Source organism: Onychomys torridus, chromosome 23, assembly GCF_903995425.1.
Source record: "Onychomys torridus chromosome 23, mOncTor1.1, whole genome shotgun sequence".
Classification (NCBI taxonomy): domain Eukaryota; kingdom Metazoa; phylum Chordata; class Mammalia; order Rodentia; family Cricetidae; genus Onychomys; species Onychomys torridus.
This window is the reverse complement of record NC_050465.1, coordinates 33,122,854-33,194,942: the sequence shown is the minus strand read 5'-3', so window position 1 is coordinate 33,194,942 and position 72,089 is coordinate 33,122,854. Positions and strand designations below refer to the sequence as shown.

At 41.3% G+C, this 72,089-nt stretch overlaps 1 protein-coding gene across 1 annotated transcript; it reads right to left on the bottom strand.

Annotated features, from left to right (window-relative positions):
• Positions 1–11,868: 11,868 nt before the first annotated feature.
• On the bottom strand, positions 11,869–45,010 carry Wdr75 (WD repeat domain 75). Its single transcript, XM_036173141.1, has 21 exons — positions 44,673–45,010; positions 41,538–41,667; positions 39,364–39,429; positions 38,430–38,520; positions 36,373–36,497; positions 34,662–34,732; positions 33,316–33,435; positions 32,351–32,439; positions 28,425–28,583; positions 27,537–27,596; positions 27,331–27,446; positions 26,028–26,203; positions 24,784–24,941; positions 24,164–24,344; positions 23,292–23,386; positions 16,265–16,360; positions 15,565–15,734; positions 15,018–15,077; positions 14,017–14,163; positions 13,639–13,730; positions 11,869–13,054 (listed from the first exon to the last, which is right to left on the bottom strand). The coding sequence occupies exons 1-21, from the start codon at positions 44,753–44,755 to the stop codon at positions 12,850–12,852; spliced, it is 2,490 nt and encodes an 829-aa protein (XP_036029034.1). The 5' UTR covers positions 44,756–45,010; the 3' UTR covers positions 11,869–12,849.
• Positions 45,011–72,089: the final 27,079 nt, after the last annotated feature.

Here is a 72,089-nt window from a genome sequence, read left to right as displayed (position 1 = left end):
GCAGCAGGGGAAGTGAATACATAAGAACAAAGAGTGATGACATGTAGTGTGTGTGTGTGTGTGTGTGTGTGTGTGTGTGTGTGTGTGTATGTCTGTGTCTGTGTAGATGACATAATGGAACCTTTACTTAGTTATGCTAACCTAAAAACTTAGACAGAAAACCTCCCCAACAACAGTAAAATAAAACAACATGGCTGGCACAAACTAACTGGTAGAAATGCTAGCAGTCAAAACAGACAAAAATGGATCCAAGTGTATACTGAAAAAACTCTTTATGATGCCTTTGTGTTTTTGCTGGAAAATATGATGTCATCTGAGTTATCTCAGGATCCTCAGGGACTGATGACACACCCAGTCTTCTGAAACTCCTCTGTGATTGTCTCTTGCACATGAGATCTCAAGAACAGGTGCAAACTCGAATGTGCTTAGACAGGTAAACAAGGGCAGGGAGGAGGGGTTTCTTGATGTGTCATCATAAGTGCAACCCTGAGCGTGGAAACTGCATCCTTTAGCAATGGGTGTAATAATCAGGAAGTCAACCTAGTTCATTGCAAGATCAACAGAATGACCAGATAGGCCTCAGAAGGTGACTTCGGGGTGGATTTGAAGTTACAAGTCACTTGAAAACAAAAAGGATTGGTGATGTTGAAACCAAAGTCCCAGAGCAGATCTTCCAGACAGGATGCCTTCCGGGCTTGCTGATCAGAGGGCAGCATTCCAGTCCCTGAGTGAGAGGACACAGGTGAGAAAGCATGCTTCATTGCTTTCTCAATCACCAAACCATCTTGTATGGCCAGAGCTGGGTCCCAAGATGTAGAATTCTTGTGAACTAATTACTCCAGGAGACTGGAAATACAAAACAAATCCTTATTTAAATGTGTCTTACACAGACAATGTTGTGATATATATTTTTCCTTTAAATTTTTTTCTTTATTTTATGTACATGGGTATTTTGTGTGCTTGTATGTCTGTGTACAACATGCACGCAGTACCCAAGGAAGTCACAAGAGAGCATTGGATCCCCTGAAGCTGGAGTTATAGATGGTTGTGAGTTGCTGTGTGGGTGCTGGGATTGGAACCTGGTTCCTCTGGAAAAGCAGCGGGGGCTCTTTAACCTTTAAGGCATCTCTCCAGCCCCTGAGTCATTTTCTTTTAAAATTTTTTTCTAATGTCTTTTTTAATGTAATATTTTTATTAATGATTGGAGAATTTCACAGAGTATATTTTGATCAAATGTATTCCCCCCTTCCCACAGTTCCTCCCAGACCTACCTCCCTACCTCCCCCAACTTTGTGTTATCTTCTAAAATTAGAAAAAATATTATCCACTGAATCCAATGTTTGAGGCCTATATACTACTGAGTATGGAGGAGAGCTGACCTACTGGTGTCATACCCTTGAAGAAAACTGACTTCCCTTCCTCAGAAGTCATCAAATGGCTCCTCTGTTAGAAGTGGGGACTTGTGGATCCATTTCGAAGGGGTGATTTCTAAAGGATGTGTGACCAAGAATTCCTGGAACTCTTCAAGATGAGACACTGGAGAATCATAGCAAAGCAATCTATTAAACAAGAGGAGAAGCAGCAATCATAGCAAAGCAATCTATTAAACAAGAGGAGAAGCAGCATCGTTCCGGCATATAAAAGGACATGTTTCTGAAGACCAAGGAGACGACACAAGGATTCCCTAAGACCACGCAAGAGCAAGGCAAGGCCAGCCTAACAGGGACCCATCTGTGATCAGAAGTTGTATAAGAATCAGTCACTAAGGTGGCCTCTTCATCAAGAGAATGGAAAGCCACGCCGGGCTGCTGTACAGTGTCTTAGCAATATAGAAGTTATCCCAGCTGGAAGTTTGCCTAAACTCATTACTTCTATAGTTGCTTCAAAATGGCTGAAGACAGTTTTCTCCAGAGGGTGGGAAGTGTTGCTTCTGGCTTACCTGTCATGTGTCACAGGCTTGTACTATTTGGGAAAATAAATTGCAGGAGAAGAATGGTATATTTATGCAGCAAAAGCTGCTGCTACTGTTGTGAAATGCAATGAATCTAGTTTTGTCAAAGTCCAGTGGCTTAGAGATGATTTATCCTTACACAACAGCAGCTGTTCAGTCTCTCCAGGTAGATTCACGTGGGTTTTCAGAATCATGCTACCTCATTTAAATAAACAACTATACTCATCTTGTGAAAGTACTCAGTCTACTGTTTATTCCAGTGTGTACAGATCTAAAGGAATAAGCACTGTGGACGTGAAGGACGTGCCTCCTCAAACTGTGACTCCTCACCCACTGTAACTCTTTCACTTCTGTAAACAAGGCTCTCCCAAGCTCTGGGACAAATACCTACACTTACCCTCTGGCTACTCAGGGACAGCTGAGTCAAAGGTATTTATAACTATTGGGAGTCTCTCTGTGTGGTAAACGAGGGTTGTGTTTTCTTTCACGTTATCTGAGTAGCCTTGGGGTTCAGAGAGCAGCGGAGAATGAACAGCTATAATACAGCTTGTGTAGTATCACACAGGGTCAGTCTTTCTAAGTGTATTTCTACTGTACTATTCTTGGGCTTAATTTAAGCCCTGTGCTTAAATTAAATTCATATATTTAAAAGTTTGTAAGTCTTCCTCACTGAAAAAAGTGATCCCTTGTGCATTCCATACTCAACTCTGGAAAAAGAAAAAAAAAGATATTATCATAGATGGTCACACACCTAATTAACCCACTTTTTCTTGTCATTATATCACTGGCATTATCAGATGCTCAAATAGACCTACATAAAATGAAGTACAAGATTTGGGTTGTGGAGGAAAAGGAAGGAAATTCGAGTTTGAGCATGGTCACTTATCATTTGACCTCTGAGAAGTCATTTCTGAGCTGTCCTACTCATTCTGCTAACTTTTAGCCAACTAACATCAACCAGGTAGTCTGTTGGTTATACTGTGTAGACTGCAGAGGGAACTAGTAGGTGTGTTTCTGTTGGCAGCACATGCCCCAGGAGAACTGTGTACAGCACCAATTTGGGTTGTTCAGAGGCAGGATATATGGTTACGTGGTTAAAACATCCCTAAAAGCCTGTGTGTGAAAGGCCTGATCCCTAGCTGGTAAGTCACGAGGACATTGATCTCCTCAATGGATTCATCTGCTGATGAGTTTGCAAATGAACGAGCTATTGAAAGGAGGTGGGAACCAAGAAGATGGAGCCAATACGAAGGCAGGTCATTACTGAGGACCTGTCCTTGAAGGCTGAACCTTTCCCTGGGTCAGAATAAGCTTTTGCTCCTTTTAAACGGTTTATCATTTAACCACAGCAAAGAAACACTAACTAAAAAATGCAGTCATTTTCTTTTATTTCTTATAATCATTGTACATAGTAATTGATTTTAAAAGACAATTTCTTTCAAGTATGTCATGTGCTTTAACCACATTTACCAAGTATCACCGTCTCCTGTCACTTCTCTTTTATTCCATGTTTTTATTCTGTTATATGCATATAAATTATTTTTATCAATTTATATATATTCCAAATTTTACATAAGATATATGTTAAGTCTGGCTTATTTCATGTAATACAGTGATCTCCAGTGCATTTATTTTTTAGCAAATGTCATAACTTTATTCTGTTTTATAGATGAATAAAACTGTACTATGTATACATAGAATACATATACATACACATACACACATATCACATTTTTTTCATCTGTTCATTTGTGATGAAATAACTTGATTGTTGTAAATAATACTGAAATAAACATGTATGTGCAATAGCTGATTTGTTGACTTGGAGTCCTTTGAGTAAACACTCATTAATGGTATGGTTGAGTCCTAAGGGAGTTCTGCTTTTACTGTTCTGAGGAACTTCCATACTGATTTCTGTAGTGGTTGGATCAATATACCTTTCCACTAGCAGCATCCAAGGGTTCCTTTCCCTGAATCCTCACCAGCATTGGTTGTTTGTTCTCTTGATGATGGTTGTTCTCACTATTGAGAGATGGAATGTCAGTGCAGTTTGAATTTCTCTGGTGGTTAAAGATGCTGAACGGTTTTTATACTTTTATTTTATTTACTTTATTTTGAGACAGAGTCTCACTATTTAGTCCTAAATGGCCTCAAACTCACAGAGGTCTGCCTGCCCATGTCTCCTGAGTGCTACTGTGATTAAAGATGTACACCACCACACCAGACATTTTAAAGTATTTTTTAGGTCATTTGTACTTCATCTTTTGAGAACTATTTCATTAGCCTGTTTACTGACTGGATTGTCTGAGGGTTTTTGGTATTTAGTTTTAGAGTTCTTTCTTATATTCTAGAAATGAATCCTCTGTCAGAGGATTCTCCCCACCCATGGGCAATCTTTCCACTCAGTTAATTGTTTCTTTTACTATCAGAAGTAAATACTTATTTGTGTCCTAAAATGTGGTTAATTTCAGATAAAGTCCCATGGGCAGCTGAGAACTGAAGTGTTCGGGTATAAGAGTGTGCAGTTGTCTGTCAAATTCATACGATCTATTGTCTGTGTTGTTATTTGTCTGGAAGATCTGATCTGTCTTTTAGGGAGATCAGGGTATGAAAGTCACCTACTACTATTGTGTTGGAGTTGATCTAGGTCTTTACACCTGGTAGTATTTGCTTATGAAACAGGATGTACTGATGTTCAGTGCAACTATGTTTAGAAGTCTTCTCTTACTGATTTGTTTTCTTAGTGAAAATGAAATGTCCTTTGAAAACAAAACAACTCTTCTGGGTATTTTTGGTGTGAAGCTTACCTTGTTAATGTCAGTGTAACCACACCTGATAGTTTCTGTTCCATTTGTTTGGAATGCCTCTCCGTCCGTTCCCATTAACCTTGTGTTTTCCAGGGTTTTTTCTTGTTAGTGGGGTGTCTTCTAATGAATAGATTATTTGTAATTGAATCTGCTAGTATTTTTATTGGATAATTGAGATAATTAGCATTGTTGTTGTTGAAAGGTGAATTTTAATTCCTGACATTTTGTAATGTTTGGTATTTTCTTATCCTTCATTTCTTTACTTACTGTTTTGGTTTATGTAGTTTGTTCTTTCCTGTGGCTTCATGATTGTGTTCATCTTTCTTTTCTCTGTGTGAGACCCCTTCAGGTATCTTCTCTATTACTGGCTCATGAATTACTGTAGTTTGCATCTATTGTGGAAATGTTTTTTCATTATTCAGTTATAATGGATCATTCTGCTGAATGCAGTAATCAAAGTTGGCAACTGTTGTTTCAGAGCTTGACATACATCTGACCTGTACTTTCTGTTGGGAAATCTGCTGTTATTCTAACTGATTTGCTTTTATAGAAGATGGCACTTCACTTGCCATTTGACATTTTAGCCTGCATGTGATGATGAAGGCCCTAATCTGAGAATCAAACCAATTTACCTATTTAGTGGCTATGACATGGACTGATGATAATGCATAAGCCTGGCTTGGGGATTTAGCTCAGTGGTAGAGTGCTTGCATAGCAAGCACAAGGCCCTGGGTTCGATCCTCAGCTCAAAAAAAAAAAAAAAGTCAGATAATGAATAAGCCTGAGAGATACAAATAGTTGCATCACAGACTATGTCATTAGGTCAGGCCTAAAGCTGCCTGGATATGATAGTGCTCTGAAGAAGAAACATAGAAGACATCTCAGGTCATAAAATCACATGCAGTTAAGACTACCTGGCCCCTGGGAATAGCTCTGTTACATCAGAAGCAAGCAATCAGATTCATTATCTCCAAGAACACTATTTCAGCAGTGTTAAGAACCTGACCTTCCTGTTAGGAAAAGAGAGAAGTCACTTATTACTTGTCAAACTCGAGTTTCTAGTTGTCATGTAAAACATCTCACCTGGCCCTCATTACGACACCTGAGTGTATGTGGGTGTGCACATGCTTGTTAGTTATTGTAAAGTAACTGACAAGAAACCTGTCTCTCATCTAGAACACTCTGCGTGCTCTAGACAAGATTAATTAGGTGAACATAAAAAACTCAATGATCTTTGACACAATTATAAAATTATTTCTAGTGTTTCTAGTCTGGAGGATTGATGGGCAAGATGTAGCCTCAACTGTGGCTGCATCCCCATATGCTGCTCTAAAGAAATAGAAACAAACTATAAAACATTTCATTATAGGTTAAAAAAAAAAAAAAAAAGCTTACAAGTGTCAGGCAGGTATAGGAAGACACAGGCTGTGGCTGAGAAGTGGAAAAACCCTGAGTATCTGGAGCTGGGAGTCCCTGTTCCTGGAGGGAGTCACCAAACAGACGACATCATTACAGGAGCAGAGGTCAGGGACTGGAGGCCTGGGTTCTCCTCGGGCTAGCTAGTTTTTGTCAACTCAACACAAACTACAGTTACCTAGGAAAAGGGAATCTCAATTGGGGAATTACCTCTGTTGGATTGGTGCAGGGCATTTTCTTAATTGATGATTGATGTGGGAAGGCCCAGGCCCAGCCAATGTGAATAGTGCCAACGATGGGTGCATGGTTCAGCACTGTATAAGAAAGCAAGCTAAACAAACTCCAGAGAGCAAGCCAGTAAACAGTTTCCCCCTGTGGTTTCTTTTCTTTTTATTTATTTATTTATTTTCAAAAAAATTTTTGAGACAAGGTTTCTCTGTAGCTTTGGAGCCTGTCCTGGATCTCGCTCTGTAGACCAGGCTGGCCTCAAACTCACAGAGATCCGCCTGCCTCTGCCTCCCAAGTGCCGGGCTCCCCTGTGGTTTCTACTGCAGTTCCTGCTGGAGTTCCCGACTTAACTTCTCTCAGTGATGGATGTTAAGCTTCAAGATGAAATAAACTCTAAACTCTTTCCTTGGTTGCTTTTAGCCAGTGGGTTTTTTTGTTTGTTTGTTTGTTTTTTGTTTTTTGTTTTTTCGAGACAGGGTTTCTCTGTGTAGCTTTGTGCTTTCCTTGGAACTCCTTCTGTAGGCCAGGTTGGCCTTGAACTCACAGAGATCCGCCTGCTTCTTTGGCCAGTGTTTTATTACAGCAATAGAGAAGCTAAACAGGCTTCTACTGCCCTAGGAGCCATACCCAGGCCAGGGGCTAGTAACCTTTCAGAGGCCTGAGGGTGAACGTTGGTCCCTACAAGTTTGGAGAGGCTCCTCCTGGTACAGTAAAAATTCTCCCCAGATACAGATTGCACAGAAAGAGCCAGGGCAAAGTCAACCCTTCCTGCTAGGTTCATGCTCTTGGTTTGCCTTTGAGTTGGAGATGTGTCTCAGAGCCCAGACTCAAGGTAGCAAGAGGTATGGCTGGAGGTTCAGAGGATTCAAACCATAATCTGTTTGGTTTCAGCTCATAGCTCCACCAGTAGAGTTCAGGGTGGGAGTCTGAGGCATCTCCTTTGCCCTCTCCCGTCAATGGGTTTAAAAATACTAAAGACACACACACAAAAAGGCTAACAGCAAAAATAAAAATAAAACACAACCTAAAGCTGCCATGACTAATCTTTTGGATGGTGTTTGTTCAAGAGAAGATATCGCCATTGTTAATGGAGCCTCACTCCCCATCCTCAGGTACAGTTCCTACTACAGTACTTAGAGATCCTCAAACAATTAGCAAGGCCAGAGGGGGAAAATAAAGGGGCATTATTACAGACTGGATGTTGATATTACCTTCAGGTTCATGTGTTGAAATCCTACCATAATATGCTGGGATTAGGAAGTAAGGCTGAAGGACTCCATGATGCTTTCTAGAAGCAGAATAGAGTCCCACCAGTGCCTCAGCTGGCACTTCGGCTTTGGACTTCCTGGTTTATGGGAATGCTGGTAGACACCCACAAAGAGACAAGACAAAGTTGTGGCAAATCATTTTCCCCACAATTGTTGAATGCAAGCAAAGGTTCATCCCTGCCTTTTCTTCTCACATGTCTCCTGTGTCTTCCAGCCTGCTCCTAAGTCTTCGTTCTCACTTTCCACATGATTTCTGAGGATGGTGTCAATGAAGACTTCTGACTCCAGTCTTGTCCTCTAGGGTACGATTGCCACAGCTTTGGGTAAGCACATCTTGATCAGAGAGCACAGGATCTTTTGTCTTGCTCAGAAGTGTGGACTTCAAAGCTGCCCTGTTCTGCACCAAAGGAGGCTGCAATTAAGGAGCAAGGCCATCCATCAGTTTTTATAAAAGGCCAGTAATTCTCTGTGGACTTTGGAGAGCCATAATTTCATAATTTGAGAGTAAAGCGAGGGACATTTGAGGATCATCTGGTGAAAATGAAAGCAAAAGAGGTAAAAGTCAGGTAGAGCCACAGACTGTGTTGATGGCCCAGATGAGCAAGCTGCCTCCTGGTCCTGCGTGGGGTTCCTTCTGGCAGAGATGCCACTCACTACATCACTGAGCTGAGCAGGTAGACAGAGGTGCCGTGAAGGCAGACAGGCATTTCTGAAGGAACAAGATGTTTGCTTTTCTATGTAGACTAGAGCACAGTGTCAATATTTGTATTTCAAGTGCTTGTTTTGGGAGCACATATTCATTATCCCTTCCGTTAAGTCAGGCGACCACGGAGTGCCAGGGCTTATCAAAACCCCACGAAACAATAGGAGGAACTGTTGTGCTTTCATGTCTGATTATTGCATTTTGTGGACCCAGTGCTCTGATCTCCCAAGGAGTTCCTAAGCCAAAGGTGTGTCGTATTTGAGCTGGCTAGCTAACCAGAACTGTATTTCCACGTTCTACATGCGGATCACGAATTCAGTAAGACAGACCAGTTGATTGCTGTGGGGTGGGATGGGAGTGGAGCCATACTGCAGTGCAGAGGTGTCTAATTTAACTTTGTGGTTACACAGAAGCAGAACTGCAAGATGTCATTCTGTCTGATTCTGCAGTTTAGAGGAAGGAACTGTGATTCAGAGGCAGTGGCTTGCTCATGGATTTTGGAAAACAAACCGAGCAAAACCCATGGTCACTGCTTAGGTCTCTGATCTGCTGCTTGTTTTGACTTTCTTCTAGTCAGTCCCCACTGGGTCCACTGTCAACCCTAGCTGGGGCCTCCTGTGGTGTTTTCATCTCAGAGCCTTTCTTGGGCGGCGATTCTCTTGGGTCTTAAGTCCTTTCCAGGTCTTACCTTTTGCCATTTCAGTTAGCCCATTAGGATGATACAGAATCCTGTTTTTAAAAAGACCTAGATTAAACAAGGGGTTATTAAGGCTTTGCTCTCGAGTGTGTGTGGCTTCCAAAAAATCAGAAGACACCTAATGCGATACTGTCCTTATCGAGCCAATTAGACTTAATGTTTCTAACTAAAAATACTTGATACCATACACATTCACTTCTATCATTTGAAATGATCTCAATTACTGTTTCAGTTTGAAAGCTGCAGGAAGGCACTGAGATTGACAGAGGGGCTTCACGGAAGGAAAAGTCTGGAAAGGAAGAAGAGTCATTGTGAAATGCCATTGCAGAGGGCATGGCAAACCGAGCTTCAGCCGCCCTGCAGAGACCTCAGGAGTGCTGCAGGCTGGAAGAGCACCTTCCTGCAGGTGGCTCTGCCTTCATGATGGTCCGCTCTGCCCTTCTAATGGCCTCTTTGGCCTTTCCTTCTCTTTCATTACTTAATATATTGTTATTTTTAGCTTGCACAAATCAGTTGTTCGTATATGCGGGCATGGTGTAACTTTTCAATACAGAATACATGCATAACGACCAGACTGTGATAACTGATATATTTATCACCTTGTACAGTTTACTTAAACTTTCTGGGTCTTCATTATTTCTTTTAGGAACATTTAAACTATTTGCTGTTTTCAAATTCAACCAGCCATTGTCAATCATTGTTATCTGCATGTACTATGGAATATTAGATGTTACTCCATCCCCCCAGTTATAACTGTGCCCATTAATCATCCTTTCTGTAAACCTCCACTTTGAGAAATTTAATTTGGTGTTACAAGGTAATTTGATCATTTTCTTGGCTGCAAGCAACAGAGTTAAGAAACAAAAACACAGTTTCTAAAAGTTCAAATAAGGTAGCCTTACAGAATAACCAGTGCATGATGAGAGTTAGGTTATTTCAACCAGATGGTTATATTTAACTTAGAGGATTCTATGAAAAATTCCTCTGCAGTCATGGTAATTAGATTTGGAAAACATCCACAACATTACAACACAGTAGTTTTTATTTGGGTGCTAGTCTGTAACAAGAAAACAAACCCAAAACCAAATCAAACTAAAAAAAATGCAAGAATCGTGTTCCAGAATATTAACAAAAAACTTGTTTTAGTTAATGTGCAACTATCCAAAAGCTTAGATTTTTTAAAATCACAATTTTTGGTTATTCTCTAGTGCATAATGTCATACGTTAGACTTTCCCCTTTCCTATCTGCAACACGATACAATACAACTAATGAGGAAAACAAAACCATCTGCCTGGGGAGGGGAATTCTTTGTACACAAAGGGTCTGAGGCTCAGACAGCTTAAAGGACTTCAGCTGGTTCAGAGCCATACGGAGCACTTGTTTTCAGTTGGGATTAGCCCTAAATCTGGGTCATTTTGTTTACTTCACCTCTTTCCCAATGATAGATGGCTGTTGTGTTTGGAGACAGTTTTAGTCTAGAAATGCTCAGCACGTGGAATTTGTCAGGCATAATTCTTGTGTTTTAATTCCACTTTTGATAGACCAATGATCAAGTAAGTTAATCTCTGGATCTGGAGCAACCCTCCATCCCGCCAAATTAAGGTAACAGCAGAGACACTGCACTGTAAGCGAAGTGTGTGTGAAATACATGCTACGTAAGTATGTGGTTAGCCTGTGGCCTATCCACTAGTAAGGATCAGGTTCAGTTCATATACTTCTAGAAATGAAAAGCTGTCTCTTTCATCTCAGACACGATGCTGGGGGGGGGGGTTCATGCCTTGGTAAAGATGAGCAGAGGAAGGAGTTATTTTTGTGGGTCTTTTATGTGATAGTTAATGCAGGCTCATCAGTTTTAATAAATGTTATCACTGTCAGTAAGCTGATAATTCAGAACTTAATTCATGTGTAGGGGAGAGGAAATTTCTTATTAATCTTTTCCTCGGTTTTGCTTTGAACTTCAAGTTGGTTAGAAACTATGGCTGGAGAGGTGGACAGTGGTTAAGAGTGTGTGCTCTTGTTCTAGTTCAGCTCTCAGGCTGCTCACAAGCCCATGTAACTCCAGCTCTGGGAGTCAGATCCCCTCTAGTGGTCTCTGCGGCACTGCACTCGTAGCTCCCTACACCCCAGTAAACACACAATGACTTTTTAAAAAGCCTTAAAACAACAAAGAACAACTTGTTGTCCAAAGGGACATAAGATTAATGGATCAGGCTATGAGCAATGCTCAATGGTACAACTGGTTTTTCAGTTTAGTATGGTGGCATTTCAAAAGACGTGAAGACAATGAACCAGTAGTTCTACTACTAGGTAAATATGCAAGAAAACTGAACATCGCAGAAGGAATGAAGTACTAATGCAAGCTCTCCCGGGAACGCCAATGGTCATGGTCTCCAGCCAGGGAAACAATCGAGGTGACAGGATCATGGGGCCTGAAACTGACTTCCTCCACGATCTAATTCACCAATTAACAGCTGAACGGCCAGTTAGATGAGGCCCAGCTGGAGGAAGTTACTTGAGCTGTCTTTGAAGGGTGTATCTTGTCCCACACCCTCCTCAGCCAAGCTCTTCTACTTCACCAGTTCAGTGGCAAGGGACCCAGCTGGCCATGGACATAGTGAGTCTAAACAGTCTCCCAACCATGCTACAAGGAAGAAGAGCAGGTGAAATAAGCCAGTTGTAAGAGTTCACATTGCATGACTCCACTGAGATGAACGGTTCAAAAGCGGCAATTTGTCAGGTTCGATTATTGTTGTCCAGCAGGCAGGGTGTGGAGGCTGGAAGAAGTGGGTGTTTTGGGTTTTTTTTTTTTTGGCAGGGGTGGGGAGATGAAGTTGCTCAAAAGTTGGATTCCATGCTGGTATACAGTTCTGTAAAAATACCAGACCTCATTGAATTGTTCACTTTACATGTGTGAGTGAGGAGTTATATCTCAGTATAGTTGGTGTTTAGTATTGATTAAAATATAGGCCATTTGTGCTAATATAACACAATGCTACTGAACTGGGTGGCTTAAACTTTGTCTTGAGTGGTAGAGACTGGGAAATTCAACCAAAAAGAATCAAATCTGGTGTGCCAATAAATCAGTCACATCTGGCAAATCAATAAAATTTTGGTGTCAAATTTAAAAGTAACAGCAGCAAAGCCTCTTGACTTTTGAAATCTTTTCCTATCTTCAAATTAAAGATGAGGGTATAGGGATAAATTACAGTAGGCTCTGTCACCTCACCTAGAAACAATACTGACCAGAAAATAAGGCTCCTCTGTGACTCAAGAGAAACCTAGAGTGATAAAGCATATACCCAAAACTGTACAGCCCGACACAAATGGAGTTGGGACAGTGATTTAGACTACTTGTTTTCCTTGTAGAGGACCAAGGTTTGATTCCTACTACCTTTATGATGGTACACAATCATGGGTAACTAGTTCCAGGGGCCCGATGCCCTGATCTGACTTTGGTAGGCACCAGGGAAGCCAGTGGTACACAGACATACATGCAAGGAACACCTTCACACACATAAAGTAAAAATATCTAAATAAACACACAAACTTGACCAGACAGGGCAGGCCTATAAACCTACTGATGTGGGAGGCTGAGAAGAGTCTCAAGTTCAAGGTTAGCCTAAGCAACTTATTAAGACTCTAAACAAACAAGCACATAAACAAAAGACTTTTAATATTTTGTCTTAAGAATAAAATAACTTTAAAAATTTTTGGAGTATTAACAGACAGTAAAAAGTTAAAGTACAACATGTCTCTGTGTCGTGTGCATGGCCGTGGCCTACAGAGCAGCTAGCCAGCTGTAGTCTACTTTTCTGAACTTTCTCAGCTCTTTCTCTTCAGATTTTGACAGCTGATGTATAACATCTTCCCCCAAATCCGCGCTATTTGTTTCCTGGGCTTTTTCAGTAAAATCATTTTCTTCATCCGAGTCATCACTTTCTTTTTTCTCTTCCATATCTACATCATCAGGGATTTCTTCAGTACTTTGACATTAACAGAATAAAATGTAAATACCATTAGATTTTTTTTTTCATTTTTTTTAATTATTAAGAGATTTTCTATTCATTTTACATACCAACCACAGATTTCCCTCTCCTCCCTCTTCCTGCCCCCCAGCCTTCCCCCGCAACCCACCCCACATCCCCACTTTCTTCCAAGGCAAGGCCTCCCATGGGGAGTCAGCAGAGCCTGGCACTCCGGATAGGCGAGACACTTGTTTAGCTTGAACTGTTTAGGGGGCCCCTAACAGTGGGATCGGATCCACCCTGGTGCATGAGCCAGCTTTTTGGGGCCTAGTGCCTATGGTGGGACACTTGGAAAACAGCCTGGGTGCAGGGAGGAGAGGCCTAGACTTGCCTCAACTCAATGTTCCATTAGATATTTCTAAATAATAACTTTAAGACACTCACATTGAAATACCATACAGAGAAGGTAACTCAACAGAAAACATTGTTCATCACAAGTATCATACTTAATCTTATGTCATTAGCCACACTTCAAGGCTAACAACATACAAATACAGGGGACGATGTTCCCAACAACACAGAAGACAACTTGGAACTCTTACCTTTCAGTCTCTTTGGACAGCAGCAAGGAGTTCACAAACAGGGAGCACAGGAAAGAAGCCGACGGCAGTACGTGGGCTGGGGTGTGGAGGAGCTGGAGGCACACAGAGAGGCTTGTTGAAAGACCATCCTTCAGCACAGAGTTCCTTCACTTCCTAATGCCCTTTATTCTAAATGCCAAGCCACACACAAAAGGCTTCCCTGGAGAAAAGCCAAGCCACAGGGAACGGTCCCTCCAGTTCCCCACAGCGGTGCAGCCCCCACTGGCACCCAGGCCACTAAGGTAGCATGCTTGTCTGGACACTGGATGAGTCGAATGGTGCCTGAGACAGTGTACCTGCAGCTCAGGTGCTCAGCACGGTCTGCTGTCCATCACTCACCTCGTTAACTGCAGGTATGTTCTCCGTTAAGGGGAGCTGAATCAGTTCACTCTCTGAAGTGCCGTCCGACCCTGCGTCCTGCTGGCGCCTGTGTTTTCCCAATATAGAGGAAAATGGGGTCGCTGGCAGACTTTCTTCTGCCAGCAGCTGTATGGATGCAAAAGAAAAAGAAATTATTGCAATAAAAAGGTGGAACTTCTTTGACTTAACAGGTAAGTGCCATCGAATTGTAAAATGGCTCTGGTGAAAGGTTAGAAATTACTCAGTTACTCTCACGTCACCAGCAACTGACACCTCATGTCCCACTTTCTACATGAAAAGGCTAACCACAGACACTGATGAGAGAACCATGGCTTCCTCGCTGGGGCTTATAAAGACCACAGGGGCAGAGACTGGGGAAAGACCACATGGTGACATCCTGGAAGTAAAGCCAAGAAAGCAATACTCTAAGACAGCTGTGAGAAAAGCAAGGGGTGTGTGTGTGTGTGTGTGTGTGTGTGTGTGTGTGTGTGCGTGTGCGTGTGCATTGCTGTTGATAAACATGACATAGCTGCCCACAAGGAAGACACAAACCCCAGGGCAGCGGGGAGTGTGGGAGATGGAGTACGCTCTTCCCCAGTCAGTTCCCTATTCAAAGCTCTCCAGGAGCTCCATGCAGAGTAAAGACGGATGTAGTCCGTAAGGCCCACTTAAAACTGTGAGACATACCTCACTCAACCTGCCCCTGATCTCAACTCTCTCCATTCTGGCCCTGGGTGTCTGGCAACAATCTTAAGCCACCACCTTCAAAATGGTTTTCAGTTTACATTTACAGATGAGTCAGTCAAGTAGGAAAGAATAAAGAATACTGCCCATGCTACAAGGTCCTAACCCCTGCTTCAACAGAACAGGCTTCACCAAAGCACTTCACAATTCCTTCTGACAGCCTAGCTAGCCACTGCTGTCACAGGAGAATTCTAGAAAAGCGAACTTTCTCCACATGGACAGCAGTGAATGCCTACCTGTTTGCTTGTTGGTGTGAGTTTCTCTTCTGGAGACTTTGTACTGAATGTTAATAAACACTGAAAAGACAGATCAGTTAATGCAGGAGAATGAATACTATGAGGTACAGATTAAATAAGATGACACAGGGTCCTAAAATGTCAAATTTTCATTTTGATATTAAAATCTGCACACAGAAAAGCTATGAAAGATTTAAATTTGATTAAAAGGTCCAATGGGAGTTCCGAGACGGCTCTGAGAGGTGTGTGAAACCTGGTAACAAAACAAAAGCCACCAGTTTCTTCAACAGCAAATCAAATTGTAAAACTAGGAGCAAATACTAATAAATGCAACAAAATAATTTTGGTGCTTTTCTTGTGTCAGAGTTAACACAAGGCCTCACAGATGTGGGGTAAAGTGCTAGGACAACCGCATTCACAGCACTGCTGTATTGACATCTGACTACTTCTTTTGGGAAATAAACATTTAATGAGAGTCCTACCTAGAAACAAACTTTCTAGAAGTATGTCTATAAACTGGTCACACTTTTCTGAGGGAGTCAATTACCTGTGATTTAGTTAGGAAGTAAAACTGGGATCTGTTCAGCCACTGGTGAGCTTCAGAGGTGAATGATTCAGGGACGTCTCGTGGGACAAACACTCCCCATTGGACTTCCTCTCTGGAGACATTCTTTTGAATATACAATGGCCGTGGCTCACTGGGTTTAAACACAAACACTAAAGGGGAAAACAGAAACATGATGGCATTTAACCTGTGGAGGTTGGTTCTAGCCTCAGGCTGCAGGATCACACTCATCTCGTTTCAAATCTGTTGTTTCTGTTTAATCTACTGAGTGCCTACTAGGTACCAAACAGGGTAGGAATCTGAAAAAGAAAAGGAATTCTGTTCCAAAGACCAGGGGCATCTGTAGAAGAGACACCAGAATACTGTCCAGTATCAGACAGTCTCAAGTATCAGACACTGTCTCGGAAGCAGATGAAGTCCAGTTAGACATCCAAAGGAAGATTTTGAAGGCTGAGTGGGAACTGGCCTGTGGAAAAGTCAGGGATATACCAGAACACTCCTAGCACTAAGTGTGAAAGCATATATTAAAGGTGTTGGGCAAGAGAGGAAGGGCAGTGCCCCAGGCAAAGAGCTGTACATGAATTTCTGATTCAAGTAGAGTGTGCTTCAGCTTATACTAAAGACATCAAAAAGAGAATTTAGGAAACAGGCCTCATGCTATCAGAGCATGGTTAGTACTTACGATCTGAGCCCACTGCAGACTGAGACACCGCAGCAACATGGTCTGAGTAAGGGTCGGGTTCCAACACTCTAACGTTTAATTTCGCACTCCACTGCACTGTGGGAAAGGATACACTTCTGAGAACAGGTTCACCAAAAGCTCTTAAGTCTTTATAATGGGTGTTCTTCATTTTTCTTGGGACCACCCTGCACATTATTCTTATATGGAAGGAGTTTATGTTTTCCATAACAATAGACACACACTGACATTTCTGCAGAGAGTGAAGTGTGCAGGAGAAAGCAGAGCTGCAAAATGAACTTCAGGTCCTTCCACACACTGTGACACAGTTAGGCTCATTCAGATTCATGGAGGTGCTTTTCTACTCTTACTAAATGTGGGTGTGAGACTACCATATACAGTCATGAGGAAATAACATCATATTTTCCCTACATGCAAGTCAGTAAAATGCCACCAAAGTCCAATTTTTCAGGAGTACTCTTACAGACTATCAAATCTTACACTGTCTGGGATTCTACATACACCCAACAGAGCTATTCCTCAACTTCTGAAGATGAACATGCAGTCCTGTACTCTCAGCACACTGAGCACAAGTGCCTTATTGTTTACAGTATGTAATCTACTTACTGCCAGTCCACTGATTTAAAACTTTTGGTCAAGTGAAAAATTACATATTGTGGTAAAGACATGAAAATAGGTACTTCCTAACTTGTACCTCGAGGAGGACATGAGTGTCTGAGCTCCAGCCTGGACAGTCCTGTTCACCCCCTCCATAGCACTCAGGGGCACATCTCATACCTCTCTCCAACCCACCAAAGGCCCAGAGACCGGGCAGCAGCCTCCTCATGCCCCCAAACATCCCCGATGCATCAGCAATCACCAGAGCCACAGGTCCCACCTGCACCTGGAGGAAGAGTGACCCCCTAAGTCACAGGCCCCACCTGCACCAAGTGGAGGAAGAGATGGGTAGACTACAGTGTAAGAATACAATCAACAGCATAAAGAGCAATCAGGCACCACCAGAAACTAGTGATTCTACAACAGCAAGACCTGAACAACCCAGTATAGCAGCAGAATAAAACAACCTTAAAAATAACTTTATGAAGATGATAGAGGCCCCAAAAGGAAATGAAATACTCCCTTAAAGAAGTGGAGGAGAAAACAAACAAAATACTGGAAGAAATCAATAAATCCCTTAAAGAAAGCCAAGAAAGCCAGGAAAAGAACAATCAAACAGATGAAGGAACAGTTCAAGCCTTGAAAACTGAAATAGAGGCAATAAAGAAAACACAAACTGAGCGAATACTGCAAATGAAAAATCTGGGAAAACGAACAGGAAGTACAGACGCAAGCACAACCAACAGAATACAAGAAATGGAAGAGAGAATCTCAGACGCTGAGGATATGATAGAAGAAATAGATTCATCAGTAAAAGAAAATGTTAAATCCAACAAATTCTTAATACAAACATCCAGAAAATCTAGGACACCATGAAAAGACCAAACCTAAGAATAGGGATAGAGGAAGAATTCCAGCTCAAAGGCACAGAAAACATATTCAACAAAATGACTGAAGAAAACTTTCCCAACCTAAAGAAGGACATGCCTATGAAAGCACAAGAAACTTACAGAACACCAAATAGACTGGACCAAATCAAAGTCCCCTTGCCACATAATAATCAAAACAATAAACATACAGAATAAAGAAACAATATTAAGAGCTACAAAGGAAAAAGACCAAGTAACATATCAGAATTACACCTAACCTCTCAATGGAGACTTTGAAAGCCAGAAGGTCCTAGAAAAAGATGTTCTGCAGACACTAAGAGACCTCAGATCTACTATACCCAGCAAAACTTTCAATCATCACAGACAGAGAAAACAAGATATCCCATGACAAAACCAGATTTAAACAATACCCGTCCACAAATCTTGCCTTCCAGAAAGTACTAGAAGGAAAACTCCAACCCAAAGAAGTTAGCTGCACCCATGAAAGCACAGGCAATAGAAAATATCACACCAGCAAATCCCAAAGCAGGGAAACATACAAACATTACCACCACCACCAATAAAACCAAAAATAATAGGAATTAACAATTACTGGTCATTAATATCTCTTAGTATCAATGGACTCAATTTGCCTATAAAAAGACACAGGCTAACCAAATGGCCATGACAACAGGATCCATCCTTCTGCTGCATACCAGAAACACACCTCACCCTCAAAGACAGACATTACCTCAGAGTAAAGGGTTCAGAAAAGATTTTCCAATGAAATGAACCCAAGAAACAAGCTGGTATAACTAGCTTAATATCTAACAAAACAGAATTGAAACTAAAAATTAATCAAAAGAAATGGAGAAGACATTTTATACTCATCACAGGAAAAATCCATCAAGATGAAGTCTCAATTCTGAACATCTATGCCCCAAATACAAGGGTACCCACATTTGTAAAAGAAACATTATTAAAGCTTAAATCACACAACAAACCCCACATACTAACGGCGGGAGACTTCAACTCCCCACTCTCCCCACTGGACAGGTCTGCAGACAGAAACTAACAGAGAAATATGGAACTAATACATGTTATGACTCAAATGGACTTAACAGACATCTATTTCACCCAAACACAAATGAATATACCTTCTTCACAATACCTCATATAACCTTCTCTAAAATTGACCATATACTCGCTAACAAAGCAAACCAACAGACACAATAACCCCCTGTATCTTATTATCATGCCTTAAAGTTAGAATTCAACAACACATTACAGAAAGTCTACAAATTCATGGAAATTGAACAATGCTCAAATGAATCACTACTGGATCAAGGAAGAAATAAAGAAAGAAATTAAAGACTTCCTAGAATTCAACGAAAATGAATGCACAACATACCCAAACTTATGGGACACTATGAAATCAGTGCTAAGAGGAAAGTTCATAGCACTAAATGCCTACATAAAGAAGTTGCAGAAATCTCATACTAGCAACTTAACAGTACACCTGAAAGCTCTAGAACAAAAGAAGCAAACTCACCCAGGAGTAGATGACAGGAAGTAAACTGAGGGCTGAAATCAATAAAACAGAAACAAAGAGAACAATACAAGGAATAATGAAACGAAGAGTTGGTTTTTCGAGAAAATCAACAAGACAGACAAATCCTTATCCAAACTAACCAAAAGGCAGAAAGAGAATATCCAAATTAACAAAAATGACAAATGAAAAGGGGTCATTAACAATTGACAACGAGGAAACCTAGAGAATCATTTAGGTCATACTTCAAAAATGTGCACTTCACAAAATTGGAAAATGGACATTTTCTGGATAGGTACCACATACCAAAATTAAATCAAAACTAGATAAACAATTTAAATAAACCTATGACCCTTAAGGAAATAGAAGCAGTCATTAAAAGTCTCCCAACCAAAAAGAGCCCAAGGCCAGATGGTTTCAGCACAGAATTCTACCAGAATTTCAAAGAAGAGCTAATACCAATACTCCTCAAGTTGTTCTACACAATAGGAACAGAAGGAACATTGCCAAACTCTTTTTATGAGACTACAGTTACCCTGATATCCAAACCACACAAAGACGTAACTAAGAAAGAAAATTACAAACCAATCTCCCTCATGAACATTGATGCAATAATATTCAATAAAATACTGGCAAACTGAATTCAAGAAAACATCAGAAAAATCATCCAGCATGATCAAATAGGCTTTATCCCAGAGATGCACGGATGGTTCAACATACAAAAATCTGCAAATGTAATCCACTATATAAACAAACTAAAAGAAAAACACCACATGATCATCTCATTAGATGTTGAAAAAGCCTTTGACAAAATCCAACACCTCTTTATAATAAAGGTCTTGCAGAAATCAGGAATACAAGGAACATACACCTAAATATAATAAAGGCAATTTATAGCAAGCTGACAGTCAACATCAAATTAAATGGAGAAACTCAAAGTTATTCCACTAACTAAAATCAGAAACAAGACAAGGCCATCCACTCTCTCCATATCTATTCAATATAGTACCTGAAGTTCTAGCTAGAGCAATAAGACAACGAAAGGAGATCAAGGGCATACAAATTGGAAAGGAAGAAGTCAAACTTTCCTTATTTGCAGATGATATCATAGTATATGTAAGTGACCCCAAAAATTCTACCAGGGAACTCCTATAGCTGATAAACACCTTCAGTATTGTAGCAGGACACAAGATTAAGTAAAAAAAATCAGCAGCCCTCCTATACACAAATGATAAACGGGGCTGAGAAAGAAATCAGAGAAATATCACCCTTTACAATAGCCACAAACAACATAAAATATTTTGGGATAACTCTAACCAAACAAGTGAAAGACCTATATGACAAGAATTCTAAGCCTTTAAAGAAAGAAATTAAAGAAGATAGCAGAAAATGGAAAGATCTCCCGTGTTCTTGGTTAGGATCAACATAATAAAAATGGCAATCTTACCAAAAGCAATCTACAGATTCAATGCAATCCCCATCAAAATCCCAACACAATTCTCCAGACCTCGAAAGAACAATACTCAACTACATATGGAAAAACAAACAAACAAACAAAAAAATGAGGATAGCCAAAACAGTACAATATCCTGGACAATTATGGAACTTCCAGAAGCATCATGATCCTTGACCTCAAGCTCTACTATAGAGCTATAGTAATAAACAAAACAAAACAAACAAACAAACCCAAAACAGGTTGGTATTGGCATAAAAACACACGTGGATCAATGGAATTGAATCAAAGACCCTAATTTTGACATTAATCCAAACACCTATCAACATCTGATTTTTGACAAAGAAGCTAAAATTATACAATGGAAAAAAGAAAGCATCTTTAACAAATGGTGCTGGCATAACTGGATGTCAACATGTACAAGAATGCAAATAGATCCATATCTATCCCCATGCACAAAACTCAAGTCCAAATGGATCAAAGACCTCAATATAAATCCAGCTACATTGAACCTGATAGAAGAGAAAGTGAGAGGTACCCTTGAATGCATTGGCACAGGAGGCCACTTCCTGAATGTAACACCAGCAGCACAGACACTGAGAGCAGTAACTAATAAATGAGACCTCCTGAAACTGAGAAGCTTCTCTAAGGCAAAGGACATGGTAAATAAGACAAAATGACAGCCTACAGAATAGGAAAAGATCTTCATCAAACCCACATCTGACAGAGAGCTGATCTCCAAAATATATAAAGAACTCAAGAAACTAGATATTAAAATACCAAATAATCCAATTAAAAAATGGGCTACAGAGCTAAACAGAGAATTCTCAACAAAATAATCTCAAATGGCTGAAAGACATTTTAAAGAATTGCTCAGCATCCTTAGTCATCAGGGGAAATGCAAATCAAAACAACATTGACATAATATCTTATATCTGTCAATGGCTAAGATCTAAAACACGGATGACAGCTTATGCTGGAGAGGATGTGCAGTAAGTAGAACATTCCTCCACTGCTGGTAGGAGTGTAAACTTGTACAGCCACTCTGGAAATCAGTGGTTTCTCAGAAAATTGGGAATCAACCTACCTCAAGACCCAGCAAAACCACTTTTGGGCATATACCCAAAAAATGCTCAATTATACTATAAGGTCACTTGCTCAACCATGTTCATAGCAGCATTACTCATAATAGCCAGAACCTGGAAACAACCTAGATGCCCCTCAATGGAAGAATGGATAAAGAAAATGTGGTACATCTACACAATGGAGTACTACTCAGCGGTAAAATACAATGACATCATGAAATTGGTAGGCAAATAGATGGAACTAGAAATACGCATCCCAAGTGAGGTAACCCAGACCCAGAAAGTGAAGCATGGTATGTACTCATTCTTAAATGGCTATTAGATGCAAAGCAAAGGATAACCAGGCTACAGTCCATAACCCTAAAGAAGCTAGGTAAAAAGGAGGACCCTAAGAGAGACACACATGGAGGGGCCCAGGAAGGGAAAATAGTTAAGATCTCCCAGGTAAACTGGGGGGTGGGGTGGTAGATGGGGAGGGATGAGGGATGGGATCAGGAGGGACTGAGATGGCAGAGTGGAGAGAGGGACAGAGGAGAGCAATGAAAGAGGTATCTTGGTAGAGGGAACCATTAGGGGTTTGGGGAGAAACCTGGTGCTAGGGAAATCCCCAGGACTTCACAAGGATGACCCCAGCCAAGACTCCCAGCGATAGTGATGAGCGTGCCTGAACTGATTCTCCTGTAATCAGATTGGTGACTACCCTAATTGTCATCATAGGAAGGACATCCAGTAGCTGATGGAAGCCCTGGGCTGAGCTCCTAGACTTCAGTTGAAGAGAGGGAGGAGGGATCACAGGAGCAAGTGAGGTCAAGATCATAATGGGGAGAGCCACAGAGACAGCTGACCCGAGCTGGTGGGAGCACATGGACTCAGGCCTGTTAGCTGGGGAACATGCATGGGACTGAACTAGATCCTCTGAATGTGGGTGACAGTTATGTGGCTAGTTTGGGGAGTCCCTGGCATGGGACCAGAAGCTATCCCAGTACATGAAATGGTTTTCTGGAACATATTCCCTAGGGTGGGATACCTTGCTCAGCCTTGACACAGGGGCTTGGTCCTCCCTCAAGTTAGTATGCCAGACTTTGTTGACTCCCAAAGGGAGGGAGGCCTCATCCTCTCTGAGGAGTGGATAGGAGAGTGGGGATGGAAGTATGGAAGTGGGAGAAGAGGAGGGAGGGGGAAACTGGGATTAGTACGTAAAATGAAAAAAAAAACCTTAAAAAAAAAAAAGAAAAGGAAATAGGATCCTTAATTCTTAAAACATAACAGTCTAACTGTAGTGTTCCATATGTGCCCTCCTACATCACCTCAGAGTAAAGCGGCAACTTACTGCCCCACATGTGCCCTCCTACGTCACCTCGGGGTAAGGCAGCAGCTTACTGCCCCACATGTGCCCTCCTACGTCACCTCGGGGTAAGGCAGCAGCTTACTGCCCCACATTAAAGCGGCAGCTTACGTGAACAACTGAGCAGGTTCCAACAGCAGAGAATGGCAGTCTCCGTTGTGCCGAGAAGGTACTTGGAGCATGTCATTCTTCCAAAGCACAGGTGCCTAGGTCAGAACCACACCAGGGTGAGCAGCAGGCAGCGTGCGCACATTTACCTACAAACAACTGCAGGCTGTGCCCACAGGGTTTATTCTACTTGATACAGACTTGCAAGCAGGCATGGGTTTTCCTTTTTGTGTTCCTAATTGTTTTGACCTCAATGAAAAAGGTGCTAAAGCAATACAAAGGGGTTATTTAGGTTCTTATATTTCTTTAGGAAACTTTGATGATCAACTCTCTTATATGCAGCATCATGGAGCAATCACCACAGAACACAGAACAATTTATTTCAAATATATAATGACAACAAAACCTCATGTTCTTTACCTCAGGAGGAAATCTGTTTCAGAATTTTAAAGTTTTACAAAGTAAATTCAAAATCAGGTATATTTAGAATGAGATGAAATTAGTTACCTGTCAGAATTGTCCTCAGGTCTGTTTTGAGTCTAACACTATGTTTTTAACGGGAACACAGACTGGCACATCAGGATTAGCCGAGGCTGGCATAGCTTTAATTTCTACATGACACCCCCATTCAATTGTTTACTGTGTTGAACAAAGCTGGATACGATAATCCAACATTAATCCTAGTTTAATGCTTTAAACTGCTCATGGACTGACAAGTTTCAGTTTTCCGACGTTTTGGTTAGCTTTTTACCCTGTCCCCTGCAACCGATAGATTACTTCTACTGGGGAAACATACATTATCACTGAAGCTTAAAGGCTTACTTAAATTACAAAGCTATACATACTCTGGTGGCAATCCAAACTAATTTACCTACCTGATTTTCCCAGCTCGTTGGCAAAATGTACATTTTAGTTCCCATGTTTCTGAATCCCATATTGTAACTATTTCCTCAAAACTAACTGCTAGTAAGGAGCCGTCTTCAGAGAAACAGCAGTTGGTTGCTTGATACTTATGATAACTACCCACAAAGTCACAAGTCCAGCCAATGGCTTTTTCTGCGGAAAAACAAGCCATAACAAAAACGGCATGAATATTAATAAATAACATTAGAGACATATTGTAAGTTGAAAAAGTTAAACAAGGAAAATAAAACGTAACAAAACCCAGATTCCCCAGAACTGTGCTAAGTCAAAAGTGTTGCAAAATACTGTTTTGGTATTTTCCCCTTTCTGAGACCTTGACCTCCCTCTAGTGGAGAAGAGAAAACCCATTAGCAACAGCCCTTTGAGCTGCACCAAACAGACAGAATGTCATTCACTTCCCCATGGCACAGATTCTGTTGAAAGGGTATGTAAAAATTTAATATGAAAAAGCTGTTGAAATGAAGCAACAGTTTATAGAATTTTAGAAAACACCTCAAAGAGGATATTGATGATACAAATATATCACTTCTTAAAGCTGTAATTTCTCAGCACAATCTATGTGTTAACTTACTATATATATCAGAGTCATCTGCTAACACCCACACTTTGAAGTGGCCGTCTCTGCTAGCTGTGACCAGTGTGGGTTTTTCATGGTTTTCTGCATTATTGAAACAGAGAGCTGTGATGGGGTTATCATGTGGCATGGTGATCTTTGTGTTAAGAACAAACCTAGTAGAAGGAAAATCGCAAATTTATTCTCAGAAAAACATGGTAGGCTCTGTACATCATTCAATAACATCTTTAAAATGGGCAGGTAACGGATGGTTACCCACAATGGCAAAACTTCACACACTCTAACAATCACAGGACAAGTTCTAACATCACATGTACCTGGGGTGAGTGGCCAGCCTGTTGGTAAAAATAAACCTAATACAAAACAAACCATGGCTAAAGGCTACTCCACCGGACTCTGCAGGCTAATGATGAATTTAGAAGCCTGGTCTTTTCTAAACATAGACACAGGAAAACAAGAGGAAAAGAATGGCTCTGAAAGGTCCCACTTATATTTATATTGTGAAAATAAGGGATAAAAATGACCTATTCAAACTGCGCCAGTCATGGACACTGCTTGTTCTGTGTCCTTAGAAAGCACCAGAGCAAGTACCTCAAGAGTACATGTTACAAGAGAGGGCTACAGAGAATCACTGAATTCTGGGCTGCTTTTCTTATCTGGGAAATGTGTGGCATGGGCTCAGGTTACAATATTTTTAGAAAGTTACCAAGCCAGGAATGGTGGTGCATGCCATGAATCCCAGCACTTGGGAGGCAGAGACAGGCAAATCTGAGTTTGAACCAGCATGGTGTACACAGCAAGTTTAGGAACAGCTAGGGCTATACAGAGAGAGCCATTCTCCACAAAAAAAAAAAAAAAAAGGGGGGGGGGGGGGGGGGCCGGAACACAAAGACCCAGTAAGCAGTTCTGCAAACAAGCAGGGGGTTATTTACCTAACATGACACATGATGTCTATACTCCTACTTTGACAGTTAGGGACACATTTGGATTCTAATTCTGGATTTGCCTGGAATTGTGTATTATGTTGTGGGGTTACAATTCTTTCTCATGTTTCATCTTTTCTATGATGACATAGCATGACCTACATTATACCAATGCTTTCTCAAAATGGAAAGCTAAAATAAAGCTTTATAAAGACTAATACCCCAAGCCCTATTTCCATGTGTCAAAATGAAACAAAAAGACTTGACCGTTTTAGCTGTAAAACAAGCTCAAATGAGGTGGCCATACAGTAGGATTACCCTTGGGTTTTCTTGCTATAGATCCACAGCTTCATTTGCAGTTCAAGCTCAGTTTCATCTTCTTGCCGTTGTTCAACTGTTGCCAGCCAAGTGCCAGAGCAGTTGAAGGCAGCCTTCGTTAGTTCGATCTGGATTAGGCCGTCATCATTGATGTATTCTTGCTGTATGATATCTAACTGACAAGGTTAAAGAGCCCAATTTGTTATTAATATAAGTACCTTTAATTTACAGTCATGCTTTTTTCTAAGAAAACTTCAAGGCTAAATTAAATTCTCTACCACTTTAACAGAGTAAGAAAGTAAAAGATAAGCAATGGTCTAAGCTAGCTTTTTATTTATGACTGATCTCTTAATCCCATAAAATGGGTTGTCTTGTGTTTGCTAAGAAAATAAAGTGGTTCCTTTTGGTTGAATAGCTATAGATTCAAAATGTTTCAGATTTCATTTGATGTTTAGAATGTTTATAGACATAAGAGGTATTTGGGGGCTAGGATCCAAGTCTACACATAAAACCCATTTATTTTACATGCACTTAAAATCTACAGCCAGCCTATGGGTAATTTTATATGATAGTTTTAGCATTATGCTGTGATATGTCTTTACATGAAGTCAGGCATGACATTTTCCTTTTGTAGTTTCAGAGAGGTACTCAGAATTTTTAGATATGGGAACATTTAAAGAGTTTGGATTTTGGCCAAGCATGGTGGCCCATGCCTTTAAGCCCAGCACCCAGGAGGCAGAGAGAGGCAGGTGGATCTCTGGGCTCAAGATCAGCCTAGTCTATAGAGTGAGTTTCAGGACAGCCAGAGCTATACAGAGAAACCCTGTCTCGAAAAATGAAAACAAAATGAAAGACTTTGGATTTTGAGACTGGGGATGCTCAAACTGTATTAAGTGTAGTAACTGCCCCTTCAGAAGATGTTTATAGGATATGGAAAGAAAGAAAGAAAACGTTAGTTACTATGTCAGTAATGTAGAAATTGTACCGCACAACGGTGGGATTGCATTTGTCAGGACTGAAGTATTCTTGTTTAATCTGCACTGAACTTTAGCATGTGAGTGACAGTTTTACCACACAGCAGACCCCATCTGTACTGTCAATCCACACAGGGGCATTCCCTTTCCCTGTGACTCAAAACACGTGTGTGGGCAGCAGCAACTGCACAGTAGTTAGACACTATCAGCCATGTTCAAATACAAAAGCATAGGATCATTACCAGGAGCTTACAAATAACCCCATGACCATTAAGTAGTAAAAGACGTTTCACTTGTTTTAAAACTTAGCTTATGGATCAAAATCTTACATTATATAACTGCTTATCACCCTGGAGAGAATAAAACTGCAGGTGACCAGGCTTTCCATTCAGAACTAAAGCTTTGGTTCTTGGGTCAATCATCAAGCCAGTAGATACACTCCTATCTGCAAGAGAAGTGGCAGACAGGGCTTAAACTGGGAGCAGCAGCCACGCACTAGGTGCAGGCCTACATCCCCCGAAGTCCGCCGCCGTACCTTTCACTAGGCCTTGAATTACTGCAGATGCATCAAGATTTCGGTGAATAACTGTTATCTCTATTAAAGCAAGGAGAAAAATAATTAAACATAAGTAGGTCAGAGGATCAAGGACCAGACGTTTATGTGATTTTGAGATATGCTGGAACACAAGACAATCCAGTAATCTCACTAGGTCAGTGAAAACCAGGGCTCTAGTTTACCAGTGAGTTGAACAATTAGGGATGGGGACAGAAGTGGCTGTTGAAGTCTTAACCTTTTCTTTCAAATTATGCGTTCATGTGTGTGTGTGTGTGTGGGGGGGGGGGGGTAAGAGCATGTGAGCGCAGGTGCTCAGGGAAGCTCTCCAAGAATGCTGGGTATCTCAAAACTGGAGTTACAGGTGGTTGTGAGCTGCCTTCTGGGGTTCTGTAAGAGTATGGGACCTACTACTTGCTTTTCTCGACTGTGCTCATGAAGAATCAATGACAGCTTACAAACTGATCAGGTGAGAAGGGAAGAAGAGCTGGTGCTCCTGCTCCTAGTGCTCATTCCCACATTCACCTAGAGCTGCGACAATGGCGCTCACAAGGCTGTCATGAAAATGCCATTATTTATGAAAGTAGGAAGGCCCACTTCAAACCCGCCTTCTATTTTAAAAGATTCTGAAAATATAATTGCCATGGAAATAAACAAACACATTTAGTTTTATGCTTCATAAAAACAATTTTGAAAGTGATGGATCTGGTGGCATATGAGGCTAAGGGGTTAGAGAAAAGCAGAAGAATGAAGGAAAAACCACGCATTAATAAAGTTCTTTCTGCTCTTCACTAGTTTTCGGTCCCTTTGTCTTCTATACAGAAGCTGGTGGCTAATATTACCTCCTCGCAGGGAGAAACCCAGACTTACTGTTATCAGAGTGAGACGTACAGAGCAGGTCTCCTGCAGGGGAGACAGAGATGTGCTCGATAGTAGACCCTAAGCGAGGGAGGAACTCCTTGTTCTTCTCTGAGCCATCTTGCCACTCTACAAGCACACACTCGCGCCCGCCACTCAGCAGACTAGTGCCTTCACAACCGAAGAAACCGAACGGGCAGAGTTTGGAGGGAAAAAACCAAACCAAACAACAAAAACAAAAAAACAAAGACAAATATAATCAGCACTTAAGTGATTTCTTTGGAAACTTACAAAAGTGTCTTCCTATCATTTTAACTGGTTTAATTGATTATCTTTCAGTCTTATTTTATTTTTAATTGACATAGCTGTGCAGACATACAGGATATACCATGATGCTTACATACATATATAGTGTAAGACTCAAAGAATGTAATTTGAACATCTAGCACCTTGAACATTTATTTACCCATTCCTTGTGAAGAAACAGTCAAAATCTTCTTCTATAGTTATAATAGTAATAGCTACAGCCACTCTATTGTGCAACAGAGTAAACAGAGTAAAGATGACCTACCTATAAAACATTTGTCAACCACACATCAGATAAGGGTTAATATTTATAAGATATAAAGAACTCAAATAATTCAAAAGCATAAAAAAATCCTTCACATCAGTAACTATCAGAAATGCAAACAAACACTCAAAAAATGAGGCAGTGCCTCACTCTGCCAGAATGTGGAGAAAAGGGGTTCTTACACAGTCGATACAGAAAACAAAGTCTACGCTGTACTTAGCAAGCTCGCTCTGGGTATAAACATAAGTGAAATGAAACCAGCATGCTGAAGAAAGTAACTTGTTAGTATCACACACCAAAACTTGGGCTCAATAATATGAACTAGCTGTGCTCAGCCCAAATTAACAATAAAGCATCAGCAGCTTTGGGAGGAGATATGATAGGATTTAGTCACCTGAAGTTTATAGTGTATATTACTGTATGTTTGTAATCATTCCTTGCCCTGAGATGGGCAGAGGCCACAGTAGGGAAAGAAATGAAGAAGATAGGTTAGATTAGCAGAGAACAAAGACATTTCCTGAAACATACAAATATACACACACATGTACCAGCATACCAAAACCACACAGCATTTAGTTTTTATTTTTGGAGGTGAGGGGGAAGGAGGGTAAAGGTAAACAAACAGTCCACATTTCTTCATCTGTAGGGCTAATTCCCTTCTTTCTCTTTTATGTTTCAATAATACTCCTGCAGACACCAGCATGGTTCCCCAAGCCCAAAGCTTCAGTAGGCTGACTTTGCCTTCTACTTCCGGGCTCTGCGGAGCTAACCCTAAGTATACCTCCAGCATCCAGAGCACAGGCACCTAACCCTGCCCTGTCAGTCATCCAGAGCACAGGCACCTAACCCTGCCCTGTCAGTCATCCAGAGCACAGGGCACCTAACCCTGCCCTGTCAGTCTCCAGAGCACAGGGCACCTAACCCTGCCCTGTCAGTCTCCAGAGCACAGGGCACCTAACCCTGCCCTGTCAGTCATCCAGAGCACAGGCACCTAACCCTGCCCTGTCAGTCATCCAGAGCACAGGGCACATAACCCTGCCCTGTCAGTCATCCAGAGCACAGGCACCTAACCCTGCCCTGTCAGTCATCCAGAGCACAGGCACCTAACCCTGCCCTGTCAGTCATCCAGAGCACAGGCACCTAACCCTGCCCTGTCAGTCTCCAGAGCACAGGCACCTAACCCTGCCCTGTCAGTCTCCAGAGCACAGGGCACCTAACCCTGCCCTGTCAGTCATCCAGAACACAGGGCACCTAACCCTGCCCTGTCAGTCTCCAGAGCACAGGGCACCTAACCCTGCCCTGTCAGTCATCCAGAGCACAGGCACCTAACCCTGCCCTGTCAGTCATCCAGAGCACAGGGCACATAACCCTGCCCTGTCAGTCATCCAGAGCACAGGCACCTAACCCTGCCCTGTCAGTCATCCAGAGCACAGGCACCTAACCCTGCCCTGTCAGTCATCCAGAGCACAGGCACCTAACCCTGCCCTGTCAATCTCCAGAGCACAGGCACCTAACCCTGCCCTGTCAGTCATCCAGAGCACAGGCACCTAACCCTGCCCTGTCAGTCATCCAGAGCACAGGCACCTAACCCTGCCCTGTCAGTCATCCAGAGCACAGGGCACCTAACCCTGCCCTGTCAGTCATCCAGAGCACAGGGCACCTAACCCTGCCCTGTCAGTCATCCAGAGCACAGGGCACCTAACCCTGCCCTGTCAGTCTCCAGAGCACAGGGCACCTAACCCTGCCCTGTCAGTCATCCAGAGCACAGGCACCTAACCCTGCCCTGTCAGTCATCCAGAGCACAGGGCACATAACCCTGCCCTGTCAGTCATCCAGAGCACAGGGCACCTAACCCTGCCCTGTCAGTCATCCAGAGCACAGGGCACCTAACCCTGCCCTGTCAGTCATCCAGAGCACAGGCACCTAACCCTGCCCTGTCATCTCCAGAGCACAGGCACCTAACCCTGCCCTGTCAGTCATCCAGAGCACAGGCACCTAACCCTGCCCTGTCAGTCATCCAGAGCACAGGCACCTAACCCTGCCCTGTCAGTCATCCAGAGCACAGGGCACCTAACCCTGCCCCGTCAGTCTCCAGAGCACAGGCACCTAACCCTGCCCTGTCAGTCTCCAGAACACAGGGCACCTAACCCTGCCCTGTCAGTCTCCAGACACAGGGCACCTAACCCTGCCCTGTCAGTCATCCAGAGCACAGGCACCTAACCCTGCCCTGTCAGTCATCCAGAGCACAGGCACATAACCCTGCCCTGTCAGTCATCCAGAGCACAGGCACTAACCCTGCCCTGTCAGTCATCCAGAGCACAGGCACCTAACCCTGCCCTGTCAGTCATCCAGAGCACAGGCACCTAACCCTGCCCTGTCAATCTCCAGAGCACAGGCACCTAACCCTGCCCTGTCATCTCCAGAGCACAGGCACCTAACCCTGCCCTGCCAGCCCAGCACAGGGCACATAACCCTGCCCTGTCAGTCATCCAGAGCACAGGGCACCTAACCCTGCCCTGTCAGTCTCCAGGATGATCACTTTGCTTCTTGCTTTGCAGGCACACGGTCTTCCCTAGCATCCTGTCAGAATACTGGCATAATTGACATAACTTTGGTCACACGGGGTGAGGGTGTTAAAATAAAAGATGAATGTACTTCCTATGTCTGCTTGACATCCAAAACAGGGTCTGGGTTTAAAGTAGGGAATACTTGGACTGGAGAGATGGTGCAGCTGTTAAAAGTTAGGCTCACAACCAAAAATATGAAATAGGGAACACTCACAATCTCTCAATTCAAATACAGGCTTCTAAATTACACCCATGCCCATATTCTACTTAGTAGCCATCGGACTTTATGCTAGTTAGTCACCACCTCAAATCCTCACTTCTTTCATCCGTGAAAGATCAATTAATGACGGACTTCACTGGTCCAAAGACAGAGAACAGAAAACACTGGCGGCTATCTGCATCTGGTAAATAGCAGCAGTTATTGACTATAACCTTATAATAAGACTATTTCAAAAGCTGGTGTACACTTCACATAGCTTCTTCATGTTAAAGCACAAGTGTATACTCTGGAATCCTGAATGCTAAACTACACACTACTGTGGTGAGCAAAGACCAACAAAGGGACATAAAAAGTGTTCACAATTTGACTCCCATAATGTGTTTTTTGTGACAGGGTCTCACTACAAAGCTTAGGCAGGCCTTGAACTCACGGTGATCCTCCTGCCTCAGCCTCCCAAGCAACAGGACTATAGTTGTATACCACACGTGGTGCCTCAATTTTAAATCTCTAAATGCTGTTAAGCACAATATTTGATTCAGATATTTCTAAATTTCCTTTTAATTATCAAAGTGGCACCTACCTGACACAGTAAAAGCCAAATCCATAACCATATCATGGTGCCAATGCAAAGACGTATATGTGTACTTCTTATCATCATGAAAATTCCTCCTGTTGGAAAAAACAAAACTTTTGTAACATTCTTTTCCTCACATAATATATCCTGATTATGGTTTCCCCTGTCAGCTCTTCCCAGTTCCTCTCCACCTCTCCTCCCATCTAGACCTTTCTCTCTGATTAGAAAATAAACAGGTTTCTGAGACAGTAATAAAATGTAACTTAGTAAAACAAACACTAACACATCAGAATGAGACAAAACAGACAAACAAAAGGAGAAAAGTCTAATAGACGGCACAAGGAAGAGAGACCCACTCTTCGGTGCTCTGGAATCCCATAGAAACATTAAACTGGAAGCCATACTATAGTAAACAGGCAAAGGGCATTCTTTCTGCCTCCTCTTCCACAGGGCTCCCTAGCCATGAACGCAGCTATTTGATGGAGACATTCATTTATGGCTGAGAAAACACAATTTTTCACTTGACCTCAGGTACAGAACAGGAAACGATGGCATGCTAAGTCCAACACATCGCAGTCTGACGTGTTCTGACATCAGTATTTAGAAAAACCTTGTTATTCCTAGCCAGAATCATGTCTACAGGCAATGTTATTGTGGTACCATCATACCACCACTAGGTACTAAGCAATGTCTTACTTTCCTGTTCTAGTTAAAAGGCTGAGAGCTAAGCTCTCCAATAGAGTGGCTCCAGGTGACATGGAACGCTTCCCTCTCTCCAGAAGCTAAGGTTAGGAACCCTACATGGCAGCCTGAAGGGAGGGCACGACAGGAAATGGAGTGGCAGCCCAGCCCAGTCCTGCAGCAGCACTGATGCTCGTAATGCCTCTTTCGGACCTAGAGGCAGTGCTGCTCTTTAGGAGGAGCGTGCAGCAGTGTGCCAAGTGACCCCACGTTTTCCCAAGATCACTGACCAGAGGCGGATCTTGCCATCCATGTGGCCAGATGCAATGCAGTCTTCCTTTGGGTGGCAGGCTACACAGGTGAACTTGTTATTAGCATTCTTCTTATTTTTGGTTGATGGTAATGTAAAACTAGGAAAAAGAAAAACAACTTTCCCCTGGTTACGAATCAAGCATTTTGTTTGGTAAACATTTACCAATACATAGTATAAACTTCATGTGACTCATATTACAAGAACTGGTCAATGGAAGCTATTAAGATTTAAGTCATGAAGACATTCCTTTTAGTACCTTTTTCTGGCCTGGGGACAGCTGATTCAATTTTCTCTCTGAACCAAAATTTCAGCATTAAATCTATGGCCATGCTTATTAAGTTCTAACTGAAACAAGTGACCTTATGTGTCCTAAAGGGACAATGCAGAGGGATATATCATTCACTCTGTCTAGGTTGGTTCCTATTCCACTTCTGAAGAAGGGAGGATCTATAAAACAAATAATGCTAATCTTGGAAGGGTAGCTGGGAAGATGGCCGGAGCTAAGAAAGACTGACTACATAATGCTCGACTCAGCACCTCAGCCTCTCTAAACACGGCATCTTATTTATCCTTACAACTCAATTAGATATTGTCTCTACTTAAGCATATTGATTTGAAGTACATGGTGGCTGAAATGCACTAAACATGTAAGACCATTCTGTGATATATATATTGTCAACTTGACACAAGATAGAGTCATCCACCAAGAAGAAACCTCAACTGAGACAACGCCTCCAGATGGGCCTGTTGGCAAGACTGTGGGGCACTTTCTTGATTGAGATTGATGTGGGCGGGCTTAGCCCTCTAGGGGTGATGTTACCACTAGGCAAGTGGGTCTTGCAAGTATAAAAAGCAAGTGGCGTGAGTCACAGAGAACACCTATGAACAGCAGTCTCAGCCTCTGCTTTATTTCCCTTGAGTTTCTACTCTAACTTCCCTTTATGATGTATTGTGAGATCAAGATGTTAGCAAGTATATCTCCCCAGCTGCTTCTGGTAAAGGTCTCCTATCACTGCAATAGAAAGCAAATGCAACAAAGCCCCAGGAACCTAATGCCTATTTCAGTTCACAGCCGATGAGAATCATCAGGCCAAGCCTTGTAATCTAGATTCAATTTTACACCAAGTCCACACTTGGTGCACTGTCTGCATGGGGTTGGGATGGAGGAGACCCTGAGCTAAGATCCTCCCCACTGTGGGTTGGAACGTTTGTAGCTGGACACGATGGCCCCGCTTCTTGAAAGAAGAGTCTGGAAACAGGTCTGGACAACACTGTGACAAATATTCTGGCGATATAATGAACGTAATGAAAGGGAGGTCTTACTTGCATGTCTTTTTCTTTTTGAGAAAGTAAACCGATAAGTAAAAGTCCCGCACTGCAGCAATGTATTCTCCCTGGCGATTTAAGCAGAAGGTAACATTAGGAAAAAAAATCTTGGACTCATCAATAAATAATGGAATATTTTCTCCAAATATGCCAAGTACAAAAAAAAAATATCTCTGTAAAACTGTATTACTGCAAAATGATATGCTGTACTTTGGCCATGGAAAAGATAATCTTACCTTTAAAATTAAGAAGAATTAAACCCTAAATTCTACACTCTCTAGCTTAAGTGTAGTGAGTGACATTTTCCCCCATTAGGCACACATATAATACCATGCCAGGTTTGACTCTGTGTACATAACAGTTCCTTCAACCCAAGAATGTCCCTTCCCTGTTTGTCCTTCCTCAAAGTCCCGACTCTCACCAGCAACTGTCATTTTATCATCACGGCTTATCTCATTCTGTACATTGCAGCTGTGGCTCAACACGACCCTTCTCAAGTTCCCCTTAGGTGTACTATCAATTTCTTCTCACTGGTGAGTAGCGTTCAGCTGAATAAGTACACCAGAATTCTGTTGTTTGGCTGGTTGACTCTGGGTTGTAAGTTATGTTCCAGAGCTCTGGAGAACGGTCGTCACTCCTAGACGTCCTACTCTGTGGTCATGCTGTCTCTGCACAGAAGTGGAACCTAGGGCCAGGGCTTTAACACTGATCCTCATCTTGACACCGTTAGTAACTGTAGCAGAAGTGAAGTGGATTCTAACTATGGATTGACCCACACTGATGACCAGTGAGCTGAATACTGAGCTGACAATAAGAAAGCCATCTTCTCTCCTTCGAGGCATTAACCGTGTCCAGAAGAATGATGAAATAATTCTACAGACCCCAAGGCCAATGCAATAGGTCTTTGGTGGCCTTTTATTTTAAAATAGTAAATTATTAGCAGGTAGCTAAATTAATGGTACAAATATTATAAAGTACCTGTCAAAAACATGTTATCATTCACGCATGTTGTGATATTAAGTTGAAAAGAAAATATATTTCTGATCCTACTTCCTTTGGGAACTCTCATCTTCCAAGTGTTCAAAAAAAGTCTAGAAAGTCTTTTTATTTATTTATTTTTTTTTTGAGACAGGGTTTCTCTGTGTAGCTTTGCACCATTCCTGGAACTCACTCTGTAGCCCAGGCTGGCCTCGAACTCATAAAGATCCGCCTGCCTCTGACTCCCGAGTGCTGGGATTAAAGGTGTGCGCCACCACCGCCTGGCTTAGAAAAGTCTTTAAATATTATCATTGGTGAGACTGAATATTTTCTTTCCTCATTACATTTTTCTGTAACATATGAATTTCCTATAATGGGTATGTTAATTATAGACACAGAGTCCATATTTTCTAAAGACACATAGCCTAAAATGGAACGATTTCTTTTCTTTTTAAAGTGGAACGATATCAGTGGTTTTTATATGAAACAGGCAAAGAAGAGACATTGTTATTTTGGGGGAGAATTATAAAAGAGCAAAGAGCAGAATATATATCATAGGGATGGTTCTAAAAACACGCACACCATACTCCAGAAATACTTGTTAAAACTATGTCATAGACTTTTAGTTACTAATGAAAACACAGTAAGGCACAGGATCATCAGTGTTAAGGGAAAACTTTCAGGGAATAGATCTTAACTATATAAGCAGAAACTAACAAAACAAATGTACCTCATTTCCGAAGGCAAGGCACTTGGGTGATCTGTTTACATAATCCAAAACAAAGGACAGCTCCCTAGCTTCCACGTCCTGGCTTGATGACTTCGGCAGTTTCACAGAAACCAGCTGGAATATGTCTAGCCAGAGAAAGTCATTTGTTACAAAGTTTCTCTAAAGAAGTACACTGAATCAGACAGAACCACTAATCTGTACTCTCAAATGCCAAGACTGTAAGTGTGTATCATCTTAAACAAAATGGACCTAAAGCTAACTCTTCCTTTTTCTTTTTTTTCCTCAAGACAGTTTCTCTATGTAGCCCTGGCTGTCCTATTACTTGCTTGGTAGACCAGGCTAGCCTCAAACTCAAAGAGATCCATGTGAGCCACCTACCTAGCTGAACTCTCCATTAAAAAAAAAAAAAGATTTCTCTTTCTTATTTTATGTCTATGAGTTCTGCCTGCTTGTATATAAGTGCACTTGATGTAGAGCCTGGTGCCCACAGGGCTCCTGGGAGTGGAGTAATGGGTAGCTGTAAGCTGCCACTTGGGTGAAGAGAACCAAATCAAGGTCTTCTGCAAAGGCTCTCTCTAGTCCCTGAACTCTTCATTTGAATAAAGTCTAAATCCACAACTCTTCGACATTCCTGGCAATATCTACAGAAATAGAAATCTTACACAGGTATACTTTTGTTTCAAAGTACTAAGCTGAGGTTTAAAATGGGTCTGAGCTGTCACTCACCTTTAATCCCAGCCCTCTGAGTCGGAGGCAGAGGGAGGAGGATCTATGTGAGTTTGAGGTCATTCTGGTCTACACAGTGAGTTCTAGGATAGCCAGGACTATAAAGACCTTGTCTCAAAACAAAACAAAACAAAACAACAACAAAAAATTCCCAACAAATAATTAAATAAATAAAATAGAACTGAAAATTGAATACACTACTGGTGAATTAAGCAACCAAAAGTAAGAAGCCACCTGAAAACTTCCTGAAATGTGTGGCTAGAGAGATGGCTCAGTGGTGCTTGCCATGAACACATGAAGACCCAAGTTAGGTCTTCGCACCAATTACAAAAGCCAGCACAGAGGCGGGTGCCCATGAGGATCCCTCGGACTTATCGGCAGCTAGTCTAGCTGGGTCAGCGAGCTGCAGGTACAGAGAGAGGTGATGTCTCAAACATTAAGTGTCGAGATAAAAGGAGATACCTGGAGTTGACCTCTAGCCTGCATGTACACATTTGTGTACGTGAGTGTGTGTGTCAGCTTTGTCCTATTGTAACGTCCACAGATCAGCATAAAATAGCCACACAAACCAAGAGTTACTGATATTAAACCATAAGCGATTTTAAAGCAATTCTTTGATATACATATAATTATGCTACTTAGTGAAAAATGAAAACAATTTTCATACTAAGGAGATGCGTGTGCTTGTATTTTACATAAAGAATTAAATCTTGGGCAGTCCAGCTGACTGTCTAGTAACTATATTAAAGCTGCTTTGAACTTTTAATTCTGATACAGCTGTATCTTATGGAGTAAGTGGCACTCATGAATTCCGGTATTCAAAAAATTTTTTTTGATAACTCCACATTGATACTCTGTAATATCAAATTCTATGATTGAGAATAATTATCTGTAATTACTGACAATATTGTAGATACTCCTGAAATGCTGATGTATGATAGTTTCAATAAAAGGAAACAGAATTAACAGTTCAGCCACACACTACTGGTTCTTAATATCTATTTATATTATTTGGTACGACTCAAGATCAACAAATAAAAGGATAATGATAACTAAGAATGACATTAAAACTCAGCAGAAAGACAAATTCTAGCCTGGCTCTAACACTCAGCTCTGAGTCCACTATTAATTAATATATATATGGTAATCACCAACCACTGAAGACTTCAGAACAGGAGCCCTGCCCCCGATATAAAGATGATGACAGAAATTTAAATGCCAACTCAAAACTGCTAGCTTGAAATTAAAACTAGTGTTGAGAAACCTAATTTTGAGAAACCGTAAAGATCCATTTGATGTCCACAAAAACCATTAAGTGCATTATGCTGTACCTGGTTCTTCTTTACTTATTGTAAGGAAGATGGACTCTTCAGCACAGGGAGGAATAAAGAGGGCGTGGAGTTTAGGTCCAACAATGTACGTCTGAAAGACATAAGGAGTCACACTATGCACTGTCCAGTTCCTGCAGCAGAACACCGAGCTCATGGTGCGGAATTCCAGGTCTTCTTACTGCTGTTTCCCTACCGCATGAGCACCTATCGATAGAGGCCATGTACACTATTTGTTGAGTAATCTTTTATATATCTTCCTGACTTTTCAATGATTGCAGTATCTCACTAACTAAACCTATCATAATTGTAAGTAACATCAAGATTATACAGATTTTTTTTTCCACCATAAATAATTTAAGGACTACAAACATATATAAGATATTTTCAATGAGAAAATATTTTCTTACAGAGAAAAGTACTGTGTCTTTGGTTTACCTCTCGTTGACTGCACATATAAACGCCTCTCTCTAGACTGTACTCATTACTGCACTTCTTTCTTTCTATAATGTGTATTTTGGTGCGAGGGGGGGGATATTACTCTACTATTTGTTTAAATTTACACTTCTAAAATTAACAGGATGAACCATCTCATCACTTTTTCTGTTATGTGTAATTCCTAGCTCACTCCTGCCTCCCTTCCCCTGAGATGCTGGGACAGAACCAAGGACCTCACAAAGACACCCCAACACTGAGCTACATCCTCGGGGTCCATGCTCATTTATTTCCCATCCTGTTGGTCTAACTAGCTGTTTCTTATTGGTGGTTAAAGTATTTTCTCTCTGTGCTTTTATTAGTCTTTTTATGATATAATCTTCAATTTTCACATAGTCAAAATTATGCTTCTTTTTAATAATGTATATTTCTTCACTTGTTCAGGAAGTCCCTTTAAGATTAAGCCTCATACAGGAAGAAAACTAAAGAGTAATATACACACCTTTATCAGAATGCCATCGAGATAGTCCCACAGCTTAACTGTGCCATCAAAGGAGCAGGAGTAGAGCTACAAGGGTAAGCAGCACAAAACAGATTAAACACACCCCAAAGACATCAACCGGATAACTAAGGCCTAGAGGACTGCTTTTTCTTTGTTGTCCATTAGCTCGTTAGCCTTTAAGGGGCAGTAGAACTGATAAAATCTGAATATTCCTATTAAAAATTTAAGTGCAAAGCTTCCTGAGCTCCAACTACAATACTCGAAAAGATTCAGCTTTGGAATTTAGGGCTGTGCCCCAGCAAAGTGAAACAAATGTCCCCAGATTCCAAAGCTCCAGAATCTGAGACACTTCACCCTGAGTATCTGAGATGAAGGAAACCAACCAGTGCTCTCTGCAGAGTAATCTAACTGCAGCACAGCAATCCCAAGTCTCAAGTGGAGACAAAGGGAGCAGGAATCAGGCTTCTGCTCTGACATGGGATATGGAACAGTACGAGTGAGGAGTGCTCAAGAATTCACCCTGCTTCTCTGAAGCCCAATTCTTTTTTTCTTTAATCTGTGTCATGGCATTCATCTTACCTTAGGATTAAAAAAGTTCCTCAAATGACCAGATAACACATCTGTGGTTTTGTTTTCTTTTTTAAACCCAATCCATTAAGAACAAATACTTTCAGAAACACAGTAGGAATTCTTATGTATTCCTGTTCTACAGCAATGCCTTGGTGCCACCAGGTTCCAGGACTCTGTCTTTGCTGCACATCACTGCAGCCGGCCCAACAGTGTTAGGCCATCTGTGGACCCTTCCTGGTGAGTACAGATCTGAGTAACACGTGAAATTATGACTGTTAAGTAAGCTTAGCTTTATATGGTTGCACAGATTTTGTGTTGTTAGGTGAAAATAGCTTGTATGTAAGGTTTATAAATAATTTCAATTTGAAAGAAAGTGCCAATTTGGCAAGTTTTGTGAACTGGGTCATGATTTTTAATTCAGAGATTAAAAATAAAAAGTATTTGAGTAAGAGAGTATCATCTATTCAGGTAAAATAATTATGTTAGGTAAAAAATAAATGTCAGTTATTTTATCTAAGAATCCTACATACGGATTAGTACAACAGTTAGAAATATAAGCACTGTCAATGGAGTTCACACAATTTTTGTCCCACAACCTCATCCCAAGCTGCTGATAAAGCTGCCCTTGTCTGTTTGGCCTTCAGTAGGTGGGACATGCATGGGTGGATTGTGCAGACAGCACTAACTGGAATTTTCTTCTTCTTAAAAAAAAAAAAAAAAAAAAAAAAAAAGACAAAGTTGGGTGGATCTGGGAGGATCTGGGAGGAGACAGGAGAGGGGTGAAGATGATAAAAATATAATGTATAAAATTCTCAAAGAATTAATAAAATATTTTTTAAAAGAAAAATAGTTCTGACTTTATCATTAAGACAAAACTCTTATAAAAATGTGTATACAGTTTTTTGACAAAGGTTAGTAACACACTCTTAATACGTTTTTTATTTTAACTGATGAACACTTTTTTTCATTAAAAGCCTGCAAAGGGTGCATACGATGATACAGTTCTTAGAGGACAGGGTTAAAAATATACCTGGACTATATGGAACACTTCTTTGACTCTGATTTTTAAGAGCAGCTCTCTTAGTGTTACTCGATGCCCTACTTTTGTGACAAGGTCATGGACAGCAACACAAATTCTGTCGAAACCAAGCAACAGCCTCCATGTTGCTGTGACTAATGCAGAAAATAGGAACTTGTTAAAAATTATAGCAAGAGCAAAATATTAAAATAAATTTAATTTTTTAAAGTTGAAACTTATGGACACACGTTTGGATATTCACAATAATGCTATATGGGGACCTGAGAAGGCATCTAATTAATAAACTGATTTAACTGCATCTCTGTTGCAGAAACACATGTACAACATTTTTCTCAAGTAACATCATTAGCATCATGTGGTTGAAATGGTTCACAGAATATAATATAGGTAGTGTAGTTTTGGGCAGTGGTCTCTTTCCACTAAGAATAACTGATGATACCCTGAGTAGGAGAATCAAAAGGTTATTTTCCTGGTTACAATCTGTAAAGTACCCCCTGCAAATTTAACATAAATGTTTCTGCCCACAGTAAGACCAATGCTAGCATGTTCCATTACAGACTGGCACCTGTAGATGGTTGTTGGGGTTGAGGAGAATTCCAGACACCAGGTTTCTGTGCCCATGTAGAACGTGTACACACTCTTCTGTGGCAGTGCTATACACCTTAACAAAGTCTCCTGAGACACAGAAGATAAACCTGGAAAAGAGAGAGAAATCTAAGTCTCACATATTACAAAGATGGCATCATCTTTTTGTGGCCTATTATAGAGAAAACAACATGCAAATATCTTTTAAAATAGTTTAAGAACTGTATATTCAAATGCCAAGTGTTATTAAACTTATGAGGATATCAAAGATAGATTCATCTATTAACACAGAAAAGACTATGAGGCAATATGGAATTGTCCCATAAACAACAGAATTGCTCCCTTGCTGAATGGCTGCAGACATATCCAATTACTCTTCAGTGGTTCACTGACAGCATGTGCACTGTGTTCCAAAATGTCCCACAGCCAACTGGAGACATCAGCTCACAAATGCTGAGTTAAATGCTCTGTTCTCAATGGTGAGGTCTGGGTCACTCTTGTATTCATATCAGTTTCTTTTCCAACTTTTGAAATGCTAATTCTGTTTATACCTTTTGGAGTTGTGACTTCCCACAAAGCAGATGCTCCCTCATAATCTTCATATTCATAATAGAACTTATCATAAGGAAAGTTCAGAAAAGAAACTTGCCATGTGCCAATTATATCTCACACTTTTCTCTCACGGTGGAAGGCTCAAGCCAGTGAGGACCAGTCAGACTATTCTCTGTGCTCCCAAAGCACCTGCACATGAATATCCTAAGAGGAAATGTGATGCTGAGGGGTTGCTATTAGCCTGCTTTATCAAATCTATACACAGAGTTGTTTGCCTGTTCTCATCTTTAAAGTGAGACTGTGGTTCATAACTGATGGTATGTCTACGAACTATTGGCCAACAGGTGGCTCTGTGTGTGATCAGCTCAAGAAAGGAATCAGCACAAAGCACCTACAGTCTTGGTCTTCTTCATGCCTAGACCCAGACCTTGAGTATCTTAGTTCAGAGGCTAATGTCTCTAGCCTGGACTACTCCTAAGGTGCTCTTAACTTCCATGAGTGGTTGATACAGTCAGGCTTCATAGTCACATCAAGTTAATTCTGCAAAACTTGACCTTATCCCTCCTCAAATAAAGATACAATGAAACCAAGTTTTTTTCCCTAAACAGCAAAAAAGAACTAGATAATCTCCCTTCCAACCTCCTTTTCTTCTAGCCCTCATCACACACCACTGATAACCATACCCATCTCTTCAATACAAACACATTTCTCAGCTGGGCCTGAGGGCACAGGGCTGTAACTCCACCCACTTGGGAAGCTGAGGCAGGAGCATCACTATTATAAAGGCTATCTACCACACAGCAGATTCAAAACCAAACAGGGCAACTTAGTGAGACCCTGTCTCAAAAGAAAAAAACCAAAAATCAAAAGCAAAACAAAACAAAAAACCCAACCCTACCAAAAACCAAAGAGTGGGTGTGCACATGCACCTGGGGGCAGTGCTGGGAGGCAGAGCTCAGTGATAGTGCTTACCTAGTATGTGCAAGGTCTTAGGTCCAATCTGCACAAACAAAGCTACCTTTTTGGATCCTACTGAAAGGGGAAGCCTTCCACTCATATCCTCAATAAACAACCTTTTCAGTCTAGCCTAGTGTGGTAGTTTCAATGAGAATGGAATGGTTCCCATAGGTTTAGATGTTTAAATATTTGGTCCCCAGTTGGAAGAACTGTTCCTGAAGGATGAGGAGGCATGTCACTGGGGACAGGCTTGAAGGTTTCAAAAGCCCAAGCCATTCTCTGTTAGCTCTCTCTGCCTGGGGATGTCTCAGGTACTGCTCCAACACCATGCTTGCCTGCCTCCACCATGATGGTCATGGATTTTTGGCCCTCTGCAACTATAAGCCCCAAATTAAACATTTTGTTTTATAAGTTGCTTTGGTCATGGTGTTTTGCAACAGCAACAGAAAAGTATATATGACACCTAGACAGTTGTAGCCCTCTGTAATCTTCTCCATCTTTCTCACTATATAGCCTTAAAAGCACCTTGGGTTTGAAACATCTGCTACTAACTTTTCTTCACTGTACAGTGAGTTTCTTGTCCTGGTTTTTTTTTTTTTTTTGGTCAGCTCAGCTAGTTATACACAAAACAGTTGACAAAACAACAAACCGAACCATCAGACTCAGCAAATGAAATGGACCATTCACCTCATTCTCACAGATAAGGTAAAAACTGGATCAAGAATGAGTCTGAAGGGGCAGAACTGTGACAATTCCTCTAAGCCCATTTTTCCCCCTCTTTATTTCATAAAACAAAGTCAACAAAATCCTTTATGTAAGGATTATCTTACAAAAACCCTTGACTTGTGTGTGTGTGAAAGTTCCTTCCATGACGCATGCATTGAACAACCAGCTACCATACACCCATGGGCATGTTATTGTGAGAGAGTACACCGTCCATAAATAACCTTCTAAAATATAATGGATTTTTACTAAGAATCTCTAGTCAGAATGCTTTGAATAAATAAATACTAAGTAATAAAAAAAATTACTGAGTAAATACTTAGTAGTTACTAGTAGGCATCTCTTCTAGATGATACAACGTAGCAGCAAGGATGCCATCTGACATGCAGTGAGCTATTGAGGCCAGGCATTGCAGTGAAAGTTGTGTACGTACAGACATTTCATTCTTCCCAAACTGTGTGAGAGACACTGATTATCTCCCATAGCTCTAACATCGGTTTTTATGTAAAGTTCCAGAAAAGAAAAAAAGTCTGGTAATAATGATGCTTTTCTCCGGGAAGAGGGGAGAAGGTTAAATCATTAAAGGTGTAGAGATGTAAAACGTTTCGTACCAAGAGTCTGGACCGAACCATACACAGCCTGGACCATTTTCCAGCCGCGCGGGCCTGGTCCAGTCCAGACAAGCGACCCGTCCCTGCGCCTCCCATCCCCGGGCAGGTAGGGTCCGGCCGGCGAGCCCAGGCTCACCCACGCCGCTGCTGGGCCAGGCTGCCCCGGGAGCTCCGGGTCTGGGCATGCGGAGTGCAGACGCGCACTGGCGACGGGCCACGCCCGACAGCCCCGTCCCCGCCCGCGGTGCCCGGCACCCCGGCAGTCCACATACTTAGAATCGGCCGAGAAGACGGCCCTCCTGAAGTTCAGCCGGCTGCCGCCGCAGCGAACCACGCGCACGCTCTCCTCGACCATCTTCGCGCAGTCGCAGGAACCGCCGAGAGCCGGCCCCACTGCGGACTTCCTTCCCAAGCCGGCGAGCCTGGGCGTGTTTGCCCGCCGCGGTCCGCCCGCGCCTCTCTAGCCCCCGAGACTCTATGGTCCGCTCAGCGCCCGCGCCGCCATCTTTAGTTTGGGCACTGTCAAATGAAGATGCTTGTAGAAAGAGTGAAGCCAAACAGGCACCGATAAAAATTAGATCATACCAGATACCTTCAGGGCTATTTAATACAAAATACTTTTTCTTCCGTCTCTTCAACCCGACTCCATCGCCTCGGCCAGAAGCGGAAGTGAGCGCCACTCCGCCTACCGAAGGCTTCGCCCTTTCTGTCTCTGTGATTGAGCGACAGAGACATGACGCAATCACCCCGCGCCAATTCTACCTCGATTGCTTTTTTTTTTTTTAGAAAGAGCACTTTCTTTAGACGCAGAAGTAACTAAAGTGGGCTTCTTAGCTGTCATTCTGTGGCGTTTTTGTGAGCATCGCTAAGTTCCTGCAGCATCTCTGCAACTCTCAGCGCCAAGTTCTTTTCTTTGGCGACGTAGTCCAGGATTGAAAATGGTGGTCCACGCCTTTAATTCCAGCACTCCGGAGGCAGAGGCAGAGCCAGGCAGATCTCTGTGAGTTCGAGGCCAGCCTGGTCTACAAAGCGAGTTCCAGGACAGCCAGGGTTACACAGAGAAACCTTATCTCAAACCAAATCGAACCGAACCCCCCCCCCCCCCAACAACAAAAACAACAAAACGTGCACCCTGCAATGGACGTCAGATTCGCTAAGGTTGTTCAGTTTTTTTGACTTTATCCCTGAATTCTGAGGATGTTGATGCCTCTCTAACATTTTTCATATGCATTATGTTCATGGTTCCTTCATAGTAGGGGATGTCTGTATATTGAGCCGTTCATTTGTCAATAATAGTTGCCATTTGTGCTGGCTCTGAACTACCTCTAAGGAAGAGCCACCGATATCTTAATCTTAACAGGAGCAGAGGCTTGGTACATTTGAAATTCGCCACAAATTCTTGTTTATTCATAGCTAAAAATATATATTCTCAAATGTCAAAACAGCTTTAGGCATGACAATTGCAAAAAAACAGAGAGAAATTTACTTTTTGTTGGTTTAACCGCATGAGAAACACTAAAAATCTTCATTATTTTGGGAGACAGAGCTGTGGGAGAGAGACACTGATTATTGAGTTTTACCTCAGATTTAAAGAGTTTGTTTTTTCATAATTTATGATTTACCTTTTCTTGGTGGAAGAACACAGTGAACTTAGTACCGCTGTTCCTCCCCCCCACCCCCATAATATTACACATTATATCTGTGTAATAAATCCTTTAAGATTTCTTGGAAACTTAGAAATCTGATATATGCTTATTATATTCTGAGACAATGAAGAAAATAAATGACCAAATCAGCTTTGACTTCAGTTATTTTACTGTATGGTGAGCTTGGTTTAAGTTGCTTAAGAATAACTAGACATCAAAAAACCAAATAATCCAATTAAAAATAGGGTACAGATCTAAACAGAGAGTTCTCAGCAGAAGAATCTCAAATGGCCAAGAAACACTTAAAGAAATGTTCATCATCCTCAGTCATCAGGAAAATTTTATCTTACACCTGTCAAAATGGCCAAGATCAAAACCATAAGCTTATGCTGGAAAGGATGTGGAGTAAGAGGAACACTCCCTCACTGATGATGGGAATGAAAGCCACTTTGGAAATCAATATGGTGATTTCTCAGAAAATTGGGAATTGATCTACCTCAAGACCCAGCTAAACCACCCTTGGGCATATTCTCAAGGAATGCTCAATCATACAACAAGGACACTTGTTCAGCTGTGTTCATAGCAGCATTATTCATAGTAGTCAGAACCTGGAAACAACCTAGATGCCCCTCAACTGAAGACTGGATAAAGAAAATGTGGTACATTTACACAATGGAGTATTACTCAGCTGTTTGAAAAATGACATCGTGAAATTTGAAGGCATATGGATGGAACTAGAAAAAATCATCCTGAGTGAGGTAATCCAGACCCAGAAAGACAAATATGCTATGTCCTCACTTATAAGTGGATATTAGCTGTAAAGTAAAGGATAGACATGCTACAATTCACAGACCAAAAGAAGCTAAATAACAATGAGGGTGCAAGCAGGGGAGGACACTCAGATATCCCTGGGAAGGGGAAAAAGAAGAGACCTCATGGTTGGGCTAGAAGAGTGGGAATGGGAATATGAGGGATCAGATTGGGGGTGGGTGGTGAGGAAGTGTAGTGGGTAGCCATTCCAGCATTCCACCTGGAAGTTCCAACCCTCATTGAGGCTTTGGTAACTGTCATGCCTACAAGGCAGGGCCAAGAGGGGACCCTGAAGACCTGAGATTCGGATGGGCCGGCTCTCTTGGTTCCTGGACCCTGGATGCTGAAGGTAGACTGAGTATAATTCTCCAGAGAACACGGCCAGACTGCGCTACACCTTTCCCAGACCTTGATACCTATCTCTTCACTTGTAAATTACACCACAAAAATAAACCTCCCTTTTAACTACGTGGAGTGGCCTTAATAATTTCACCAATAGGGAAGAGTACTGAAAAGAGATGACCAGAAGAGGGCATTTGGGGATCAAGTAGAAACCTGGTGCAAGGGAAACTTCCAGGAATCTAAAGTGGATACATAGCCTGGACTGGCCATCTCCTGTGACCTGGCAAGACTTCAAGTGGAGGAATTGGGACACCTACCCAGACATGGAACCTTTGACTTACCTCTGTCCTGTCTAGGGATGTGTTGGGGTAAAGATGGCACAGAGATTGTGGGAGTGGCCAACCAATGACTGGTATAGCCTGAGACCCATGCCATGAGAATGAGTCCACCCCTGACACTGCCTGGAGTGCCAAGACCTAGAGGCTGGATGTCCCAGAGACATAGGATAGAACCAAACATGGTTGAAGAAAAATAAAAAATCAATGTAATGATGCTGTCTTAGGGTTCTATTGCTGTGAAGAGACACCAAGACCAGCAACTCTTGTAAATGAAAACATTTAATTGGCTCTCTTACAGTTTCAGAGGTTCAGTCCATTATCATCATGGTGAAGCATGGCAGTGTGCAGGCAGACCTGGTGCTGGAGAAGGAGCTGAGGGTTCTACAACTTGCAGGCAACAGGAAGTTGATTGAGACATTGGGTAGTTTCTTAAGCATAGGAAACCTCAAAGCTCACCCCAAGAGTGATACACTTCCTCCAACAAGGCCACAACAAAGGCATACCTCCTAATAGTGCCACTCCCTATGAAATTATGGAGGCCAATTACATTAAAACTATCACAGATGGCAAACAATATTCTGCTATAGTCACAGATGGGTGCCTACCCCAGTTGTCATCAGAGAGGTTTCATCTAGCAATGGATGGAAAGAGATGTAGAGACCCCCAGCCAAACATCAGGCACAGCTCAGGGAATCTTGCTGAAGGGATGAAGGAAGGAGTGTACGAACCAGAGGGGTCAAGGATATCCCAAGAAAAGCCACAGAATCAACTAACCCGAACTCGTAGGAGCTCACAGTGTCTGAACCAACAACCAGGGAACCTGCATGGGACTGACCTAGGCCATTTGCATACATGTGATAGTAGCTTGGTCTTGTGGTACTCCTAAAAGTGGGAACAGGGGCTGTTGCTAATGCTTAAGCTGGCTTTTGGGAACCTATTTCTCATACTAGGTTGCCTTGCCCAGCCTTAATACAAAGGGAGGTGCTTAGTCTTACCACAACTCGATATGCCATGTTTGGTTGATATCCATGGGAGACCCTCTCTGAAAAGAAATGGAGGAGTGGATGGGAGATGCAGAGGGGAGGTGGGGAGAGGGAATGAGAGGAGAGGGGGGAAAGGAAACTTCAATCAGGATGTAAAATAAATAAATTTTAAAAAATTTTAAAAAATGCTTAAGAAGGAATGAGGCTTCTTGACTTGGTGATGGGAACAGTTATTGCAAAAGAAAACCAACCCAAAAATGGCCAACCCACAGAATGTCCAAGGAACTGGGATGCCTCATCGTACCAGCCACAGATTAAGATACCTGCCCTGCCCTTCTTTTGTGTAATATATGTTTCCAGAAAAAGATGACTCTGATTGTCACAGTTACATACAACATGTTTAAATATCATGTGTTTTTTTCATTGTTCTAGACCTTATGGCCACCATGTTTTTAAAATTTCTTTTAGGTGAAAGAAAAGAGTGTCCCAATTTTCATCTTTAAAACATTATTCCCAATGTTAAAAATCAGCTTGCATAATGATGAATAAAAATATATGAATTATAATAAAATTGATGTTTTACAAGAGTGTGCCTGTCTCACATAACATTGATATTACAATAGTTAAACATTTTAGGACTATGAACTAAATATAACTGACTTAAGGGAAAAAGGAAACAAAATGTCTCTTCACAGGTAGCATCCATTATATGCTCCCTGTTGCTTTCCTTATTCCTTACCATGCTGAGAGTGAGCACCGTGCATTAGAGTTTCAATGCATGTGTTAATGGATCTCTGAAGTATGTGTCATATATGATATGCATTAATATTATCTACTAGTTCATGTAACATGGTTATTTATGAGAATTTTGTGCTTATCAAGTTACCTTTCTTCTCTAGTGTGCCATGGTAGAAACTGTAATGGTGCACAGAGATGAAACTTGGTGGATAAAGACTGTATATTCTTTTGAATTCCTTATACTGTTCCAGATGTGGCAGATTCAGTGAACCAGACAGTCTCTATAAAGACCTCATTATAGTTGTCAAGACCCAAAGAAACTGGAGACAAAGCTTACTTAGGACCTGTGGTTCCTCTCCCCACTCATCCTCGGGCTTCTCTTCCTGTCCCCTACCCTACACCTCTCCAGCCCAGGGGCTGGGCTTCTCTTCCTGTCCCCTACCCTACACCTCTCCAGCCCAGGGGCTGGGCTTCCCTTCCCCCAGTTTCTGGTCACTATATAATCCAGTCACTTTGGCCATACACTTCCTTGGCCTATTGATCCTTGGTCCCTCTCCTGGTCCTCTGGTCTTGGCTCCTGGTCCCTTCTTTTGCCTTCACCCCTCTTCTCTCTTCTCTTCTTCTCTCACTCTCCCCAAACCCCATGTTCTGTTATAACTTAATCAACCCATTAATATTAATCTACATTCTGCTATGTGGCTTGTTACATTAGCATTCTCCTCCATACCTTATGTTCAACTTTCTCCATATCTTGCTGGTGAATCTCCACCTCTCTGGTTCCTTTCCAGAGTTCCTATTTCTGCCCAGAAGTCCCACCTATCCTCTCCTGTCTAGCTACTGACCATTCAGCTCTTTATGAAACCAATCAGAAGGTGACTTGGCAGAGACACATCTTCACAGTGTACAAAAAGATTATCCCACAACAAAACATTTTCATTAAAACAAGAAGTTTCAGGTGTATGTGCTGGTTGGCTAAAGCAGAGCTGTAGGATGATCTACCTAAAACCATTACTATGTTTCTCAAGTCTAAGAAATGGTTTCACATCTCTGGTCATATCTTATAATCATGGCATCTTTAATTGATGGCATATTCATTCATTGTCTTTTAAGATTAGAGGTCATGTTGTTATTGACTGCATAGGCTGTGTCTTCTGTATTTCCTATAAACCTTTGCTATTTTAGTCAACAAATCTTTCTGTTTAGGGACATATATAATGCTCATTGGTTGTTTCAGCTTTCAGTTTCCACCATTAGGTATAACCAAAAGAAAGAATATGACTATTGGTGTTTCTGAGGTGAAAGGTGATATAGATGAGTTTGACTCTGAATGTGAGGAAGTTTAAGGAATGTCTCAGACATATTGTTTTTTCCTTTTAATAAATGATCATGAAAGTTTAATAATATCATATGTGAAGCAGCTGTATATTAAGACTGTGTTGCTTCTGAAGATAGCTGAAGCAAGTCTTTCAATATCCTGTGGGGTTTTTTCTTGTTTGTTTTTTTATAGTAATATGACTAGGAAGCTTTGTCTGGAAAAGCCAGAAACAACAGTCTTTTCTCATTAATTTTGAATTGAGGTTGGCTGCCTTGATATTTGCTTTCTAGAAAGATTTCATTTTTAGAGGGTCTCATATAAAGCCCAGGCTGACAGTGAATTCCAGATCCTTCTGCCTCGGCCTCCTGTGTGCTGGGATCACAGGTGTGAGCATCATGCTCAGATCCTATAACCTTCTCTGATTAGCATAAGGTCGTACTCCTTTTGGAGCCTGTGACATAAGATTTACTTTACTTCTTTTCTAAGTCAGAAACAATCTCTGGGTTATGCAAATTCCTGACTGATGAGGGACCACGTTAGAAAAGAGACATAAGGGAGAACACAAAGGATCCCATCTAACAGTTAACACCAAGTTCCCAGACATGTGACAAGAATCATTCTGGACGTTTCATTCTTGTTCAAGAGAATATCACATTTAGCTACTCTAATGCACACATTATAGAGATCTATAATTATAAGTAAAGTAATAGTTATTATTTTATACCACTAAGATTTGTGGGGAATTGATTTACAGTTTCAGATAACTGAGTCCATAATTCAAACAAAAGATTTAAAAGTATCATTGAAGAATATATTTCTTTTTACTGCTTAAGAAAGAATTCTCTGCAATGTAGCTACAGAGCTAAAGGTAGTAGATTAAAATATATAAAATATGCTATTTCAATTGCCTTAGTACAGAGCTATTAAACTAAGGGCCAGGAATAATAGGCTTATCAGTAAGAAACAGGATTTTTTTTTATGCTAAGGTTTCAGTGGAGAAAGGGCATAACATGTAAGTACAATGGTAATGTGAAGAGAGAGACGAAAGAGGAGAAAAGTAAAGGGCACGCCGGAAAACAGTAATACTAATGTCACAGAGATGAATGCTAACCAACACACTGGCCAAGGGGGAGAAATTCTATGATCTCCTGACAGTTCACACTATAGAAAACCAGTCTTCTGAGCTGTCAGTAGTGCTCTGGCCAATAAGTGAATCTGCAATAACAACGCAATTTCAATGTCAAGGGTTTTTGAAGGACATGTGATTAGGAACAGCTTGAAAATAGTGCTGAGAACCACTGCTATGACTCCTGTGCCTAAAAATTCTTGTTACACTGAGGATGCTTGAAAAAGCCATAAGGAATATATTATTTTTTAACCTAAAATTACATATAAGATATACAAATACATGTGTATGGTTTATGTATATAGTTTAAGTGAGACTATGCTACTTGTGATAATAACACTAACCCCAAGAGTCATAGACTATCTAACAAAAACTTCAGTGCCATGCACAAGAAATCTCTTTTCAAGTTATTATTGATCAGGGGAGTCCAGGAGACTCCCAAAACAATACAGGCTATTGCCATTGCCCTTGGTTGCCTCTTAAAAGTTGGAGTTAAATTCCTGTTGCTATATACACACACCACACACTTGGCATGGAAGACTCAGAAGAGTAAAGTTGGATCTGACACAAAAGCCTCCTCCCTAAGGACTAGTTTTTATCACCCCAGACAGTGCTTTGCAAGCTGTCAAGGGAGGGAAGTATTCAGTAGTCCTACCCAGTTGTAAAACCTACAAACCACAACAATGGCCATCATGGAAAGATAAAAGTGCAATAGTGGCCTTACATCTTGGTGGTCACCAACAGCTGTCTCACAGGACTTAAGGCCCACTCAATGGGAGAAGAATCATGCTGGCACTGTAAACCAAGCTGATCACCCTGGCTGGTGAGGCTTTAGATCTTGGAGGAGTATCTATTACAGTCACTTTCCTAAGCCAGTTTAATTTCTTTTTTTCCTTCTGTATATACGTGTACACCATATACACACAAAGGGCCAGTTTAATTTCTAGCTGCATTCTAAGTACAAGTTCTTACATCTATAGATATGTGTTATCTTCTCCCTCATCAAAGATACCTCCTTTCGAAGCAGAGACTATTACAGAAAGTCACCTCTGGTTAAAATTCAGAGAACAGCTGTCTGCAGAGTTCCTGGTCCCAGCTGATACAGCTATTAAATACAACTTTTATACTCAAGACTCGGAGAACATGGTGGGAGAGGGAGCAGAAAGATGTAAGAGCCAGAGGATCAGAAAGTCAGCTGCAAGATTGTGTCTTCTAGATATGACAGGGAAGCTATACCCATAAAAATCTAAAAATACAGCTGTCTAAACGAGACCTGAACAATGAAAACACCAGTGGACATTCAATGTTAATGGAGGAAATAACACAGAGCACCTTCCCACAGGAGAGCTACAAGCAATTAAAAACTTCTAAGTGAGGGAGAATTAGTTTTTCCAAGAGATGAGCCCCCTAAATGGTTATCCAAACCCAAGTGGTCACCCCTAAAAACTACATGTGAACATCACTAATCGGACTCAGAATGTTGATTTATACATTTATTAACTTGTATATATGCATGTAACAATAATCATTAAATAATAAGAGGCCATGAATCTGAAAGGGAACAGAGAGGGGGCACTGGAGGGTTGGAGGGGGAAATGATGTCATAATGTTTTAATTAAATAAAAACATTACAAACTTTTCTTGTATCTGGTGACTTTTTCTCTCACAGATGTGCCTGAATCTCCTTTCAGACTGTAAGCCTTTGTTTTGCTACCTTCACCTATTTTTTTTTTTTTTCATTTTTCACTTTTCTGAGACAAAGTTTCATATAACCCAGGATAGCCTTGAGCTCACTGTGTAACAGAAAATGAGTATGAACTTCTGGTCTTCCTGCCTCCATCTCCTGAGAATTGCAGGCATGCATCACCATGACTGTGTTTAATAGTCTCCTTCTTCGGAATGTCTGAGTTAGATGTCTACATCTCAACATAGTTTGGGGCTAGGATAACGTTTTTCCACAAAACTGAATTGTCTCATGAGAATTGAAATATTTCTGGCAAATGGAAACATTCTCTTGATACTCTTGGACAGGAGAGTTTGGGGTGGGTGAAGTATATTAATATATGATGGGCTACTTTTTACTGTTTCCTTTATTTTTAATCAAATGTCAGTTTAATGGATTAACTGGCTTATAAAATACACATTTTTATATGCATTTTTAATTAAAGCACTTCTTACAATATATTTCCATCATGCTTTTCCCCACCTAATTCTATGTTCTTTTTCTTTCTCAACCAAAACAACCCCCCTACAAAACCACAAAAACAAAAAGTCAAACACACAAGTGAAAAATCAACAACATAAAAAATGCTAATACAAAATTGACAGAACAAAAAGGCCACAAAAATACCATGGGGTTTGTCTTGTGTTGGCCAACTACTCCTGGGCATGGATGGGGCTTATCCTGAAGTGTGGTCAATGTACTCAGTAACACTTCACTGGGGAAAGCTGATTATTCCTTTGCCAGTGGGCATCAACTACAAATAGGCCAGTAAGATATGTTGAAGAGGCAGAGGCAGGAGGATCACACCTTACTTAGTTTACTTAGAGCAACCACAAATCAAATTTATCACTGTCTATAGTAAATACATTAACAAGCATATTGTAAAGTCTGTGGGCAAAGACATAATTGAGCATTTTCTCTTTCTGCTCTCAGTAGGTGATCTTTCTATGTTAACTTTTTATGGCTGCTCTATTGGAAACTAGACTGGAAAAAAAAAAGAATGCCAAGTATCTCAACATCCATCACTGGTGTGGTCTGAGTGAAAATGGACCTCAATAGGCACATAGGGAGTGGCACTATTTGAAAGGATTAGGAGATGTGTGTGGTGGTATTGTGTCCCCTGAAATGTTGTGCACGCTAATAAACTTATCTGGGGTCAGAGAACAGGATGGCCACAATATTAAACATAGAGGTTAGGCCGTGATAGCACATGCCTTTAATCCCAGCACTCAGGAGGCAGAGCCAGGAGGATCTCTGCAAGTTCAAGGTCACATTGGAAACAGCCAGGCATGGTGACACACCTTTAATCCCAGAAAGTGAACCTTTAATCCCAGGGAGTGATGGCAGAAAGAGAAAGATATATAAGGTGTGAAGACCAGAAACTAGAAGCATTTGGCTGGTTAAGCTTTTAGGCTTTGGAGCCGCACAGTTCAGCTGTGATTCATTCTGGATGAGGACTGAGAGGCTTCCAGTCTGAGGAAACAGGATCAGCTGAGGAATTGGCAAGGTGAGGAAGCTGTGGCTTGTTCTGCTTCTCTGATCTTCCAGCATTCACCCCAATAACTGGCCTCAGGTTTGATTTTATTAATAAGAACTCTTGAGACTCCTGCTGCAGATGTGGCCTGGTTGGAGGAAGTATGTCACTGGGGGTGGGTTTTGGGGTTTCAAATGCTCAAGCCAGGCTCAGTGTCTCTCTCTTCCTGATGGTTTTGGATCCAAATGTAGTACTCATAGGCTACTCAGGCTACTCTTCCAGTACCATGTCTGCCTGCATGCCACCAGGCTCCCTGCCATGATGACAATAGGCTAAACCTCTGAAACTGTAAGAGAGCCAATTGAATGCTTTCCTTTATAAGAGTTGCTGTGGTCATGGTATCTCTTCACAGCAACGGAACAATGACTATGACAGAATTTGGTATCAGGGAGCAAGGTATTGCTTTGACAGGCCTGACCATGCATCTTTTTGGCAGAATGTGGACTTTGGGACTTGGGATTAGAAGCACTGGGAATGCTTAAGTGGGGCTTAATGGGCCATACTAGTAGGATCATGGAAGACAGTGGTGCTGAGGGTATTTTGAACAGTGGAGACCCAGCTCAAGACGTTTCAGAGGAGAAGAATATTAAATGGCCTAGAGACCATTCTTGTGGTATTTTGGTAGAGAAATTAGCTGCTTTCTGCACTTGACCTAAAAGTCTGCTGAGGTTAAATTGAGGAGTTTTTGAATTAATAGTGTTTGCAGACAGAGGAAATTTCAAGACAGCCTAGCATTGACTCTGCCATGTGGTTATCAGTGGTCACTCTTATGCAGATCTATAATGAAAAGGAGCAATCTGAGCAAGGAAAAATACAAGATGTACAGTTTGCAAAGAAAATGAGCACCAGGAAGTATAATATAGCTAAGTCCAGTGGTCAAGACAATAAAAAGATTAAAGAAAAGCCCAATGCTAAATGGGGGTAAAGGGAGTGGTGACCTCAGGGTAAGATCCTACTTAGCCAACCTTCCATTTTATGAAAAGGAATTAAAGAAAAGCTTAAGCAGTGAAGGAAACCACCAAAACCAGGAAGCCGGTGAAGATGTAATTGGATGAGGGGCCAAGTTCCAGCCCCAGCAAGCAACAGAACTTGGCAGCCTCTGCCATGTGGTTCTAGCTTTAGAGTCAAGGATATAAAAAAAGGGTTGTGGGCTCTCTCTCCATGACTAAGGAAAGCTGCTGAGGCCAGGTGTGTGGCAGGGGGTCCCTGTACAGAGACCCCAAGAGGCCATTGCATGAAGCTGTGAAAGTGAAGCCTGGATTTTGCTGGAGCCCCCACAGATGTTGGAGATGCCAGAGCCATGTATATCTGCCAAGGAGAGCTGCTAACAGAGTGTGGAACCAGCCTGAGAGAAAGAAGTATGTTGTACTCAACAAAGCAGAAAGGAGCTGGAGATCTGAGGAGCATTTTCTTATCAGACATGGAAGTGCAGAGTTTGGAGTTTGTCCTGCTAGTTTCCTCTCTTGCTTTCGCTCAGTATTTCCTCCATTTTTGAATGGTAGTGTATATTCCATGCCACTGTAAGTTGGAAATTTGTGATCAGTTTTTGATTTTGACTTTACAGCAGGTTATAGTTAAGAGATTGCCTTGAGTCTCAAAGAGACTTTGTACTTTGTACTTTAAACAGTGTTGAGATTATGATAGACTATGGGGACTTTTAAAGTTGGACAAATGCATTTTTGTGTTATGCTATGGTTACAAGACTATGGAGGCCAGGGAGTGGAATGTAGTGTCTCTTCACAGCAATAGGACACCAGCTAAGACAGTAGTACGGTAAAACAACTACTCACTTACAAATTGCATCTGAACAGGGGTGCACCGTGAACACCACAAAATATCTAATGAGGAAGCTGCAATTCTGGCTTTCCTGATTTGTCTTATCTCTTCCATAATTGAGTATGTCCCTAGAAGAAGGACCTCCAGGGCTCTTTAAGAGAGTGCTTCCTGTGCAAGTTAGATGAGATAGATGGGATGAGCAATCAAATCAAGTCAAATCAAGTCAAATTAAATTGATAACTTTCAAATCTCAAGACACCTAGGCAGCATCTCAAAGTGAAACTGTGTGAAAAAGTCTGAGAGAAATCCCAAGTAACTGTAGCAGGTTTCCAAAGCCTGGAATCCACCAGAACCTCCTACCTAAGATTTAGGTTACAGGAACTGAACCTGCAAGCTACAGTGACTTGTTAATAGATACTGGGTCTGAGTGCTCTGTTTCCTTTCTTTTCTTCTTCTTCTTCTTCTTCTTCTTCTTCTTCTTCTTCTTCTTCTTCTTCTTCTTCTCTCTCTCTCTCTCTCTCTCTCTCTTTCTTTTTGATTTTTTGAGACAGGGTTTTTCTGTGTAACAGTCCTAGTTGTCCTGGAACTCGATTTGTAGACCAGGTTGGCCTCAAACTCACAGAGATCCACCTGCCTCTGCCTCTCAAGTGCTGGGATTAAAGGTGTGTGTCACCCCCTCCCCCCCGACGCGAGTGCTCTGTTTCTTAAGTGAGTTTACATGTGACCTGAAAGAGAAATACCCCTTAGCGGTTTTATTCACATGAAATGGGTTGTAGTTGTTTCTGGGTCTTCATGGGGCATAGTTCTAGGACCCCTCTATATATACAATTCCTGAGTGCTCAAGTTCTCTATAGGAAGCATCAGGTAGGAGGCTGAGGCAGGAGGCTCATTTGAGTCTTACCTATGTATTTAAAAATACTTTTCTGTAAAGGGAATACAGAGCCTGAACCAGCTGTCTCCTGTAGCTAGGTAAGGCTTCCAGTGGAGCAACTGGGACACCAACTATGATGATTATTCTTAGTTGCCAACTTGATTATATCTGGAATGAACTACAATCCAGAATGGAGGGCACTGTGGTGATGATATATTGTGTACCTTAATAAAGCTTGCCTGATGATCAGAGGGCAGAGCCAGCCACTAGATTAGACATAGAGGCCATACAGTGGTGGCACACACCTTTAATCCTATCACCGGGGAGGCAGAGATCTGCCTGGATCTCTGCAAGTCCATGGCCACACTGGTAACAGAGCCAGGCAGTGGTGGTACATACCTTTAATCCCAGTATCCGGAAGCACACACACCTTTAATCCCAGGAAGTGATGGCAGGGTGGAGAAAGGTATTTAAGGTGTGAGGAAACAGGAACTAAAGCAGTTCAGACCCTTTTGGGTGAGGACTCAGATGCTTTCAATCTGAGGATTCGTGGAAACAGGATCGGCTATGGAGTTGGCGAGGTGAGGTTGGCTGTGGCTGCTCTGCTTCTTTGATATTTCAGCCTTCACCCTGACAGCTGGCTCTGAGTTTTCTATTAATAATACTGTCTAAGATTCGAACAACAGGGTACACTGGTGATCTGGATCTTGAGGCTGGAAGACAAAGGCTTTTGATCTGGATCTTGAGATGGGATAACACACCCTTAATCCAGGCCACACCTTCTGCTGGAAGGACAATGGGAGAAGGCAGATTTCCTTTTTCTTTGCCTGATGCTCTTGCCTTGCCAGCACATCAGTTTCTTCAATGGCACTGGAACTTATTTCTTAGGGATTCCAGTATATACAGAAGACTAGCTGAGACATCTAGTCTTGTGGGACTGAGCAACTACTAGATTCTTGGATTTTCCATTCACAGCTAGCCATTGCTGGATTAGTTGGACTGAAGTCTGTACATCTTTCCAACTAATTACACACACACACACACACACACACACACACACACTCATTGTATAAGTTCTGTGATTCTGGAGAACCATGACTAATACACCAATCCAGCTACAAAATCTTCGACTTACAATTTGTCCTGACTGAAAGATGTGCTGGGGGTAAAGATGGTGCAGAACTTGTGGGAGTGGCCAATCAATGCCTGGTCCAACTTGAGATCCATGCTACTAGAGGGAGCCTAGCCCTGAGGGCCAGGATCCAGAGAATGGATAGCCCGGAGACTAGAATAGAACCAGAAAAAAATAAAAGAAAAAGAAAGAGAGAAAGGAAGGAAGGAAGGAAGGAAGGAAGAAAGGAAGGAAAGGATGAAATGATTTCCGACACTCTGCTGTACTCATAAATAGGAACCTATTGTAGTCTTCATTCGGCAACTGATGGGAACAGATACAGAGACCCACAGCCAGACATCAGGCAGAGCTGAGGGACTGCTGAGGAAGAGGGGAAGAAAGTATTGTAGGAGCCAGAGGGAGTAAGGACAACACAAGAACACGGTCCATAGAATCAGCTAACCAGGGCTCATAGTGTCTTCCAGAGTCTGAATTAATAATTAGAGAGCCTGCATGGGACTGACCTAGGTCTTCTGCAAATATGTTACAGTTGTGTAGCTTGATTCTCTTATGGAACTCCTAACAGTGGGAGCAGGGGTGTCTCTGACTCTTTCATCTGCTTTGGGACCCTTTTCCTCCTACTGGGTTGCTTCATCTAGCCTTGATATGAGGGGATGTGCCTAGTCTTATTGTAACTTGTTATGCTGTATTTAGCTGATATTCTTGGGAGGACTGCCCTCTTCTGAAGGGAAACAGAGGAGGAGTGGATCTGGGGGAGAGGGAAAGTGTGTGTGGGTTGGGGACTGGGAGAAGAGGAGGGAGGGGAAACTGAGGTCAGGATATACTATATGAGAGAAGAATAAAAAAGAAAACATAAAGACTTTTCTGTTTAATATTTGTTTCCTTTGGCTAAGCAGTGGCCACTAGGGGGCAAAAGACTTTTAAAAGAAAATTTCTCAGACATTATTTTTTCTACATTTAAAAATGTATTTTGACCACACTTTCCTCCTTCTATAAACTCTTCACTCTTTCTCCCCACCCACCCAACTTCATACTTCCTTCCTCCACAAAAAATTCCAAAACAGAACAAAAAATGGAAATCAAAACAAAAACCCAGTAAGACAGACAGACAGACAGATAGACAGACAGACAGACAGACACACACACACACACACACACACACACACACACACACTACACAAACAAAAAAGTGAAACAAAAAGCACCCTTGGAAACAAGCACCCTCCTAAAACAAATAAACAATCCCTCTCCCCAAAAACATTCATTTCAGTTTGTGTTGGCCAAGTATTCCTGGGCATGGGGCCCACCCTGGAGTGTGGTTGATATACCCAGTGACACTCAGTAGGAGAAAACTGATTTCCCCTTTTCTAGTAGCTATCAATTGCAAATAGCTCCTAGGGGCTTTGTCTGGATTGAACCCATTTAGGCTCTTAGAGATTTTTTTTTTTAGTTGTCACAGAGAATTTATTAGGAGGTGAAGTTGTTACACAGTAATTCGTATTCCAGGCAGACATGTATAGTCTTCCAGACTCAAGAAAAAAGTGGCCCTGCTGCTTCTAAAGGGTGGCGTCTGTCCACGGCAAGGAGTTTCACTTAAACTGGCTCAGCCTCCACTCTGTGTGCAGAGCCGGATCTCCATTCTGAGGAAGGCCTTGAGGGTCTCATCAGTCACGTGGTCCTCTACAATGGCCAGGGCCTTCTCCCCACCATCCTGGTAGTGCCTCAGCAGAGCTTCTGCATAATCTACCCACACACAGTTAGGACAGCCACTCATGCGGCAGTTTGTGGGAGGCTGGAGCTCAGGTGACAGAGAGTCTGGGCGTCTTATGAGGTTTTCCGGGGGCAGGGAGGCCTTCGGTTTCCTGTCATCCTCTGTACCCATTTGGAAACCTTCCCTGTGGTCCATCCCCAACTTTCTGCATCTATCAGTGGCTTGCACTGGAGCATGGTGCCTGTGGAGAACACTGTGTCTTCCTCGAGGAAGACTCTGGCAGCGGTCCCAGCTGGAGAACTGTTGTGTCGCCTGTGAACATGGAATAATCAGTGTGACTCTCCAGGAAGCTGGGAAGGCATTGGCAATGTTCAGCCTTCCTAGCACTGGACCAGTGGCTCAACATCCTTCTCAACCTCCTCACTTCCTGCAGGACCGTAGACAAGTTATTATATTTCACTTCTGTGTACTGATTCCCTGTCTGTGAAATGGACACATTGGTTGGTATGAGAAGACGTTTAAGGGCGTGGTTCAGTGCCAGGCACTGGGCCTGAGCTCCAAACGACTGCACTAGGAACAGCTCTAGATCAGACGACTAGATCGATGACTGATCATGGACAGGATGAGGCGAAGGCCCTAGAGTCGGCTGAGCCTCATCAGCCAGTTTTAACTCAGCACTTGTCGGACGGTTCTGACTATCCGCACCCTCCTCAGTCCTGCATCTTCCTTCCATCATTTCACAAGAGAAGCTCAAAGGATATCGGGTCACCCCACTCTCCGCCTCTAACGCCCCAGACACTTGGGTCTGACGTTCACCGGTGACCCTGGTCACTAGCTGGTACTCTTGCAATTGACTTGCCCGCTAACTCGTCTGGGGCCCCAAACTGAAGCAAGCTCTCAGTGAGCCCGCTGACCCTTACTCCTCCAAGAGCTGGCTGGCTCCCAGACTTGGGACACCCCGGCTTCCTGCAACCCAGCCGGGGCACTTGCCCAGCGGCAGAGCACAGCTCCCACATGAACTCTCCGGACAGGCTCTGCAGCAGTGTTACCACAGCTAGTGCAGACGCTGAAGCCAATGAATCCCTCTTAGGGATCTTTAAGGTGGCAGGAAGCGGTTTAGAAGTGGGAGGGCTCTGTGCACTTCTAAAGAGCGGTGGATGGGAAACCCTGCTTTCACCAGGATTAGTGAAGTCTGGGCCTACAGCATCACAAAGAGGAAAACAAATTCAGTGACAGTGTGAACCTTACTGCTCTTTTTAGAATTGTCATTTCCTCTATATGTAAATTTCCCGGTCACTCCGCGTGTGTGAGGACTGAGGACTGAGGACTGAGGATTCTTTATTCTTTGTGGTGTTCCATGACTCCGTTAAAAAAAAAAGGTATCCAATAAAATCTAGCCTACATTAAGTGATTAAAATTATCAATCCGTTTTTGAGAATAGAGATCAAGTTCTGGAGGTTCATGTTTGCCCCTGAGACTCATTCACCGGGCAGCAGGTCATGACCCTGCCTTTCCCTGATGATTGCAGTAGAGCTTGAGTTGAAACTGTGTGAGGCTGAGTTTCTTTGCTTTCTGTGAGGTTCTCACCCTCAAAGTGCACTTCATCAGAACAGAATGCCTCAGCAAAACACCAAGGAAAGGTTTCTCATCCGTGCAAACTCCATTTTGTTCTTCTTCTAGATGTCTATTTAATTTTTCTCCTGGAGACGCGGTCATTGGCTGGTTTTGATTTCAGGGCTCTGTAGTTTTAAGTTATCTCGCCAGAGTGAAAGATTAGAGGACACGGACTACTAGGATGCTTCTAGTTTTGGAGACAAATTATTTTCATGCAAATTTATGCCCATGTGAACCGGAGAGTAGGTCTACCTTGGAACAAACGCACGGTGCATGACTATGACTAGAGGGTAATAGACTTAATTAAGGCCTATTGCCTTGGCGATAAGAGCCTGCCATAAACTATTTGATCTACCTTTGTAATATCTTTTCTTTTTCCTGATCGATGAGCTTCTATGATGATTCGAGATGTCTACCTTTACTTAGCAACTTGTGCTTTCTTCAGTTTGCTTCTTTCTAGTAGGAATGGCTTCCCAGTTCGTGTCTGTGAATGTTTCCTTGAACCTTCCTAGTTTCTGCTCACAACTCTGAAATACTTTCGATGAGTGGGAACTCATTGCCATCCAGTTTTACAGTAACTCTTGAATTGCTACACAATCATACTCTATTTGCTCATGTTTTGACACAAGATAATGTGCTGTTGACTCCTATTTACTATTAATCTATTAATTTTTTACTATGAAAATTATCTGTGAATAAATCCTACGTTCTTCAAGTCCTTAGAAGTCCTTTCCTATCTGAAATCTGAGGTGATGAAAACGCAATCAAATATGAAGCTATTGTTTAAAAAACTTGAACTACAACTGTAGAAATATAAGACTACCACATGGGGGCAGTAGAGGTACATCATTGTGTTAGAAGGGTTGCCTATCTGTATCTACCAGAAATGATCTGATTATCAAGTTGAAAAGTATGATTATTTACCCAATTAATAAACAAACTTGATGAAATGAAATAGACTTGGAATTTCTTAGTCTAAAGTAATAAATAAAGATAAAAGTTTTTAAATCCCCTTTCTAGAGAAAAGTATCTTAAATTCTAGAATGCCTCCATGTTGTAACCATATTCCTGTCCTTTTCTCTCTCTACTATAAAAATTTCATGAGAGTTAGGATGATGGTTTGTGACATTTGGGTTTTGAGAGTGGGGTCATTGGTGGCTCACAGGATATTATGCTCTGTAGGAGGTGGACATACCAATTCCAGCTGTAGATGCATCTCTTCTGCAGACAGGCTGCGTTTTCGGCATGGTGCCTGGGTTTAATTTCCATGTGCAATGTCATACTTCAACTATGTAAACTGAAACAGATGTTAGTGCTCCGAGAATGCATTTGGCTCATGAAGGAATCAGTCCCTAGCCTCTTCTTCCACTCCCACTTCATTTTGAAAGACCTTTTGAATAGAAAAGGCCTCTAGAGAACCTTCTAGTGTGTTTGACCTCATTATTGTGAAGCAATTCATCCCTGGGAAACAGTTGCCCCAAATAAATGTTGGAATATGTTTGAAACATCCTTAATACCAATATGGCTTTCTTTCCATCTCTACAAACTTTTGGCTGTATCTATTTTTTATTTAGGAAGCCCAGTAATGCAAGTTTTAGTAAAACACAAACTGGATCTTTCTGATTTTGTCACTTTTAAGTAAGAGCTATGATTTCTATTTCCCAATGCTTAGTTTGAATAGGAGTTTATCAATATGTACATGACTTAACTGTTCCCATTACAAATATTAAGGACTTGTATTGGTATGTGTATTTAAGTGTCTTCCAGTGTCTATACTTTGCTGATGATTAATATAAATACATTTCTAATCTTGTGATCATTTATATTTCCAGTCATTTCCCCCCCAAAGAAAAATTATTGGAACTAGTATTTTAGGGTACTGGAGAGTGAAGAAGGGTCACAGTCATGCTTGGCAGGAGCTCCACCACTGAGCTCTATCCTTGCCCCCCCCCTTTTACCGTTACTCTGAGGCAAGGTTTCACTAAGGTAACTCGGTTAATCTTAAGTGATGCTGGTGCCCAGGTGGGCCCAGAACTTGTGATGTGCCAGCCTTAGCATCTGTTTGACTCAGTCTCTGAAGAGCTGGGATGACAGATCTGAGCCACCAGCTTGACTTACCTATCTTCTTTCCTCTCAGTTTCCTTCTCTTCTTCCTGTTTCCCCCCTTCCCATTCTCTTTTCAGAGATATTTGTTGAGACATGCACCTCATGGACGATGCTGGTAGAAGCTTTTTGGGAGGCTGCCAACAATTTGAATTCAAAAGCTATTTAAACAATGTAATGAAACTCTGTCTCAAATAAAGCTACTCAGTGGTAGGGCATTTGCCTACAAATTGGAAATCCTAGGGTCAGTCTTCAGTACTGGTAAAAGAAAGGTAATTAAAGGTTCTCACTCTTTTTAAAATTTTTATATTTTGTATTTGAGAATTTCACACATGAGTATTATATTTGTGTTATTTCTACACTCCCTCTGTCCCCTGAAAGGGCAGCATATTTTCCAGGTAGATGAATGGAATGTGCAGGAGCTTGTGGAACACAGATCAAGCTCTGATATGGTTCCCTAAAGCTCTGAGGGCTCCACAGAGATTGGGTGATAAGAACAGAAAGACAGATGAGGCCAAGAGTCATGCTGAAAAAGATTGGAAATAGGAAGATAATTCATTTCTTTCTTTAATTAAAAACGAAGAACTATGACATTAAAGTACTTTGATTTATGTGATTTTAAGATGACAATGTAGAGTTTTCTAGAATGAAAATTTAAATATTTTTTATCAATAATGAGTTACTTTCTAATTTAGACATCACCGTGTGTATTAACAGAAGTTTTATGTTGTTATATACTTCATCATATCCCAAAGGCTGAGAAATAGCTGCTTTGTTATATAAACATTGAAAACAACATTCATTTATAATTAGTCATTCACATTCATATTTATCTTCTTAACCCAGAAGCTAAACTTTAGTAAAAGATGTTGCAGGTACTCAGTGATAATGCTCTATTAAGGATTAATTGACCATTTGGCCTTTCTAAATGTCCGGTTTGATGAGTACATGGTAGTGCTAGCATATATTAACCACAACTGAGGAACATTTTGATTGCCCAGAGAGAGTGTTCCTTGCAAAGTAAAACTAAGTTAAAAATGTTCAAAAATAAATTGTATTAATTTGGTTAGATTTTAGATTCATCAATGGAATGTAGCATTTGCTTTCTAAATTTAAACTTAGGTATTGTATTGCTTGTTTTTTATTTATTTCAGTCTCAAATCACATATCTTTTGGTGTTGAAAACATGAAAGAAAAACAAGTTATTGTTTGGGAACTGTCTGGGCATCTTTAAAAGCACTGAGAACCCATCCTTATTTTATTGTATATATTCACTCCTAAGACAGAAAAGGAAGCATGTGTTTGCTCAGTTTTATTTTGTGCCTGATAGTGAACATGGTTTAGCTTTTGTATTTTCTGCTTGAATTATAATTACAAAATAAACCTACTCTATACAATCTTGCCATTTCAAAGTTTCAAGTTTCCATAAAACTATGGTTTGGAGTGGAGAGAAAATGATTTTAAAATTCTTTAGGTTTTCTAATCTGTTTCAGTGATTTCATAACCACTAAAGCTTCAATTAATTTATGAAAGCCTCTTGAAAAGTAATTGGCTAATTAAGTTGTCTTGTCCAAATTCAGTCCTGTAAAAAGGTATTTTAAAACTTATGTTTTACTTTTCTATGAAAATAATTTTGCATTTTAGCAGTAAGGGAAAAGTTTAAAGCACTTAAGGGATAGTTAAATCTGAATTTTTACAGTTATTAGCTTGCTACTCTCCTTCCCAATAGGAGTAGAAATTTACCTCTCATTTCAGTGATTTCTCAGAGATAGTATTACCCAATCAGCAATAACCTTTTGTTTCTTTAATCTTTAAATTTTAGTTGGGCAATGAGACATATATTTCTCAGTGGCTAGGGCTCATGGCCTAGCAGTAAAGGTAGCCCAATAAGTCAAAGTGTAAGGGGCTCTGTAACTCCACTGCAGCAGAATCCATGTAGTGTCACGTTGTTACCATGACTTTGTCTTGAAGTAAACACAACACCAAGACCAAAAAACAAGGCAAGTAGCTCTCTGGGTAAAAAAAGACACTGTGAAGTAAAAGTTTATACATAAGTCTTCAAAGAAGGAAGAGAGCAAAGCTGGTTCCCAGGAAGATGACTGCAGGGTGTTTGGTTGTGGCTCTGCTTTGCTTTGTTATTTCTAGGTTAGCTTTCTACAACAAAGTTTAAAAGGACCAGTTAAATAAATAATTTGATTAGTTATATCAAAACACACTGCTGACTCACAAATATACCAGGATATTTCAGGACAGTCTGAGTAGTTGGCTGTGTCCCATGTACAGTTGTGATCTTGTTCTATAGGAGGTCAGTGAAGCGGGGATGGTGATGGCAGGCCTATCCTTCATGGCTTCTACTCAGTGTCCAGAAAGATGATGCATAGCAAGGGTGGCGATAAAAAGATGAAGTAGTATAAGTCATGTTATTGCAATTCAGGTATGATCAATAAAGGCCACTGCAGTCTTTATAGTTTATTCTTTTTATGTTTCATGTAATATGTTATTCATATTAGTTTTAGGAATTAATAGTTAACAGACCTTTCAAGTCTGATTTGAATGTCAATTCTTTTTACATATTAATACTATCTATGTATTTGCTCTTCTCAACACCACATTATCTGGGAGGGTAAGGAAAAACAGTCATGACCAGGACAGTAGCACGTGTGTGTGTGTGTGTGTGTGTGTGTGTGTGTGTGTGTGTGTGTGTGTTTGGCAGGTATATATTTGGCAGAGTATTTGAGGGACTGTTTGAAATAACTTGCCTTTCTCTTCAGCTTCAGCCAGAGCCCCTGATTTCAGGTAACTCAGTTTTACCCGGGTTAATATTCACTTATCTTTGTTCTCATTGGGTGGGAAGATTAAGGGTTGTTGACTGGTGTTAGGTGACTTGTTGGGTGACTCCTGTACTACCCTGTGCAGTCTCTGTGCCAACCAGATCAAAGTGGATTCTATCTTGATCCTTAAAGCAAACACTTGCATCTGGGTCACAGAGGTCAAGTAAACAGCTGACCGGCCTACTCTTGTTTGAGCACCCTTAAGTAACATGCTCAATTTTACCACCAAGCATATTGCTTCCTGGGTAAAAGATCTCTCATCTGCCAAACAAGATCCGGAGCTTAAGTTGCAGTTACTGGAAAGGCAGTCTTAATATTTTCCTTTCCTATGAAAATGAAAGCCAGAGAAGCCCACATTTGCTGATTACACACCAACATTACAAATGTTTCATGGCAAAGAAGGCTGAGCCTGGTTGTGCCACACAACAGTGCAGGCTAAGGCTGGTGACTGTGCAGTATTCCTGGGACTTAATTTATTTTTTGCTTTAGAAGGAAATTCTCTTTCCACTAAATTATGTCTCTGGGTGGGTGATTCATAAACAGAGGCCCTGGAAATGGAATCCATCTCTTGAGCCTATTTACATTTTTAATCATATCCAGCTGCTCAGTTGCTGGAAAATTTTGGACTTTTTTCAAAGGCATCAAGAGCCTTATCTTTAGTGATTAAAACTTTAGATCATGGCCTCATTAAAACATTGGTCAGTAAATAACTTAAAACCATTTTTAAGAAGGTGGATGTTCCTTTTTAATGCACAGGAAGCCAGGTTTTAGGTATTTTGAACTAAGGTTTATACAGTTTTAAAACCGTTCCTCTGATGCAAAACAGCTGCAGCTCTGTTTTGAGTGACATAAACATTGCCCCCACCCCCCTCCCTGTCTTCTTACTCTTTCCAGGCTCAGGGCAAAGGATTAAAAACTTAGCAGTATCTTCTTGTCATGCACATTCACAGCCATTACCTTTACAGCCAAATAGCACTTTTAAAAGAAATGAATTTCAATTTACACTTAAGACCAATAGCCTAAAGATGGTCGGGAAACATTAGCCTCTTAAGAATGTTGGAGTGGCTGAAAACACTCTTATAATGTAGACATTACTGAATCTCCAAACATGTTTTTCTGCTGCATATGACGTTCACCAACACAGACTCAGCTAGTTAATATATGTTCAGTCTTGTTTGCCCTTAAAATTTATTATTATTATTTTTATTTTATGTATTATGATTGTGTTACCTGCACTTATGTATGTGCAGGATGTATGTGCCTGAAATCCCTCAGAGTTCAGAAAGAGGGCATCAGATACCCTGGAACTGGAATTGGGCTGGTGACAAGCCACCATATTGGTGCTAGGAACTAGACCCAAGAATTATGCACATGCTCTTAACTGCTGAACTATCTCCAGTTCCCTTAGCAGTTAAGTTGAGACAGGAAGTAAGTCCTCTACTTTTTTTCTCTCTTAGTTCACAAGAAGTGATTCTTCCAGGGTTTTTAGGCCTATAATTCAGGGTTCAGTCCCTCTCAATCCTTTCATGCTGATTTGTGGGATTTCTGTCCCAACACAGGGAAGAGAGGACCATTCTGCATCACCACGATGAATGCTCCATGACTTAGAAGCTGCATTAACAGATTAACTGCTACTCCTTGGCATCTTGTATCTGAATAGCACCTTCACAACTAGATTTTAATACATAAGTAAAAAACAGTGTAAATCATTTTTTTCAACTACTTTACCAGCTGTGTGCCTAGAGGTCAAGATGGGCCATTATATTTACATATTTACTTACAGATATTTTCCCTGTGGAAATTTTCTTGTAAGAGCTCAAGGATTGCATCTTCTGGGAAAACTCAGCAGAGTGGAGTACTTGATTTCATATTAAAGAGTATGAGGATAAGAATGTAATTTGTGGCAAAATGTGCTAAAACTAATGATTAGAAATTTAAAAATATGTGTTTCTTTGATGGTCTCCAGTGGCCTATGTGTACGACATTCTGAAGAAGGCAATAATCTTAAACAAATCCTGACATAGCCATTTTATTAAAAGGTAATGAATCACACACATGGATATCATTAGACTTTTCAAAGGTAGTTTTCATTTATTTTTCTCTCAACAATCATATTTTCCAAATAGTAATAGTGATATTGACAGTAATGACTGATTCTTGTGATGAATTTTCCATGATCCAGGAACTAACTAACTAACTAACTAACTAACTAACTAACTAACAACAGCTAACTTTTGCTGATCTATCCTGTAGCTAGTCTATGAAGTACTTAAAACTATTATTATTTTGTAGACACAGAAATTGTGATATCATGTATATTAAACAACTAATAAATGTCTGTTTATTCACAAATGTATACCAACAGGATACTGAATGAGCATATTGAAATTCATGGCCTCATTTTTTCTTTTACAAATTGTTATTGCATGTATATATATATATATATATATATATATGCACATATATTACTAAATATAACCTCTTTAGTCTGTTGAATGCTACCTATATAGATGTTTTCAGGGCTGACCAGTTTGACCAGTTGGCATGGGACAACCGATTGTTGTGTTCTTCTCTGGTTTTCTAACTGTACATCATAAAAAAAGATAACTGATGTTTTTAAAGAATACAGTTATAATATATGCATTTTAAATAAAAATATAGAAAACTGGTGGAAATAAAGAATATTCATCTTGTAACTCCCATTTCCCAAAGTACTCATGTTTTAAGAAAAAACTTTTTTATGGAGGAAACCTAAAAAAATGCCTCTTCAGTTTTCAAAATCTTTTTTTTTTTTTTGTGGATGTTTAGGAGCTTTTTATTTTTATTTTTCCATCTCTCAAGCCAATATGATCATATTCCGTTGCCGTCTTTTTGTTAATTTTATAATTTAATTTAATTTTACATATTAGCCATGGATTCCCCTGTCCTCCCTCCTCCCGCCACCAACCCCACCCTCCCTTCATCCTACCTCCCATTCCCATCTCCTCCAGGGCAAAGACTCCCCTGGGGATTCAGCTCAACCTGGTAGATTCAGTCTAGGCAAGTCCAGTCTCCTCCTCCCAGGCTGAGCAAAGTGTTCCTGCATAAGCTCCAGGTTCCAAACAGCCAGCTCATGCACTAAGTAAGGACAGGTCCGGGTCCCACTGCCTGGATGCCTCCCAAACAGTTCAAGGTATTCAATTGTCTTACTTATCTCAAGGGCCTGATCCAGTTGGGGGTTCCTCAGCTTTTGGTTCATAGTTCATGTGTTTCCATTAGTTTGGCTATTTGTCCCTGTGCTTTTTCCAATATTGGTCTCAACAATTCTCGCTCATACAATCCCTCCTCTTTCTCGCCAATTGGACTCCTGGAGCTCCACCTGGGGCCTGGGCGTGGATCTCTGCATCCACTTCCATCAGTCATTGGATAGAGTTCTAACACGGACAGTTAGGGTGTTTGGCCATCTGATCACCAGACTAGGTCAGTTCGGGCTTTCTCTCGACCGTTGCCAGTAGTCTCAAGCCAAATCCTGCAGCTATATTTTACATTGCATTTTCTACTGTATGCAGGTTAAGGTTCACATTCAATTCATATCCTGAGTTATCTTTTGTTGTCTACTGTATGCAGGTTAAGGTCTATATTCAATCCATAACCTCATCTATCTTTTTATTACATTGTCTACTGTATGCAGATTAAGGTCTACATTCATTGTTCAGGAACACCATAATGTTTTGCTACAGGATTTGCCCTTGAGAAGAGAACACAGTAATAATCAGTAAGGATTTAAACAATTATAAAGGATTGCTTGTCATGGGAACTTGTCATTAGGAAGTATGTCCAAGAAGGGATTAATTCTGACTAGCAATATACAGTGCAGAGAAATGGCCTTCAAAGATAGGGAATGTAGCAGATATGGCTGGAAAAGAGTAAAAATTCAGCATACAAAAGAGAATGTCTTTTAAGGCTGTAAGGGCAGGTGGGCATCAGGGAGCTTGTGCTGTGTGGTGAAAGTCCTGCATTTCATAAAGAGTCAGACATTAGGAAGTAATAGAAACATTGATAGGATACTACAATATAGCAATATCACGTAGAAACTACACTATCTTTGGGCTAGAAATAGCAGAGCAAAGTGAAGTTCCAGGGCTAGAAGAATAAGGACTACTCATTGAAGGGTCCAGTTCTTAGTCTATGGCTACTCCTTCTTTGTAGATTAGGAGCTTGTTTGTGTTGGCATAGTATAGGGGACTCCACTTTGGATTTTCCAGTTATACACAGCATTTCTTGCCAAGCTCCCTTAACTCATCAGACAGCAGACAGATAGTAAGCCACAGTGACTCATGTTTATCTCTGGCTGTAAATGGGAATCACATAAAAACCAAGTTGAGATGTGAAATAGAATCCAAACAGATAGACCGCTATTCCTCTAGCCAGTGTTTGAGCTTATTGAAATATTAAAATGTGAGTTAATAAGACTGTGAAAATGGAGTTTTTCCAGCTACTTCCAGAGTGAATTTTCTCAGCTATTTCCAGAGTGAAATCTACTCCTATTTAGGCATCTTATACTTATTTTTTAAATGTTAAAAGAATAAAATAGACATCATTAGATCCAAAGACTGGAAAAAATAATCATTGGGCTTTTAAACCTATGAAATGTAGTCACAGATAGAACTGATTTTTCTTTCTCTGTGTGTTTTTTGTGAGAAGCATTTGAATGTTTTAAGAAAGTTGACAAAAGTGAGAGGCCATGACTTCTAGGGGACACATATCTGACGCTATGGAGAAAATTCACAAATAATTTTCTTTGGTTTCTTTGTTAAGATAGGAAAGCCTCACTTTTGTGGGAAGAATACTGTGCAGAAAGCAGTAGTAACAGGACGTGACTGTGAGACAGCACACACCAGAGTAGAACTGGAGGACACAACTGTGAGACAGCACACACCAGAGGAGAACTGGAGGACACAACTGTGAGACATCCTGCATCAGAGGAGAACTGGAGGGCACAACTGTGAGACAGCACACACCAGAGGAGAACTGGAGGACACAACTGTGATACAGCACACACCAGAGGAGAACTGGAGGACACAACTGTGATACAGCACACACCAGAGGAGAACTGG

Bases quoted from the DNA above. Each gene is read 5' to 3' on its own strand.
- Wdr75 (XM_036173141.1), bottom strand. From the start codon at position 44,755: ATGGTCGAGGAGAGCGTGCGCGTGGTTCGCTGCGGCGGCAGCCGGCTG. The intron at 33,436-34,661 runs GTAAGACCTCCC...TCTTTTTCCTAG, and splicing joins AAAAAGAAAAAGACATGCAA to TTTTACATTACCATCAACCA. The intron at 13,731-14,016 runs GTGAGTGATGGA...GTGTGCCTCCAG, and splicing joins ACATACCTGCAGTTAACGAG to CTCCTCCACACCCCAGCCCA.